Here is a 56,772-nt window from a genome sequence, read left to right on the forward strand (position 1 = left end):
CACCAGTGCAGCCCCGCACGCTGGTGGGCACTCTGCGGCTCACCCATCCGCACACTCACGTGCCCCCCTCTTCCCCGGGCCCGTTCAGAAGGTCGCGCGCAAACACTCCAGAGTCACACAAGTGTCCTTGTGCGCGCGTGCACGCTCATATACACTCCATCTTGCACACGCAAACTCTTGCATATGCTATTCTTCTAATCGCACACACTCCGGGCCTGGGGTCTGCGAACGGAAGGGAAAGTGGAATCTAGGAGCTCTCCCAGGAAAGAGAAATGTGGAGGCCTGGACTTTGGCGCTGGGGACGCGGCAAGAAGGAGAGGTGACCCAGGAGCCCATCTCCTCCGGGAAAGTTGGGAGGGGGGACTGGACAAGTCCACAGGGTTCCCTCACACTACTGCACCGCCGCCGCCGCCCCCCTCCCCCAGGAAAGGATTTCTCTCGAAGCAAGGCTTCGCGAAGGCGATCGAACACCGTCCTCCGGGTTCCCCCAGCGGGGGAGGGGGTCGGGATGGAAGGGGCTGGAGAGCCGCGCCCGCCTCCTAGTGGCCAGGAGAGGGTTAAGTCGGCTGGCTAGGAAGCGAGGGAGGAGCCAGCGAGTGCGGGAAGGAGTGGGGGTGGTTGGGAAGTGCATCCTCGCTGTCCCCACTCTCCCTCGGCGAGCAGCCGGGGCGCACGGACCGACGGACTGACGGACTCGCGCGCCGCTCGCGCTGCTGGGGGGCGCTGGCACCGGGCGTCGACGGCCAGCTCCAGCCCTCCCAGCCCCGTCGCGCCCCGCCCCGTCCCGTCGGGGCCGATGGCTCCTCCCGAGGCCCGCAACCCGGGGGGCGCAGGGTAGAGCCTCGCGGCCCGGCCACACAGCCCGGGGACTCCCGGGCCCTCCCGGAGCCCCGCGGAGTCCCCGCCGTCCGTCCGGCGGGCTCAGGGAGCGAGTGGGAGCGCCCTCCCCCCCGCCGCCCCCTCCCCCGAGCGTCGAGACAAGATGCTGCCCGGGCTCGGGCGCCTGCTGCAAGGTAGGGACCTCAGCCCGCTGGCCGGCGGAGGGCAACCCGGGGAGGGGAGCCGGGTGCCCCCTCCCCCCCGGGCGTGAGGGTGGGGCAGTCGTGGGGGTGGGAAGGAGCCTGGGGATGGGGGGGAGAGCTTAGCTGGGGGCCCCGCCCCCGCGCCCAGGGTGGCCGGCTGGAGGAGCTCACCCGGCTCGAGCCTGCTGGGAGGTGCGGGTAGCTCGTGACCGAGGGGGGACGCAGGGGCAGGCGGACCCGGCCCGGGCTCCACCTGCTCCGGGGGACGCTGAGGACTCTGGCCGGCTGGGGAAGCGCCGACTCAGCAACTCCTCGTGCCCCGTGCCTCAGCACTTTCCAGTCACCTGGGAAGACTGGGGGTGTGGGTAGGGGGCTGTCTGGGAGGATGGGAGGCTCGGAGGGAAACCCAAAAGGCCCTGCCTGGTAAGACAGATGGAGGGCGCTAGAAGGTGGGGGGGGGGGGTAGCTTCACGGACTGAGTGACAAACTAGGGTGTGGACCGGAGATTGGGGGTGGGGTGGGGAAGGGGTCAGAGAGAGGGGGAGAGCAAGAGGCAGTCGGTGATGGAGAAAGTGGTTTAGGGGAGAGACGGAGAGAGAGGAGGAGGAATAAAGGTTAGACGGGAAAAACCTGGAGGGAAGTGGGACCCAGGTGAGGCCCGAGGAAGAGAGAAGGAAAGGGGAGACCAGGTTGGGAGAGAGATGGAGAGAAAGCGAGGGAATGGGACCCAGAATCGGGAAAGGAGGATGCGTAATGGGAAAGAGGGAGGTAGGCTGGGACCCTAGGGACCAGGAAGGAAAGGGGAGTGGGAAGACGGGGAACCTAGAAACCAGAAAGAGGTGGTGGATGGAGATGGGGTGTCAGGAGCCGGGAAGAGGATCCAGGATGAACACCAGGATCACGGATAGCGAATCATAAATGGGAGAGGGGCTGGGCCTGGGGCTGGGGCTGGGAAGGAAGGAGGGAAGGAAGAGGAGGAAGGGGACTAGAAGGGAGAGAGGTACCAGAGGGGGCTGCCTAGGGATGAGACAAAGAGGCTTCTGGTAACCACTTCCACGTGGGAAGCCCTCCATTCCCAAAGCGCCCGCCTGGCACGTCCCTTCTCCCAGGCAGTGGTCAGTGGGCCAGCCTGGGGAGCTCTGAGCTCAGGGCCTTGGGGGCGGCTGTGAGGGGGCAAGGGTGAGGACACTCGAGTGGGGTGGCAGCCTCCAAAGGTGGGCACCTTGGCTGGCTGCGTGCTGCCATTTATATCTCTGGGCCCTGCCGTCGGATCCTGCCACCGCCACCCTGGCGGCTGCTTATTTTGGGGTGTCACATTCTGGCAGAGTGAGAAGCTGTTTGCAGCAGCTCTAACCCTCTGTCACCCGCATCAGTGCTTCCCCAGGCCCCTGCGTCACAGGCATCACTGCCACCTCCATCCTTCTCTGCGCCCCCACCTCCTCAGCCCCTACCCCCCTCAGCATCTGCCTGCCAGGCCGCAGCCCTTTCCCAGCCTTCTGGGTCTGGAACCGTTTGTTGTTCATCTGGGACCCTGTGCCCTTCCCGCAGAGCCAGAGCCCTGGATGCCCCTTCCAGGGGGCATCTTTTCCCGGGGCCACTCTGCCCGCTGGGTTAGCACCCTGGCATCTGCCCCCCAACCCAGAGTCCATCCACCTCCTCCTCCTCAAGCTCCTTCTCTCACCAGAGCCTCGGGACTAAAAGGTGGCTCTTGGGGTGAGAACCTTGTTTCTGAGCCTTGGTACTCCAGGGTGATAGCCCAGAGTCCTTGACAATGGTCTCTCGGTGAATGGATACGTTTTGGCTCCAGGCCCCTCAGCCTTCCGGGATCGATACCATGTACTGGCCTCTCTCCGCTCCCCAGGCAGGTCAATCCTCACCCTATCTCCTGGACACTAGTCATTCCTTTTTGACTCCAAAATGGGCCGTCCCTTAAAGTAGCCACAAGCTGGAGCCCAGAAGAGGAAATCTGCAGAGAGCCTGGGTCCCTTCTTTGCTCTCACCCGGAAGGGCATCATGGCTGGCCCAGCCCCGTGCACCTGGGTGCAGTTTCTGTCTCCCTTTACCTTAAGGGCAGTGACTGTCACACTCAGGTGTGGGTTCTGTGGATGATATGGGGTCTCCAGCTGCAGAACCTGGGGCAACTCATTTTCTGTGCCTGAGCCTCCCTCCCCTCGCCTGAAAATTGGGGGCAATAATATTGACCTCACGGGGTTATGTTACATTATACTCTATGCGTAAAGACACTATTTCTCTACGTAGAAATACCGTGCCTGGAGCACAGTAGGTGCTTAATGACAGATGGCTTCTGCCCACCCCTGCTCTGCGCTCCCCTGCGGCTCTAGCCATCACCTGCTGACTTTAGAAAAAAGGAAGAGGAGGAAAGAGAGAGGACGGGGTGAGCCAAGAGGGTGGGGGAGGCTGTCACCACCAGCTTTCCTCCGTCCCTTATAAGTAGTGAGGGCTTCAGTGAACTGAAGGCTTCAAGAAAGATATTGAAGGCAGACTGTCAGACATTCATGTCAGGAGGCCTGAGCTGCTCACTCAGAAACTGACCCTTCCCCTTTCTGGCCCTCAGTGGCACTGCCTGTGAAATAAGCCTTTTGGCCACTGACGTACCCACTCCCCCTTCCAGCTCCGAGGCTCTGTATCTTGCCCTGGCCTTTGCTAGGGAGTCACAAAATGGGAGCTGGGAGCAGACATGTGGTCCTCAGGGAGGGAAAGGAGACAAGGCCTGGAGGGAAGGAGTAATGGTGAGGAGCCGTGGGAAGCAGGGGGTGGGGAAGGGACCGTGTGGCGAGAAGAGAAAGGGCTCACACCACGGGCACAGACCGAGGGCGGAGGAGGGAGAGAGGTGCGGCCCGCCAGCCCCCACTGCCTCTGCCCAGGAGCGCTCCAGCAAGGGCCGGGGGTGGGGGGCAGAGAAACCCAGCGCCCCCCACCTTCCCCTCCTCCTTGCCTCCAGTGAGAGCCGCAGCCTGAATTATGGATGAGGCTCCTTGGGTTACAGCTGCTTTGCACGGCAGAGAGGGCCAGAAATGGTAACAGAGTCACTGTTACGCAGCAGCTGTCACAGAGGGGCCCCCTGCTCAGGGCCCCTCCTCAAAGACCCTGCAGGGAACACCAGCTCCAACTTGGGGCAGTGGGCCGTGATGGAGGGGCGGATACAGGGGCAGGTGGAGGGGGTGTGGGGAAAGAAGAGAGGAGCCCCCTGATGTGGGCAAGCAGGGGGCCAGGGAGTTGTGAGTCAGCCCCGGCACCCTTGGCCTCTAGGCTGGAGGAGACCCTGGGGCCAGTGAGTGGCCCCTGACTCTGGAGAGCGGTGGGATTGCACATCCTTCCCCTGTCTCTCCTGGGGTACCGGGCAGCCCTGGAGGCTGAGGGAAGAGCTCCCTAATCCTCTGGAGGGCTGTGGCCTTCAGAGCTCACACTCTCTTGTGAGCTTGTGGATAAGGGGTGGGATTAAGGATCAGAAAAAGGATTTGACTTCCCCTGGCGTCAAGTCCTTGGGGAAGCAAGCTCAGAGGGGGACTGCTAAGAAGAGAAGTGTCCTGGCCAGGCATCAGGAGACTCCTTTTTGGTCCCTGCCCCATCAACCACTTTGCTGTGTGACCTTGGGCAAGTTCCTTGCCCTCTCTGAGCCCCAATGTGCCCTCCATAGAATAAGAACTTGAACCCGATGAGCCTGGAGGACCTTTCCAGCTCTGAGATCTCCTGTTCTTAGCCCCAAACCTCAGTCCTCGTGAAACCCACCCAGGGTTCCCTGCTGCGCTCCCTGCCCCCCCCCCCCCCCCCCCCCCCCCCCCGCCTGGTTCAGATGAGGGGTGAGAGACACGCCCCTCCACCCCACGTGGCTCTGAAAAACTCAGGAGGAGAAAGTAATCGTGAAACGCCGCACGGGGGAGGGGTGAGAAGGGCCGAGAAACGCGGAGGTGGTGTGAAGGAACGGAACAGCAGCCGCTGTGTCACTGAGTATTACATCACACCCAGCCTACACACGCACGGGGCCGCACTCACACACACGCGGAGTGCAGCCGGCACACGCTCGCACGCTCGCACCGCACAGCGCCAGGAGGGGCCCGGTCAGAGTTGGGGTGGCGCCCGAGGTGGGGGAACGGGAACACCGCACACACCAGGCATGGGGTCTCCCGCCCCCGCACCTGTGTGTCCCCCCAGGCGAGGAGGCGTGGCAGAGGGTCCACGATACCCACGCCACACCCCTTGCCTACCATCACACACACACACACACACACACACACACACACACACACACACACACGCCACACGGCAACCTCCAGAGCACAAGGCACCACTTAAAGTCACAGACCCTCGGTCTCTCCCCTGGAGTCTCTGAAGCCCAGAAAGCCCAGAAAACCTCGGGTCCTGGGTCCAAGCACCCATCTTCCTCCCCTCGGCCTTCATGGGCCTAATACATTGCTTGAAGCAGAAGGCTCTCAGTCTATGTGTGCCCAGGGAATCAGTGTCCGGGTTGTGGGGTGGAGGCTCCCCTTCACCCCAGGCCAACGTGCCAGCAGAAAATCCCAGGAGTCATCTGGAAGTCATGGTAAAGGGCAGAGGTCAAGCTAGGTCCAGTCCACAAGCTTACGAGCTGCAGGCAAGGCAAGAAGACCAGGGGACAGGGATGGACGAGGGGGTCCTGCACAGGGATACAGGGGGCCTAGACTCGGCTCTTTAGCCCCAGGCCCTTAGGCCTGCTTCTCCATCCGTATCATAAGAAGGCTGAGCTATTTCCAGTATTCAAGTTGCTTGAAAATATATATACGTATATGCATCTTTAAGTGACTTCGAATGAGAACAGCGTGTGGTATAAAAATGCAGATTCCCAGGCTGCCCCCCAGGAATTCCGATTCTGTAATCTTTCCAGGACCACCCGGCTGATTCTGTTGCAGGCGGCCGCTGGCCCCAGATAGAAACGCACTTGCCCCTGGTCCCTAAGGGCCCTTCCAGCTTGGAGAGGCCCTGGTTCTTCCAAGGTGAAAGGTGAAAGCTGCCGGCAGGTGAGGGAGGGGGCTGCAGGCAGCAGTGGATTCTGCAGGGCCAGACCCCAGGTCAGCCAGAGAGGGCCACCATGCACGGGCCTTAGATTCACCAAGGCTCTCAATTTAGTTCCAGCCGATCTCAAATGGGGGCGACTCACTCCCCAAGGGACATCTGGCAATGTCTGGAGACATTTTGGTTATCATAACCAGGGGGCAGGTGTGACTGGCATCTAGCGGGTAGAGGAATACCCGAAATAGGACATCATATAGGACTGCCCCTGGCAGCAAAGAACCATCAGGCGCACCACACCGAGGCGGGGCGGGGGGAGGGAGCCCTGGCAGTCCACATGGCCAAACCTACCACAGTGGAACCAGTTGAGAAAAGACCACCACTCGTCAAACAACGTTAAACCTCGCTGTCTACAGTGCCCTCTTGGCATCTCTTTATTTTTTAACACACCAGGAGCCTCAAAAATCAGAGGTGGCTGGGGCTTCTCGCGACTCTAGGGATGCACCCAGAACCCCTCCCCGAGAAGCCCTGCGGTGAGGTGTCCCCCGCACCCCACCCTGGCCCGCAGCCCACCCAGACCCGCCTCCCTCTCCCCACAGGTCCCGCCTCGGCCGGCCTCCTGCTGATGCTCCTGGCCCTGCCCCCAGCGGCCCCCAGCTGCCCCATGCTCTGCACCTGCTACTCGTCCCCGCCCACCGTGAGCTGCCAGGCCAACAACTTCTCCTCGGTGCCGCTGTCCCTGCCGCCCAGCACGCAGCGACTCTTCCTGCAGAACAACCTCATCCGCACGCTGCGGCCCGGCACCTTCGGGCCCAGCCTGCTCACCCTGTGGCTCTTCTCCAACAACCTCTCCACCATCTACCCGGGCACCTTCCGCCACCTGCAGGCCCTGGAGGAGCTGGACCTCGGCGACAACCGGCACCTGCGCTCTCTGGAGCCCGACACCTTCCAGGGCCTGGAGCGGCTGCAGTCGCTGCATCTGTACCGCTGCCAGCTCAGCAGCCTGCCCGGCAACATCTTCCGCGGCCTGGTCAGCCTGCAGTACCTCTACCTCCAGGAGAACAGCCTGCTCCACCTACAGGTGAGTCGGCCCCGCCCGGGGCGCGCGCGCATGCGCAGAGCTCTCCCAGGACCCCGGGCTGCTCCGTCCAGGTGCCCATGGGGACACCCGTCCTGCCAAAGCATCTCTATTTCCCTGCCCCTTCTCTAAGTTTCTGTGTCCCTCTCACTCTCTCCAGGCGGGGTTCTCTTTTGTTTTCTCTCCTCTGTCTTCCTGTCTGTGCCTGTTTGGGTCCCTTGCTGCCTCTCTCACTAACTCTCCAACCCCCCATCTGTCTCCCTCTGCCCGGCTGTCTGTCTGTCTATCCTTTTCTGTCCCTCTCTGCCTCTCTCACCAACTTGCCTCCCCCATCTGTCTTCTTCTGCCTCTTCTGTCTGTCTCCCTTCACACGCCCACCCCACACACTCCCCCATGTCTGTCTGGGTGTATGTGTGTGTCTCTTTCTGTGATCCCTCCTTTCCCCCTTGGCTGCCTTCGAGGGGCTCTGCCTTTCACCGGGCACCCAGCCCGAAGGCCTTTGTGGCTGATTTTCTCACCTGCCCCCACACCCTCCCACATCCCGGGGAGGAACAGCAAGAGGGCAGAGCCCCTACCATTATGCCCCATGGGAGGCTCTGCCTCTCTCCAGCTCACTGGGTAATGGGACGAGGGCAAGTCCTCCCCTTTCTGGATTCCTGTCCCCCAGACCTGGCATCCCAGTGCAAGGGAAGAAGGAGAACAAAAGGGTAAAGGGCTGTTAAGTAGCTGGAAAATGGATGCTCTGGAAACGGAAGGAATAACAGTAATTGCTATTTATTGTTATTGTCATTGATCTAAATATTGTTTATTGTTGTTGTTATGCTGACTGTTTGACAGCCAGATCCTCCCGTTCTATTTCCCCAGGAAGCAATCACACACCCTCCAAACCACTCTGGAAGAAATTCCTCCCTTGGCTACATAGCCTCTGGCTGGAAAGGGGGCAAGGACATCCAAATTCTCCCCTCTCCCCACATAAGCCTGGAAGGCTCTTGCTCCTCCCCAGGTCGGTGCCTGCCTGGTCTCACCAGTGTGCCAATTTGAACATCAGGTCAGTGTTGACGTGGACAGTGTTAATGACAATACCCTAACAAACCTGCGTCCAGCACCCATTATGGGCTGGGTGCCAAGGACTCAGCAGGGAACAAAACAGACCAAGCTCCCTGCCTTCAGAGATAGCATTCTAGTGGGGGGAGACAGACAAGAAGAAAAATGCAGAGGATGCTGGAAATCTTGTCATGGCTATTATCACTGCAAAAATAATGATAACAGTAGCATCCACTACTGCTCAGTGGGCACACTGTGCGTCTGGCACAGGCATCGACAGGCATCGACTCTGGTGTCGTTTACAGGCGTGTGACAAATTTTGACCGTCCTGAACCCCAGTTTGCCCATCTGTAAAACGGGGGCAGCAACAGCCCCCATCTCCCAGGGATTTTATAAGCGTTCAGTGCATGAATAATTTGTAAGGCACTTAGAATAGTGCTTGGCATACGGTAAGCACTATATAAATGCTTGTTAAAACACTATTTTAAAAAGAGAAACAAACCTCATTTAACATTGGTCTTGGTGAAATGGCCCATCTTGGACCCAATCCTGGAGATTTGGGTCAACCTCTTGGATTATCCTGAGGCCATGAGTGGGTCCCAGAATACTCCCTCCCTTTTCCTGCCTGCCTAAATTCGCCCCGGATCTCAGGGTGTATGAAGTCTATTCGGCCACCTCACCTCATTTCCGTAGCCCCGTTGGAGGCTGTTTCCTCCACAGATGAGGAAGTGGAGGCCGAGAGTCCCAAAGACTTTGTAGATAGAAGGCCTCTTCCCGCGAAGTCTCTTAAACCACTGCACAGAGGCCACGTGACAGGGGGCTAGCGTGTCCCACCATCTCGCTGAGCCTCACGGGAACCTGGCAATAGGGACACGGGATAGAAGCTCCCGAGGCCACTCAACCAGGAAGGGCGGGTGGCATCTGAGCCTGCGTCCACTCAGACTTCTCCACCGGGCTCTGTCCGGGCACAGGAAGTACAGCAGTGTGGGCTCCCCTTTGAGAGCACACGCCTTGGAGTCTGCTAAACCGAGGTTCAAATCCTGGCTCCCGTAGGACTTAGGACAAATTACTCAACCTCCCGGCCTTCCATTTCCTCGTCTCTAAAATGGCAATCGTGATGGCACTTAACATTTATCTGGGACATTTTGTAAGGTGGAACACTTAGCCCCGAGCCACACTCAATGCGGGTGCTATCATCATTATCCTATTACAGCCAGTAGTTCAACAACTACTCCTACGGAGCCCCTGACCTCCTTAGCAATATAGATCAGTTGGTTCAGAATGACGACTTTGGGGCCCGAGGGCCCGAGTTGGAATCCCCCTGCTCTATTTTCCGACTTACTGAACTTTAGGCAAGGTGCCCCTCCACTCTGAACCTCAGTTTCCTCATCTTTAAAAGGGGGGGGCGGATAAAAGTAATACCTGCCACAAAGAACGGCTGTAAAAAGCAAATGCATTTGTGTATATAAAGCACATAGTTCAGTGCAGAATAAATCATGTCATGATGCCATGACCCTCCATCGACCCTCAGGCCAGGAATGGCAGCCAGAGCCTGGGGTCAGGAAAGGCCTAGGCAAAGGGGGCCTTGAGTGGACACGGTGAGGGCAGGGGGTCCCCTGAAACAGGACATGTGTGTCAGGCACCCCTTGGTGTGAACGGTGCTGGGGATCATGGGAAGGAAGTGTCTTCGCACCTGGCCCTTCATAGAGGAGAAAGAGCCAGCCTCTGCCTGGGAGATGCCATAGGCAGGTGAGGAGACACGCGGGCTGGGGTGAGACCCACAGAGTGCAGGTGTGACCCAAGATGGCGCCTGCCCAGAGAGGGGAGCTTCGGAGGCGGTGAGAGGGCCACAGCTTTTCAGGAAGAGGAAGGTGGAGGTGGGATGGGGTGGAGTTTCTCATGGACCGTCTGTTGTAGGCCAGGCACTGCACCAGGGGGGGTTCGCTCATCACTGGATATTTACAGAGCACCTGCCATATGCGAGGGATTCTGGCGGTGAACAGAAACAGTGTCCCTGCTCTCCTGGAGCTGACGTCCTACTTGAGGAGAACCAGATGATAGAGACACCAGGTCTCTCCTCTAATCGTTACAGCCTGCACGGTACGCAAGGGCAGTCTCTGCACTCTGGCAGATCCGAATTGGAATCCCAGGTCCGCTTCTGATTTGCTGTGTGGCTCTGGGCAAGTTACTTAACCACTCTGAGCCTCACCGGGCCCATCTGTAAGGTGGAGAACATGACCTGCGCCTCAGAGGTTTGTTGTGGGGGCGGAAGCACATGCTGCTTGCAAAAGGCTCCGCACGAGGGGCGGCTCAGGGTAAGCGTCATTCCCCCCATTTAGCAGCTGAGGACGCTGACCCTCAGCAAAGCTCAGGCACCAGTCCAAGGTCACCCAACTGCTGAGGAGCGTAGCCTAGCATTGGCCCCCGTCCGCCTGACCCCAGAGTCCACATCCACATTCCACCATACACGGCTGGTGGACCCTAGCCAAGTGGCTTGCCTTCGGGGAGCCCCACTCTCCTGTTCTCTGGAAGGGACATAATAATGTTGTCGGCCTCGTGGGGTCGCGATGATGGAGTTGCTACATGGGACTGGGCAGCACAGAGCTTGGCACATGGTGAGAGCTCAGCAAGTCAGCTGCTTGACGATGCTGACGCAGACGATGACGGTGACACCTGGCACAGACTGGTGAGCATTGTGAGTGGGGGTGCCTGGCACAGAGTAGACACTCAATACAGTTTTGTTGAATGAATGAGGTACATTCCAGGACTCACTTACTCATAAATATCAGATGAGGTTGGATCTTAATGATCAACCATCTCCAGTCCCTTGTTTCACAGATGAAAACACCTGAGGCCCAGAGAGGTTCGTGGAGCTGCCCAAGGTCACACAGCCCAGCGGCTAGCACGCCAGAGACTGGAGCTGGGAGGGTGGAAGGCAAAGTGAAGAGCAGGATGCTGTGGGGGAGGGGTGGGGGGGCAGGGCAGGGATGCTGCCTTGCGATTCCAAATGGATGCAGGGAGCTGTGAACTGACCTGGGGGGAGGTGAGGGAAATGTGGTTTTCCGAGATGGATGTGGATGACTTTAGCAACCGCTGTCAGCCCTGAGGGAAGGGGTGATGTGGGGGGGTGGGGGGGTGGTGAGGGTGAGGGCTGTGAAAGTCAAGAGCTTATTAATGCACAGAGAACGTCTGAACAGGGAGAGAGGAAGGCCGGGACTTGAGAGCTGCAGCCCAGGAAGTGGCTGTGGGATTTGGCAACAGCTTGGATGAGGGGAGGGGTGTGGACCCCCAGACGGAGGCTCAGCAAGGGCAAGGCCAGGACTTTTACAAGAGGGAAAAGGGGGCAAGGAGAAGAGGTGGGAATTAAGGCATTCTGTAGCCCCCAAGTTGGGACTGTGGGTCAAAGGCGCCTGAATTTCTGGGTTGTCTGAATCTCTGGTGCTCCCTTCCTGACCTCTGGAAGTCCCCAAAGTGCCGATTACCTCTGCTTCTACTCCCGCCCCATACTGATCCTGACCAGGGATCTCTGGGTGGGGCCCACTATTGCTAACACTCCATAAAAAAACCAGAAACCCTAACTAGGTGTCTCAGTGGAAGGGTTTCAGAGCCCACTCCCTGGCGGGGGGGCCAGGAAGACAAGGACAAGGAAGGCCAGACTGGGACAGGCTGAGGCCACGGCTGTGCAGAGAGCCCACTGGAGACCTGAGCTGGACACACGGGGTGGTGGCAGCAGGGGGCAGAGAACGCTGGTGTCAGAGACAGCCAAGAAGGTTGAGGGGACGGATCTCAACGTGGCCAAGAGGAGGGTTCTTGGCAGGCTCAGTTCCTGTAGCAGAGAGGGCGGAAGGCAGATGGGAGGGGGCGAGCAAATGCGGGAGCTCAGGAAGGTGGAGGCTGTGGGTGTGGGCTAGGAGTCAACGCCCTCCCCCCACCTGAGAGCCAGCGACCAGGCTCCTGAGTGGGATGGGCGGGATCATCCCCCCTGGCAGGAACCAGTGGGAACCACAGCCTGGAAACAGGACCCAGGGGTGAGCTGCCTTGAGCACAGCGTATGCTCTTATCGCTGGGAACTAGACTTCCTGGGCCTGCTGACCACAGCGATGTCCCGCACAGAGGGGTGGATCTCAGTGCTGGGGTCCTGGGCCCTTCATCTCTCTGGGTCTTTGTGCTTTCCTCCATAAAGAGTGGCTGGGCCGGTGGACCCCAAAGCACTGACTCCCAAGTCTGGCTGGCCATCACCAAGCTGGTGAGCCGGATAAAATGCAGAATCCACCCCCCTGCCTCCTACCCACCCTCCCCTGTGCAGCATACCTAGACCTATTCCCTCACCCCCATTAATTCTAAATCAGAGCTCAAGATCCTTCCAGCACTAACTTGGCCTGATTCTGGGACCCCCCCCCACCCCCCAGCCCCAGGCAGGCAGGCGGGGCAGCCCCTCTAAGGGGACCAGTGATGCAGGGCATCAGACAGCAGGTTTCCTTCCCCTTCCCTGCTGCCTCCGGGGGTGGGGGGAGGGGGGCTGATGCTTGGTGCCATTAATTTCCCAGCCAAGTAGAATAGCAGAATTTTTGAGCCCCAGGAAGCTCCTCTCTGTTAGAGGAAAAGGGATGGACCTAATTGTAACTGAGACCCTACTGTCGTAATAACCACCGTTTATTGGTGGTGGTCTGTGTGCCCAGCGGGTACTGTATCCTTCCAGCATGATCTCACCTAACCCTCAGGTTGTTCTCTGGGTTATACATGCTGAGGAAACTGAGGCTAGATGAGGCTAAAGAACGTGCCCGATGTAACGCAGCTGGAAAGAGGGCAAGCTGGATCCGAAGCCCTGGGCTGTCACTCCAGAGCCTGTGGGCTTCACTGGACCGAATCCCAATGTGCCAGGCACTGTGCCCAGCACTTCACCCATCTGCTCTTTGTGTGGATCGTCTTCTTTAATCCTCAGAACAAACCCGGGAGGAGGTACACTCATCCCCATTTTATAGATGCGGAAACAGGCTTAGAGAGATTACTGGCACGGCCAAATCAGCAATCTTGGCCAACCCACAGAATGCCTACCCCTGTGGAAATCCTGTTCTAAGGAACTGAGTGTATGTTGCTTATCTAATCTCCACCTCTCACAGGTGAAGAAACTGAGTCAGAGATCCTGAGACTCGCCCCAAGTGGCACAGTCAGGACTGCTGGATCCAGGGCTTGAAGTCAGGCAGTCTGGCTGCCCCGTCTGCATACTTAAGCAAACCCGGGGTTCTCCTCCTCCAAGTGTGGTCCTCGGACCAGCAGCATCAGCACCACCCGGGAACAGAGCCTCAGGCCGCACCCCAGACCTGCTGAATCAGGAACCCAGGGGGCAGCACGCAGGCCCCTGCAGGAGATTCAAAGCACTAGCGGTCTAAGAACCACTGCCCTCAACCGTATCGCGTTCCCCCACCTTACCCTCTCCGCGGGTGAGGGGAGGCAGGATTCAAACCCAGGACTCCTAATCAAAAGGTCAAACCCTTTCCGGTCTACCGCAGCGCTCCCCCTCCCCTCCCTCCTCTCCACCCGCCTCTAAGGACCGCTCTCTTCTCTCCCTCCTCCCCGTCCCCCCCCCCACCCCCCCAGGATGACCTGTTCGCGGACCTGGCCAACCTGAGCCACCTCTTCCTGCACGGGAACCGCCTGCGGCTGCTCACGGAGCACGTGTTCCGCGGCCTGGGCAGCCTGGACCGGCTGCTGCTGCACGGGAACCGGCTGCAGGGCGTGCACCGCGCGGCCTTCCGCGGCCTCAGCCGCCTCACCATCCTCTACCTGTTCAACAACAGCCTGGCCTCGCTGCCCGGCGAGGCGCTCGCCGACCTGCCCGCGCTCGAGTTCCTGCGGCTCAACGCCAACCCCTGGGCGTGCGACTGCCGCGCGCGGCCGCTCTGGGCCTGGTTCCAGCGTGCGCGCGTGTCCAGCTCCGACGTGACCTGCGCCACCCCCCCGGAGCGCCAGGGCCGCGACCTGCGCGCCCTCCGCGACGCCGACTTCCAGGCCTGCCCGCCCGCCGCGCCCACGCGGCCCGGCAGCCGCGCCCGCGGCAACAGCTCGTCCAACCACCTGTACGGGGTGGCCGAGGCCGGGGCGCCCCCCGCCGACCCCTCCACCCTCTACCGAGACCTGCCCGCCGAAGACCCGCGGGGGCGCCAGGGCGGGGACGCGCCCACGGAGGACGACTACTGGGGGGGCTACGGGGGCGAGGACCAGCGGGGGGAGCAGACGTGCCCGGGCGCTGCCTGCCAGGCGCCCCCGGACTCCCGCGGCCCCGCGCTCTCGGCCGGGCTGCCCACCCCTCTGCTTTGCCTCCTGCTCCTGGCGCCCCACCACCTCTGACTGCGGTGCTGAGACTGAAGAGGCCATCGTCACCCCCCGCCCAGCCCCGCCCGGCTGAGGCCGGCCGGGCCCTGTCCCCGCCCCCCGGCCTTGCTGCCTTCCTGTCCCCTCCCCTCTCCTCTCTTCCCAGGGGACCCGGCCTGGCCAGGCCTCTCCCTGCCTCCTGGGCTGTTGGCTCAGGGCAGCCCCCGGAAGTCTGGACGTGTCTGGTGGCTCAGCCCTGTTCTCCCCAACTCCGGCCATTAACTCTTTCCCACCCCAAGGCTGGGGTGGGACACCCCAGGCAGCCGCTGTCCCCTTCTCCCAGTGCCCACCGTGGACGAGAGGGGCTTTCGTCCGCAGAGCATCTTCCACCAGCAGAGCCTTCGGAAGCTCCCGGGAAGGGAGCCCCACCCAGGAGCCCTTTGGAGGGATGCCTCACTTGGGGCCAGGCTAACCTGAGGCCCCTGCTTATCCTAGCCCCCCTCAACCTCCCGACACCGGAGGAATACTTTTCTCCTAAGTCTACCCGGGACATTTTTTAGGGTGCCCGGAGAGAACTTTCCTCTCCACCGTGGCCCCCGTGTGGTGAAGATCAACATAAGTTGTTTGGGGAAAAAAAAATTTATTAAAAAATTCTATTATTTTACCTTCTTCTGTAAGATTTGTTGGCTCAGGACCTCAAAAGAGGGAAGAGGGCTTAGAACCATCGGGATTTCAGGGCCAGGAGGGTTAGAGAGAGGAGATCCATCCCATGCCATCAAAGCGCTTCTTGCTGGCTGGAGCCCGTGTGTATGCTGCTCCCCGACGATGAGAAGCTCAAGACTGAGGAAGAGGGGTGTTTGCGGAGCCCCAGGCAGGCCAGGTGAAATCTGACAGTCAAGAGTAGGGGCTGACATCACCTCACCTCCCCATCTGTCCCAGAGAGGCAGCTGCAGCCCACCCTGGGTTGTCTGGCCCCTGAGGAGCTAACCCTGGGGAAGGCCTGCAGCCTGGTTAACAGCTCCCTCGCAGGCCCTGTTCCTTCAGGAGGGAAGAGCATTTCTCACCTCACCCTGCAAGGAGAAATAACAGACATCCACGGTCACAGCCAGCCCAAACATGGCTTTGGGCAAATCTGAAAAAGGCACCTCTTCCTCAGGGGAACCCAGCCCCACAGCACAGCAAACACCTTAGCAAGCGGAGCCTAAGGCTGAATTTCAGCTCACACTGGCCCCGTTGGCTGAGTGCCTTTGTGCAGTGTACAGCCTAACCCTACAGATCAATGTTCTCTTTCCCTTGGCTCCTGCAAGGTGGGATGGACCAGGTCAGAGAAGCAGTCCTGCAAGCAGGTTAGAAGAGAGACTGAGGTCCTAGGGTGACCAGAGGGACAAGAGTCCCAAGTTGGGGTGTCCTGCTGGCTTGAGGTATGACCAGAAGCTTCATCTTTCCAGTGTGTGAAGGGGAGACTGAGGGAAAGGAAAAAGCTTGACTAAGAAGGACTTGGGATGGAGCCTAGGAGTGAGTCTCACCAGAGCAACCTGGGGAGAAGGTGGATGGTTTTCATTTAGGATTAAGAAGCTACCTTGGGGGGTGGGAGTGGCAAGAGAGGGGACCCGGATGCCAGCGCTCAGACGGGAGGGGTGCTGAGGTTCTGTGACTCTGGCCGGGCAAGTCAGAAGGCTGGCCAGGAGAGGAGGCAGAAACAGGAAGGAGTGGACACTGAAGGCCTGAGGCAGGCCGACTTTGGATAGGCGTGTGGGGTGGGTGGGGAGATAGTGAAAACGGCTAGCTAGTCAGGAACCTGAGGAGCTCTGGGTCGGGGGTCTCCCAGGTGCCTGTGTCAGGCTGACTTTGAGGAGGCTAGCTACTGGGACCAGGGGGCCAAGAGCTCTGATGGAGGACGAGCTGCTGGGGGCTGGGCAGGGCAAGGGAGGGTGCTGGGAAATCAGATGCAGGCCGTCCAGGTCACAGAATTATCGTTGTGAAATATTCATGGGCCTTCGGTCCAGATTCTATTTCAGAACAGTGAAAGCAAGAGGAGTGTGTGAGCCTCAGGAAGAAGCCTACAGCAAAGCCTCTTTCCACCACCCCACCCCCACCAGCCCAGACAGACCCACGGACGCCCATCACGTGCACACCCACGCTCACATGCTCTCTCACACACACTCACACAACACAGAGCTACGGAGCACGTGCAGGCAGGCTGACACCCACGGGTCCCACAGACGGGCAGATGTACCCCAAATACCGGCGTGCACGCATAGCCGCACGGCCACCGAAACAGGACTCCGTGCACCGACCACCTCCAGAGATCTCACTTGGCACAGACCCCCAGCGTCTCCAATTCAGAGTCACAGCCTTGAACCCCACACCCTGAAACAGGAGGGGCTGTTAAGACCGTCCAGTCCACCCGCCGGTGCTCTGATGGGGAAACTGAGGCCCAGAGAGGGGAAGGGATTTGTCCAAGACTCCCCACCCTGGAAGGAAACAAAGCATCGTTCACCTCTACCCACATTCTGCATTGTCTGCCAGGCCCCCCCGGCTGGCTGTGCTTAACTCCTCTCTCTAATGTCCTGTGTCTGCTCACTTACCCAGTTCTGTCTCAACCCACCCCTTCCTTTCCATCCCCCCACCACCTCCCTGCTTCATCTCCTCATTACCTCATGCCTAGAATACAGAAGAAAATAGCAATAACCTCCTCTCTGGTTTTCCTACATCCAGTCTCTCCCTCCCACCCAGCCTGCCCATGGTGGCCAGATTCATCTGACCAAAATTTGCATTATGTCCTTATGTCACTCAGAAACCTACAATGCGTCGTTACTGCCTACAGGTTACAGATAAAATGCCTTAGCAGAGCATCAAAGACCCTTCAGAGTCTGGTGCCAACTGCCTTTCTAGCCTTTTCTCTCATGGCCTCACCCCCAAATCCTCACTAAAAAAGCTAGAATGATTGGATCATGCGCTTGAAACCCACAAAGCTCAAAGTTCCTCAATCTCCCCCAAAGTAGGACGCTTCTCCCCCGCTCCTCAGATTCCAGACTCCAGACCCCTTCTCCAAGGCCCAGTCTGCACCTCTCTGACCTTCTCAGTGGGAGTTCTTTGACTGTCCTTCAAAGCTGCAGCAGAGAGGCTCGGGCTCAGGCTACCTAGAAGCAGACGGCTGCCCCCCACTGGCCACCTTGGGAATCACAGACAGGCGTCTGTCAACGTGAACTGAACGTGAGCAGCCAGCCGCCCGGGGAGAGGAACAGGAGAAGGACGCCAGATGACGGCCTTTATAAGCCCTTAAGCCTCTAAGGTTCTTACACTCAGTAGGGGGAAGCGTTCTCAGCCCTGCTCTCTGAGCTGCTGGCTCCTGACTTTAGATCCCTGATCCACGAGAGAACCCCTCTCCTCTGAAATACAAAGACTTGCAGGACACTGCTGAAGGGAAGTTTGCCCACCAGCCTCTGAGAGGCCACAAGGCCGGGTACAGTCCAGGTGGCAGACCCAAGGTCCGGCTGGGGTCAGGTTTCTACATGAATTTTTAATACGTCCAGCCAGACCTGTCAGATGTTCCGAAACCTGAGCATCTCTTTTCGTTTCTGTACATGATGCCCTTCCCCATCCCCGTTGCCCCTGGGGCGGGGGGCAGGGAGGACAGGCCAGGGACGTGCACGAGTGGCGTCTGCAGAAATGATTCGGGGGAAGTGGAAGGCGAATGACCTAGTTATTCTCCCACTTACTGTGTGACCTGCAACAACTTACTTAACCTCTCTGAATGTCCATTGTGTTTTTTGTCTTTCGTTTGTGATCTGGGGGCAATACCGCCTGCTTAAATTGAGCTGTTGTGGGGAATAAGTACAATACCCCCCTCGAAAGGCGACCTACATGGTTGCTGTTGTCCCCTTTCCTCAAGTCCGGCTTCCCTCCTCCGTTTCCTTCCAACACCAGAGGTGCCTCTTGCCCCTTTCTTTTGGAGGTGGGGACTCTGGCTGGGCCTGCCACTGTCCCCCAGTGACCCTTCGGCCTTCCTAGAAACTTCAGATGAAGTGGCAAAAAGGAAAGGAAGTGAGAAGGAGAGGCCAGGCTGGTGGAATAAGAGAGGAAGATGGTCCAGCTAAGGGGAAGGGGCAGACAGGAAGCAGAAGACCCTACTCAGAGAGAGAAGAGCCAGGTGCAGGCTTCTTTCTTTCTTTCTTTCTTTCTTTCTTTCTTTCTCTCCCTTTCTCCTTCCTTCCTTCCTTCCCTCCTTCTGGCAGCTTCTCCAAGGCTGGTCGGGTCACCCCAGAAGCCAGAATGGCCATTCTGAGCAGAGATGAGGTCAGGAGCATGGAGACAGGGTTGGAAATGGGGGGCTGTTGAAGGAAGCTCGCCCAGTCTTTCCAGCACACCAAATCCCTGCCAGTGTTTCTGCCAGTGTTCCCTGCCAGTGCCAGGGTCTTTTCCATCTGATTTAGGTGGGAAGTTGCTAAAATGCAGATTCCGGAGCCCCCCAGACCTGCTGAATCGGATTACTGGGGGGGGGGGGGAACCCTAGAACTGTGTGTGTGTATGGGGGGGTCACCAAGCATCCTAAGGGTTGAGAAACACCTGAAAGGTGGGGGGAAGGGCAGGGGAGAGCCGCAGACAGGGGAAAGGAAGCAAAGGGAGAAAAGTTAGATACCCACTCCCCCACCCCAGACACACTTGTTGGAAATAGCAGACAACACTCCAGAGGGGAAGAGGCTGTTGCCAGGGATGGGGAATAAAGGGTGGAGGAGTCAGAGGGAGGTCGCAGAGACCCACAGGGGAGGGGACACTGCAGCAGTGAGACCCAAGGTAAGCAGCCACAAGCGGAAACAGACACTTGCAAGGTGTTCCCCACCCTCGTGGGGATTTGAGACCCCGGACCTCTGGACGTGGGATGTGGACACGCCGGAAGAGTCTTCTCGGTTTCTGGGGTGGGGGCTCAGGCAGCAAGCCTCGCCTGCAGGGACGCGCGGCCCTCCCGGGAGGCCACAACACAGACGTGAGGATACTCAGCCATCAGTCCCGAGCCAGAGCCCTCCCCTCCCCTCCCCTCCCCTCGGAACTGGGCTCGGGTCCCGCACCCGCCTGACCTTCTCCCTCCCTCCACCCCCCCAGCCCCCGGTCTCAGCTCATCTGCATAAAGTTCCAATTAACACGTTTTCCCTCAGCTATTTACGATCCCTGAACTCGCTCCCAGCTCGGGAGCTGGCTTCCCGCCGCCCCCTCGCCCCTCGGAGTGCGGCCCCCGTAACCCTAGAGCCCCGGGCGGCTCGAGGCGGCCTTGACCCCGCCGGCCGGGCCCGCGCCAGAGGAGGGCCAGGGATAAGGGGCGCGCCCTGGGGCGGCGGGCGGTGCAGCCGGGGGCCGCCACAGGCCAGAGGCCAGGCTCTCCGGGAAAAGGCCGGCGCTACCCACCTCTTCCTGGGAAGAGATGGGGAGGGGGGCTTCTCCTGGGAGACTCAGGGCGTCGAAATTCCTCGTTCCTCATCCTCCGGCCCCCGCACCCCTCCTTCCCCCCCCCCCCACCCCCCGCCACGTACCCTCTCCCCTCCCCAGCCATCTGTTCCACTCGGCAGCGCCGCGACAAACACGGCTCCAGCTCGCTTCCGCCCCTGCCCAGCCCCCTCCCCAAGCTCTCCACCCCTCCCCCGGGAGGCCGGGATTTCTGCCGGCAACGCCCACCCCGTCCGAAGCCCCAGCTGGGCTTCGGCCGACGTCTGGACCCACTCCTTCCGTCTGGGCATCTGTGGGGGTGCAGATAACGCTTGCAAGGGTGGGGGTCGGGAAGGCATGAGATCTCAAAGGAGGGCAGTGCAAGCCAGGGTAGGAGTCTGGGGGTCGAAGCCCGGGAAGGACCCACCCGTGGGGAGGCTGTGTGTGGGGAGGGGTGTGGGGGGCTCCCTTCCAGGCTCGCCGCCCCCTCCCACCCCTTCCATCGCATCCCGGACACAGCCCCGCAGCGCCGCCTGCTGGGCACACCCAGCCCCCGGCCCACATACCTTGCTTCCTCTTCCAGCCAGCACCCGGGTTGGGTGGGATCTATCGCTCGCGATCGCTTGCGATCGCCCTCCACCAGATTACTTGGAAAGTCAAGGCGCGGGATGGTGAGCAGTGAGACCCAGGTAGGCCCTCCGGGAACCCGCCCAACCCGTTGGTGGGTGCTGTCCAATTCTGGTTTAGAGTGTTGCAAAAAGGGAACTGTGTTAGAAGCCAGGAGTCTGGGCTACAGCAGCCAGGGATCTGCTATGTGACTTTGTCAAGTCTCCAGACCCCTCTGGACGTGTTTTCTCATCTATGAAATGGGTGGATTAGTCTGTTCCATTAACCTCTAAAGATAATTTAGGACAAAGAGGCAGTTCATCTGTGATACTGTCTTCAGCACTAACATTTGAGGGTTCTCCAAAGTTACACACACACACACACACACACACACACACACACACACACCCGCGGGTGTATTGGGGTGGGGGAGATGAGCAACGCTTTTGAGGTCACTCTCAGCCCTGTGAGGACAGCTGAGCTGGGCTGAGAAGCTTGGGACCTCCTTTCTGTCCCTAACCGCCCTGGCAGGCCTGTGGTTAGGACTCAGCAGTCAGAGTGTCCAAGTTTCAAGCTCAGTTCCACACCTACCAACCGTGTGCCCTTGGTCTTGTGCTTTAACCTGTCTGGGCTTTCCTCAACCTACAAAAACAGTGTGAAGACAGTAACCTCTTGGGCTATAGTTAGGATGAAATGAGATAACCTGTGAAGTACAGGCAGATTCTCAACAAATGTCAGCGCCCCTCCCTGCACCCCCCCCCCCCCCCCCCCCCCCCCGCTCCATTCTGTGACTTGCTCTAGCCTCTAAGGCTGCTGTCCCAGGGACATAAAGAGGTGTCGGCCTGGAATAAAAAAGGTGGAAGTTCCTGGAGGGTCCCTCATTCTCAAAGATGGTGTCTTTACCTTTGTGATTTTAAAGCCTCATTTCGATGTTAAAAATAAGTATAAATATAGTAGAAAGTGGAGCTCAAAATTTGCATAAGTTTTAAGATAAAACAGGAGACTATAAAAAAGTGTAAATTTCAACAAACCTCCAGCATTCTAAGGGATTATTTCTAAAGCATCCTGCCCCGATCCCCCTGTACAGACAAAAGCAACCTGCTGGCTGTACCTCAAACCATGGGAAATGGGGGAGCAGGAGCAGAGGGCAGGATGTGGGCTCCCTCCAGACACTAAGGGCAGGGATGGTTAAGCAGAGGGAGGTGAGGCAGACAGCCAGAGGTGGACAGGCTGGCACTTCAGGTGTCCTACTTAATGCCCAGCCAAGCCTGGGTGGGGGAGAGGGATGGGAGTGTGGGAAACCCCCCCCCCCCCAACAAAGATACAGGCACACACCAGCCCGTCTCTCACTTCCCTTTTTATTTCCTCTAAGACCTACAAAAGGCAGTACCAGGGAGGGAACCTGCCCTCCGGCCCTGAAGGGGCTTACCCACCACCCCCCCCAATACCCCATCCAGGACACAGCCACCACCTCAGGCCCCTTTCCTCGAGGGGAAGGTTGTTTCGTCCACACACACACATTCATACGCACGTGCACACAAACACGTACATGTGCATGTGTATGCATGCCCGGTCTCTGGGCGTCGCATAGCTGGAACCCTAGGGGTAACCTGTTTGTTGATCCCACAAGCCGCCAGGAAGCACCAGGAGGTGGGCCCCTAGGATGAAGGCCCAGAGGCAAGACAGCCCGCATCCTGGTCTCCTCCAATCTGAGGAGAAAGAAGGCCCAATCCTTCTAGCACAGGGCTGTCTTCAGTCAATGGAGCATTATTGCTTTGGGGAAAATTTTTTTTAGTTCTTTTTTTTTTTTTCCTTTTAGCAAGTCCCTACAAAAATAGAACTTCTCTTGGTATTTATAAATCCACGGCCCAGCTCTGTGCGTATGTCACAGGTAGAAAAGCCATATGAGGCATTGCTGGAAGCCGAGCTACCCAGCCTGAGTGGCGGGGCCCAGGCTGTGGACAGACTGGTGACTGCAGGGCGGCCGGCCGACAGTGAAGCTTCTTGTCCTCCCGCTTTTAGGTAATTTGGCCTTAATAAAGTACCTGGGGTATAGTCTGTTGGGGAATTGCCCTCGACAGGCCCTCTGGGAAAAGAACCATTAGGGAAGAAAATAAGGTTCTGCAAGAAATTGAGCAGCTTTGGGGCGCCTGGGTGGCTCAGTCGGCTAAGCGTCCGACTTCGGCTCAGGTCACGATCTCACTGTCCGTGGGTTCCAGCCCCGCGTCGGGCTCTGTGCTGACGGCTCAGAGGCTGGAGCCTGTTTCAGATTCTGTGTCTCCCTCTCTCTGACCCTCCCCCATTCATGCTCTGTCTCTCTCTGTCTCAAAAATAAATAAACGTTAAAAAAAATTAAAAAAAAAAAAAAAAGAAATTGAGCGGCTTTACGTTTAGCCCTTGCCGTCCCCTATGGAGACTCCTCCACTTGCAGGAAGGATGGCCTCATGCATTTGCCAGCAAAGAGGGCCTGTAAAGGAGAGACATATGGATTTGAGACATATGGATATGGATTTGCCCCACTCGGGCAACTAAGGAGTGTATCTCTGGGCACAGGTGACTTCAACCCCTAGGCCCACCTGGCCCCCCGGAGGCATTCCAGATGGTGACTGAACCTAGCCAGTTAAGGTACAGAATGGTTCCTTAGTTCCTAGGTGCCTTGTCTCTCTGAGAATGTGTGAGGCATGGGTTTCTAAGGCCCTATCGGCCCCTTCCCGGCACCTCGGACCGAGGCAAACACATTGTTCTTCTGGCCTCATGTGGTTAGGAGGTCATGTCCCCGTAACTGTTCCACTTGAGGCGTCGAGAAATGGAGGGCCTTTCACGAGAACAGCAAAGCAAATGCTTTGTAGATTATAAACGCAGATGCATAATGGAATAAGGTAAGAAATTAATCAATAATCAAAGGGTATGTGGGAACTTTACGAGAAAATCGCCACGTTATTTCTTAAAGGTTGACTACACGTAGGAACATTTTTAAAATTAGGCGATGTTAGAAAAACATAGATGACGAATGCTCCAAGGAAATCACTAGCACATATCGTGCCACGTCTGCTACAATAAATCGGCCAGTTCAACACACTGCTGTTGTCTGTGTCCGTTTTTATTTTAGTTTTTTATTCTAGTTTTGTTTTATTTTCACTTTTTCGCCAACGCCGTTCATCCTTCCGGGAACCCCTGGACCTGCTGGAGCCGGACTCCGGCAAGGCATTCCCTTTGGTAGCTCAGGCCTTGGCCTGTCATCCGGGTCCCTTGGCTGCAGGGGTCTAGGCAGTCACCTCGGAGCTTCCAAGCACCTTCTTTGGGCCCTCCCAGTCGGTGGCGTACTCCCTCTGGAGCTGGGCACGGTAGTAGAAGAGGTAAGAAGGCAGCAGGAATCCCAGGAGTGAGAATAACAGGAGGCCCAGATTCACCTTTAGGGCAAGGAGAAAGACAAGAGTCAAACAGGTACCCGCTTCCCCGCATCGCCCTCAAGGGCCCTCCCATTTAACCTTCAGCAGAGAGGAGAAGGCAGCCATTTGTACTCAGGTCGTGGGCCACAATGATAAATATAGCTAGCGCTTCCAATGTTCAGTCACTGTTCCACCAATATCTCATTTAATGTTCAACGACCTCGTAAAGTTTCTTAGCCTAGTTGGAACCCTGGCTGAGGCTGGTGCCCACACCAGCTGACGCCCTCTGGGGAGCTACTGAGGCAGTCTGGGCTACTTTCTGACATGGAAGCTTCTGGGCTGGGAACCATGACCTCTGAGGATGCTGACAAGGGGATCCCATTGCGGGTGCTGAGAAGAGACTCGAAGGCAGTTAAAGGAGCCAAGGCACGCAGCTGGAGGACAGGAGGCCCAGGGCAGTGGCCCTCACGTGCACTGGGCCACGGTCCACACCCGGCTCTGCCTTTCTCGCTGTGTGACTTTGGGCAAATCGCCATGACTCTAAGTCCCTCCTCAGGGCTGTCAATACCTGGTGAGCATTCACTAAAGGGTGGCTACGCTTTCTCCATCATTCTTGTGGGAGAAAGATTATGGGACAGGTGGCCCCACAGGGCAGACAGAAGGTCAGCTTTAGGGAGGCAGATGTCAGTTCTGGGTAAGGAAAAGCCCTTCTGACCATACCAATGGCTGCTGCCCCATCACTGAGGGTGTTGAGAGGGTTTGTTGGAACCCCTTTCCAGAGGTGCTGGAGAAAGGATCCATGCACTGGGTGAAACTGGACTGCATCAGAGCTAGGCCACTTCACAAGGCACCCGGAGGCTTAGCACAAAGATACTCCTGGGCCCAGGGTGAGGGATGCTGATGCGGCTGGCTGGGGAATCTGTATTTTTAACGTGCTGTGACGGGTTGTGAGGGACAGCCAGCTGGGGAGCCCCCAGATCAGAGACCTTCAGTCTGAGAGATGAGTGAGGGATTCTGTCACCTCGAAGCCCCTCCCCCTCAGCCCCCTGGAAAGGGGCTCCTGCTCTCCACCCCCACGCCACCCGCAGTTCTCACCCAGAAGGGCTCTCCTTTCAAGGGTCCCACCATGGCCATGAAAAGCGGCTGCTGGAGCAGGGCAAACACGGCACTGATGAGGGACTGCAGACCCGTCAGCGTCCCAAAGTGGTTGGACGGGAACCTGTCAAGAAGAGGTAGGCCAGTTAGGACGGGCACGTGGCCCTCTCCAGTCCAGCCCCCTGTGCCAGACTCCCCCCCCCCACCCCCAGGTTAGGCGGGCAGGGTGGAACTTAAGAGCCTCTTTGCAGGGCACCTGGGTGGCTCAGTCAGTTAAGCATCCGACTCCTGATTTCGGCTCAGGTCGCGATCTCAGTTTGTGAGTTCGAGCCCCACATCGGGCTCTGTGCAGACAGTGTGGAGCCTACTTGGGATTCTCTCTCTCTCTCACTTGCTCTCTGCCCCTCCCCCACTTGTGCACGCACACGCACGCTCTCTCTCCCTCCCTGTCTCCAAATAAATAAATAAATAAACTTTAATTAATTAAAAAAAAAAAGCCTCTTTGCCTGTGCTTTCTGGACTCTGCCTCAAAGCTGTGTGCTGCGGCAGCTGTTTGCTGCCTCAAAGCTGTGTGCTGCTGTGCCTCAAAGCAATGCTGCGGATTGCTGTATGCAATCTCTCGGAGACCCACTTCCTCCACTAATAACCGAGATAGCACTGACCTCGCTAGGCGGTTCATTTATTCTTTTGACAAGGATTCACTGAGTTCCCACGTGCCAGGTGCCATTCTAAGGTGCATGCACATTCAGCACTGAACCGAACCCTTGTAGAGGTAGCTTTCTGGTGGGGCCGGTGTCAGTCAGACAACGAGCAAGATACACACATAGATTGTTGGCTGGTGAAGGGAGCCAAGGAGAGACGTAGGGTGGAGAAAGCAGGTGGGGGCGTCCAGGGGGCTGCCACCGTGGACAGGATGGCCAGCAGAGGCCTCACTGACAAGGGGACCCTGGGTACGGACCTGGAGAAGGTGAGGTAACTGTGGGCCTTGCAGCTATCTGGAGGGAGACTGTTCTAGAAAGGGGGAACAGGAAGTGCAAATGGCCTAAGTAGGGGACACACTTGGGGTTTCTGAGAAATGAAGAGGCCGCAGCAGAGTGAGAGAAGGGGGAAGGGGGGTGAAGAGAGCAGACAGGGCCCAGGGTGGGGGAGTGGGGGAGCTAGAACTTGTAGGGCCTGTTAAGCCATAACAAAGCCTCTGGCTTTTTCTCAGAAACAAGGCAGGAAGCCATGGAGTGACAGAAAAAGACTTATGTCCCAGCAGGTGTCTCCAGCCCCTGTGTTAAAAATAGACCAAGGGAGGGGGCACCTGGGTGGCTCTGTCGGTTAAGCATCAGACTCTTGGTTTCAGCTCAGGTCATGATTTCATGGTTTGTGAGTTTGAGCCCTGCATCAGGCCCCATGCTCACAGCACAGAGCCTGCTTGGGATTCTCTCTCTCCCACTCTCTCTGCCCCTCCCCTGCCCGCTCTATCTCTCTCCAAATAAATAAATAAACTTAAATAGACCGAGGGAGGCGAGAGCAGATGCAGGGACCCGGCCAGGAGCTGCTGCGCCCAGCCAGGGCAGGGGGGTGGCGGTGGAGACAAGGAGAGGGTCGCATTTGGGGTCTGTGGACAGCGGGACCGCGGAGGCTAGACATGGAGCGTGAGGAAGGGAAGAGCCAAGGCTCACTCCAAGGCTCCAGCCTGAGCAGGTGAAGGAGACGGGCTGCCCTCTGCTGACCCTGGTCAGGTGTCCTGCACCACGCCTGCCATTGAAGAAGCCCCTGGTAACGGTGACAACTGTCACTGCCGTTGCTCATTACACACCCCGGGGAGTCCCTCAGCAGCGCTGGCAGTGGAAACCAGAAGGGTGAGGGGAGAGGGAACCGGGGGCTGCTCCAGATGGAGCAGGAGAGTCATAAGGCAGGCTGCAATCTGGAAATTTCTACAGGGCTGACGGGGGAGAGAGGAGAGCAGACGTAGGACCAAGGCACGTGGGTTGGGGGCGGGGGGGGCTCAGTTGGTTAAGCATCCAACTTCGGCTCAGGTCATGATCTCACGGTTCCTGAGATCGAGCGCTGCGTTGGGCTCTCTGCTGTCAGCACAGAGCTGGTTTCGGATCCTCTGTCTCCTTCTCTTTCTGCCCCTCCCCAGCTTGTTCTCTCTTTCTCTCTTTCTCAAAATAAATAAACTTTAAAAAAAAAAAAAGAAGAAGAAGGAGAAGGAGAAGAGGGAGGAGAAGGAGAAGGAGAAGGAGAAGGAGAAGGAGAAGGAGAAGGAGAAGGAGAAGGAGAAGGAGAAGGAGAAGGAGAAGGAGAAGGAGAAGAAGAATCCTGGCTTCCTCTAAGGGAGGACCCCCTGGTGGCAGGCTACCTTTGAAGAGGCAGGGACCCCACCACCCAAGATGAGATGCCGGGAGAGGGCAGCCCCACCACCAGCCCACCAGGTGGCCTCCCAGTTCCCCACCGACTCCAAGAGGTCAGCACTCCTGGGAGGCAGCGGAGAGGGGCATGACGGGGTGGGCGGGGCCATTTCGACTCTGCTCGGGGATTCTTCGGGTTTTGGGGGAGGAAGCGGCTGACTCACACTGCAGCGTAGAGGCTCCCGCAGGCTGAGTGGAAGAAACCTCGAACCACGGTGTGCAGGATAAAGGTCACGTACTGAAACCAAGAAGAGAGAGGGAAGAGGTGAGAGCAGGTGTGGAGGCCGGAGGCAGGATGGGGAGGGTGGCCGGCGACACGAAGCCGCGTGGAGCCCTTGCCCACCCGATCCCTGGAATACCCCCCCGGGGGGCCCCAGAGACCCAGAAGACAGACCCAGAGGACAAGAACCTGGCGTCCTGGAAGGCAGGCATGGGGCGAAATGGCCCTTCGGAGGGGTCCTGGGAGGCAGGGAGACGGGGGAGGACAGAGGTGGGTACCTGGAGGTGTAAGCTATTGACGAGGCAGGTGACACCAAACCCCACCAACAGAAAGTTGGTCAGGGTGAAGGCGTTGATGGCATTGGTGATCTTCTGGATCTTGCGGTAGCGCGGTCTGGCCGACCTGGTGGCGACCCCATCCCTGAGGAGAACAGGATGTCACCGGCTGCTGCCTCCACGTCCCCAGCAGCTGCCTGGTTCCCCGCCTGGCCTTCCCCTCTTCTCCTGGGCCTCTGCCGTGGGGGCGACAAAGGCAGCAAACCACTCCCCCAACCCTGTGTTCCTCAAAGCGTGGCTCCCCCACCTTTTACCCCAGCATCACCTCAGGGCTTTCTTTAAAATGCAGATTCCAGGCTCCCACCCCAGAATCTCAGAGGCTGGGCCCAGGAAGCTGCATTCTGACAAACAGCCCAGGCACGTCTCACGCACACTGAAGCCTGAGAATCAAGGATAGGAAGGAAGGTGGCGAACCGGAAGCTCTCACACTGTCTCCAATCGGACGCCTCTATGGAAGCATCTCTGCCCATCAGCCTGGACAAAAGTAGATGCCACTCCGGGGACAGCAGATTGGCCCCGGACTACCCAGCAGGCCCCTCTCTGGCACACTCCAGGGGAGAGGCCAGCAGGCCGAGATGCTCATCTATCCTAGACAGATGACCCTGCCATCAGGGGCCATGGGCAGGGTGCCCGGGCTGGAGTACCGATGCTGGGGAGGGAAGCCACGAGATTGTTCCTTAGCTGCCTTCTCTCCTGTCCTCTCAGGACAAACAGGAACTATTTGGATTAACACAGAAAGAACCCAGAAGACCCGGGCTCAAGACCCAATTGTGGTCTCCAGCCAACAAGATGGGCCTCATTGGCCCCACCTCCTGCTACCCATGTCCTGTGTAGTCCCGTCCTACACTGTACCAGTTACTCTGGACGACCCACAGAATATGACAGAAACAATGGAATGTCACTTGTGAGATTTTGCTGTGAAGGACACAGAAGCTTCTGTCTTTGTCTCCCTCCCTTAGACCCCTTGCTGGGGGAAGCTGTTCTGTGGTGAGCAGCCCTCGGGACAGACCCAGGTGGAGAGGGGCCAAACCTCCTGCCAAGAGCCACCTGAGTGAGCTCAGGAACAGATTCTCTGACCTCGGTCAATATCTCAGACATCTGTAGGCCTGGCTGACAGCTGGAGAGCCTGCGGTGGTCTGAATGACTGTGTCCCCCCGAAATTCACATGCTAAAATCCTCATGCCCAACCTGGCAGTATTAGGAGGTGGGGGTCTTGGCGGGTGATTAAATCACGAGGGGAAAGCCCTCATTATGGGATTCGTGCCTTTATAAAGGAGGCCCCACGGAGCTCCCTATTCCTTAGGCCATGTGAGGACACAGCAAGAAGATAGCCGCCCAGAAGAAGGTCCTCGGTCAACCACTGGCTCCCTGATCTGAGGCTTCCAGGCTCCAGAACGGTAATAAGTAAGTGTCTATTGTTTTTAAGCCACCCAGTGTGTGGTATTTTGTCACACCAGCCCAAACAGACTCAGACAGACAGACCCTGAGCCAGAACGCCCAGCTAAGTCATTCCCAGATTCCTGACTCAGAAACTATACCAGACAAGAAACGTTAGCTGTTTAAAGATGCCCAGCTTTGGGGCTAATCTGTGATACAGCAATAGATGCCTGATATTCCAACTCTCTCTCTTTCTAGCCATAAGAAGGCTTTTGAGTATACCCTTTACAACATAGGTTCCGGAACATGCTACTACGAGCTGTGCGATCTTGGGTAAGTTGCTTAACCTTTCTGCGTGTCAGCTTTGTGAAGTGAGGATAACATACCTCCCTCAGAGAGCTGTTGTAGGACTCCGTAAGACAATGCAAGGTGCCTAGTGCACGGTCAGCACTCGACCTCAGCTATCCTTATGATCAAGTGAGCTATGCCCACCTTAGCCTTAGTTTCCTCATCTGTAAAATGGGGAGATATTCCTGCTCTCCCAGGGCTCTCGGGAGAAGGAAATGAGAAGCCGGGTGTGAAAGCACATGAAAAACAAAAAGCTGTCACCATCCCTATACAGGTCACCTGGCGTTTCCGAGGGCACTGCCCTCAGTGGGGGCGTCCACACAGTCCTTGATCCGCCAGTCCATGATGTAGCCAATGAGGGGGCAGGTGAGAAGGCACAACAGCTGCATGGCCCCAAAGATGGAGGAGTAGAACCCAACTGGGCAGGACGGGAAGAGAAGTGGAGTCAGGAGCTGGCACGAGCAAGGCCAGCAGCCCGGTGGGCACTGTCACCCACTTCCAGTGTAGGAGAAGCAGTGCCAGAATAGCCCCCCTCTGACCCCCAGATTCTCAGATGCCCCAAATGCCCAGAGTTACAAGGCTGGGCCCAGGCTCCCTGTGGAGTGGGCACCAGTGGGGCGGGTGTGGGCCAGGCCCCCAACTTCTATCCCCCTACCTGTCTCTGCCGCCCTTTTTCTCAGGATGTCCGTCTCTGTTGGGGGGTGGGGGGAGAAGCCAGAGTGAGAGGAGCCCGCCAAGGTGACCCTCCTGTGCCCCCAGCCCCCAGTGGGCTCAGCAGCACCTCACCATGCTCCTGACCACCAGTCACGAGGTACTCCAGCATCTTGTTCATGGCGGCCATGTAGAAGATGACCCTCAGCTGGGTCATGCCCATGGTGAGAAGGCTCCACAGGAAAATGGGGGAACAGAGGCTCTGGCGGAAGGGGACAGACTCTGGAGAGACAGCAGAGGGCGCCCCTGAGCCCCAGATCTTCCATTTCCCTCCAACTGTCCCAGCTGATGCAGTTCTAGAGGGGCTCAGCCACTCACTGAGTGACTCTCAGGGGATTGGTTCCTTCAGAAACGAGGGCTCAGATTCACTGGCCTCCAAGTTCTTGCCCAGTTTAATACTGATCTCAACAGAACGTTTTCAGCTGCCCGCTGGGTGTATACCTCGGTGTGGTAATAACTCTAGCTACTATTTATTAAGCACCTTCCCATTTACCAAAAGTGAACAACAACCCTGTCCTCGGCACGTTCTGCAGATGAGGAAATTGACCCAGTGACTTGCTCAAGCTCACAGGGCTGGAAGCTGCAGGTCGGCTGGACTCAGCTCATGGCTGCCACCACTCTGCCACGGGAGGCTCCGCGGGGGTGGGGGTGGGGGGTCATACCCTCACGACTGCACAGCCTTGTGCCATTTACAGAGCTGCCATATCCACGGCTCCGTTTAAGCCTCACAGCTAACTTCCCCCTCCAGTGCGCATGATGACTGCTAGTTTCAGAGATAAGGAAAGCCAGAACAGGCTTAAGTGATCTGCCCAAGTCACACGGCCTGCAACTGGGGAGCCGGACTCCCCATCTCCTGACTCCAGGGCAGGTGCACCTGCCGATCATCTGGGAGCTGACACCTTGGGAAGCGGCTCAGGCAGGTGGCTGCAGATCCTCTTCCAGCCAGCAGGGGGAGCCAGCCAGCCGGGCGCTGGAGGGCCTCGCAGCTGGCTCAACCTGGCGGCACCTGATGCAAGGGGCTCAGAGGCTGTAGCCCTGATGAAACCAACCGTCCCACAGGCCTGGAGATCCTGTCCCATTCTGGAAGCTCCTCCCCCCCTCCTTCACGCAGGAATCCAACAGAGTACCCCCGAGTCTGAACTTGTAGAGTTCTCTGAGCTCTGATTTCCCCTCATTCTGTAAATGGGGATCAAACCTCACCTATTTACATCATGGGGTGTTGGGTATAGAGCACAAGGGGAGAGAACGAGTGCTCACTAATAAGCATGAGGACCCACCCCACCTGTCACCCAAGGCTGGCCCCTTGACCAGACACTCACTCTCAGGAGGGCTTTCTGAGATGCCACGAACATCCTGGGATGAGATGAAGACTTCAGCCCCGTCCTCCAGGCTGGGGGCCTTCTGGCTCAGCCGCTGGCCCACAATGGTCACATGGGTGTAGAAGCGGTCACCTGTCACCTTGTGATCGAGGGCCAGTCCGCTGAGCTTGATCTTCTTCCTGCCAGCAGCCGGGCCAGGGAATGTGGGAACCAGCCACGCAGAGCCCACCCTCGACAGCCTGCCCAAGGGGTCCATCCCAGTCTGCCCTAGGGGTGCCGTGCAACCCTTTACCTGGTGCTGACATGCCCACTGACAAGCTGCCTAGTGCAGGCTCGCATCTGTCACTCAGAACCTGGGCCAGGGGCCAGCTTAGCACCCAGTAAGTGAAGGGTGGGCGAGTCCTTTTTCACTTGGGCTGTTGCCATGGAGGCAGCATTAAGAATTCAGACTCTGGAGGGGCACCTGGGTAGCTCAGTTGGTTAAGCGTTCCACTTCGGCTGAGGTCACGATCTCACCGTTGGTGAGTTGGAGCCCCATGTCGGGCTTTGTGCTGACAGCTCGGAGCCTGGAGCCTGCTTTGGATTCTCTGTCTCCTTCTCTCTGCCCCACCCCTGCTTGCACTCTGTCTGGGTCTCTCAAAATTGAATAAATGTTAAAAAATTAAAAAAAAAAAAAAAAGAATTCAGACTCTGGAGGGGCGCCTGGATGGCTCTGTTGGTTAAGCGTTCAACTTCGGCTCAGGTCATGATCTCACGGTTTTTGAGTTTGAGCCCCACGTTGAGCTGTGTGCTCACAGCTCAGATTCTGTGTCTCCCTCTCTCCCTGCCCCTCCCCCACTCCGTCCCTCCCTCTCTCTCTCAAAAATAAATAAACATTAATAAAAAAAAGTTTTTTTAATGCTTATTTATTTTTGAGAGACAGAGAGAGACAGAGTGTGAGCGGGGGAGGGGCAGAGAGAGAGAGAAAGACACAGAATCTGAAGAGGCTCCAGGCTCTGAGCCCTCAGCACAGAGCCCAACGCGGGGCTCGAACTCAAGCCGTGAGATCATGACCTGAGCTGAAGTCAGACGCTCAACTGACTGAGCCACCCAGGCGCCCCCAAAAAACTTTTTTAATAAAAACAAACAAACAAACAAAAAACCAAAGAATTCAGACTCTGGAGTCAGAGAGCCTGGTTCCAATCTTTAATTTGCCCCCTTCAGTGGTTGGACTTGAGGAAAGTCACTTTGTTCCCTGAACTTCTGTTATGAATGGAGTTAATAAAAGAACCCACTAACAGGACTGTGGAGGGTGGTAGGACTGCTAAGCACAGGGCCTGGCCCGAAGCAGACACTCAAATATCAGCTTTTTGACAGGCACCCCATGTGCTTCCTTGTGGAACATCTCCCCTGACCCCACTGAACTGATAGGGGGTGGGGAAAAGTCAGCATTCAGGCTGTCCTACAAAGGGTGGGGTATTTGAGTCTTTGTATCACCCTCCTAGGACCGTATGACACATGGCACTGTTGCTGGGGTCCCTCCTACTCTGTTCCCGTCCTCCAAACTCAGAAAGAGTAACAGTGGCGGTGTTTTGACCGCCCGTTATGTGCCACGTCTACTCAAATGCTTGTCGGTGGGGAGGATCACGCCCATTGTACAGATGAGAAAGCAGAGGCCAAAGCTGATTCTGTCCATTGTATTACTGCCCCCCACTCCCCACCCACCCCTCCCTCCACAGGGAGGGGAGTCCCCCTCATCACACAGCCCTCCACAGCCACTCACGTGTAGTTGACTTCCTCGGGAGCAGGAAAGGCTTCGCTGGGCCAGTTGAGGGCACAGTTCAGAAAGATGAGGCAGGCCAGGCCCGACCACGTGAACATGATGACCACGAAGGACACGCCAGCGTCATAGATCAGCTGTGGAAGGAGGGGCAGGCCCATGGGCCACCTGGCCTCACCTCTCCCAGCCCAAGGCAGAGCCCAGGCCTCAGGGACCCTAGACAAGGTCTCTTCTACCCCATTCCTTGCGCCTGATTTGCAGATGGGAAGTGGAGGCTGGAAGTTAAGAGACCCAGGAGACCACCATCCTCTCCCCTTTTCACCCCAGCCCCGTAACGAGACGTGAAGTAATCCCCCCCCCCGCCCCGGGTGCTGAAGGTCTTTGGAATGTCAATTATTATCGGAAAAGGGCACACAAGCCTGCCTGTGACTCCACGCACATGTTGGCTTCCACACAAACATGCCATTGCATTTTATGTACAAAAGAGAAAAAGTAATGCTCTAGGTTTACCAGGCCTGTGTGTATCTTGCCCCTTCCTGGCACCTTCCCTGAGGGAAAGACAAACCCGACCGAGAAGCCTTATCTCACCTTTCACAGGTGTTCCCAGGGAGGACAACTGGGAGCGTGGGCGTGTGCGCATGTCCAAGAGCACTGCCCAAGGCCTTCCAACCCAAGTGGGCTGGGAACTGATTGGGATTCTGTGCCAATGCGTCAGCCCTCTACTGGGGAAGCCAGGTACCTAGAGATGGTGTCCCTGCTCTTGTCCTCCCTGCCTGGGACGACTGACATCTGCCCCCTCCTCAGGCTCCTGCCCAGAGCTCCAGTGCTGCCTGGGAAAATTTCTGCTCCTCCTCAGCCTTGGGCCTTGAGGCTCTCTTCTTCTCTGGGGGACAGGACAGAGCTTCAAAGAACCACATCTCCAAGTGAGTGGGTGTTAAGATCTGCCTCCTCAAACCCCTCCCACCCCCCATGCCTGCTGCTACCTGAACAACTGACGGCCACTTCCACCCATGCACTCTCAAACTCCTTTGGGGGCACCCAGCAAGTGCCTCCTAAACTAACAAACTTCACTGCCCATGGTGGAATCTGAAGGGCATCCTATGGCCCAGTTGAAAGCACGCTTTGCTATCATTTGATATCAGAGGAAGGCGTGAGGCCCCAAGCTTGCCCCCAAGCTAGAACTCAGGCCTTCCGGCTCTAATTCTGCCAGGCTGATTTGTTCAGGCTGTAGCCTGATATGGACTAACTTCATGACCTTGGACCAAGGCAACAAGCCTCTCCAGGGCAGGTGAAGGAAATGTGGCTGGAAAAGTGGTTGAGGCCAGAGAGATCAAGGGCACTGAATGTCTGTAAAGAGGACGGAGGGACTTGATTCTGTTAGTGAAGCAGGGCAGGTGTGTGAGCCAGGCCTCCAACTAAAATCATTCTGGAAGTCACGTGAAGGACAGACCAGAGAGGGGAAAGGTCCGAGGCAGGGAGACCAGCTGGGAAGGCTTGAGCTAGCCCAGAAGAGAGGACGAAGGCCTGGCCTAGGATGGCAGGAAAGGAAAGGAGGCAAGCAGGGAGACCCATCGGCCAGCGGCAATGCCTGGGCCTCTCCCATGACACTTCAGTGCTTGCCCCACGGTGGTGGAGCCTGACCTCTGCCTGGCAGGAACAACGGTTCCCAGGCATGCCAGCCACTCACCCAACGCCACCTAGTTTCTCTAGGCAAAAAGAAAACCCAGGTGACCTCACTGGTCCCCCGCCCCAAACAGGTCCAATACCTTGATTCCTGGGAACGTGATGGCAGAAGAGGCGTAGGAGCCGATCATGAGGGCCATGAACGTAGACCGCAGGTTCCCAAACATGTTGGGCAGCTGAGGGCGGGAAGCAGTACCGGTAAGCTGAAGGACCCTGACACTGCCCAGGGTACCCCTGGCCCAGTCAATGGGACTAAGCCTCGATGCACCCCACCCCGCAGCCCTCAAAGTGAGCTCCAGGAACACCAGCCTCAGGAGAGGCAACAGAAAAGCTCAAAGGCAAAATCACGGGAAATTGGCTAACACCCTCCCTCCCACAGACTCCCAATGCACTTGAGCATCTCAACGGTTCCCAGAAGTGCCCTCAAAGAACGCTTTTGTCAATTCCGCTCGAGCCCAGGGTTTCCCAAGTTAGTTGTTTGTGGAGCCCTTCTGTTTTGTGACGCCTCTTAATAACCCACGGAATGGGTGTTTAAGAAACACTGATCTAGCACAACTCATTTGACAGATAAGAAAACTGAGGCCCAGTGAGGGAAAGAAATGTACTCAAGTTCACAGAGCTCCTTAATGACTTTCTCCCCTGTTCTGGCAACCCCAGCTCTATCCCGGACCCCAAGGCTGTGACCATGGCTGGCTCTGTAATGAGCCCTCCTGGGTGGCCCCAAAGGCACAAGTCACAGGAGGTGCCAGGGAGGGAAGGGCAGATGTAAAGGAGGGGGCAGGGGCAGGCCAGGTGACCAGGAGAAGTGGCTCTGACGCGCACAGCAGGCCAAGAATCGCCACCAGGAGAGAACTGATCATATGTTCTGCTCTCTGGCCTGAGCCAGGCCCTCCGGGGAGGAGAAAGCAAAGTCATGCTGCCCTTTGTGTACATCCCCCTCTGGCCCCACCATCCCACCCCCCCCCCCCAGGTCAACAGAGCCCATAGCTGGGAAAGGCCTTAGATGCCACGCAACACTTCAACCCTCTCCACAGAGAAGAAAACCCGCAGAGAGCGGAGTCCTCCACCAACTTCCAAGCGGCTGTGAAAAGGGGGTGGGACCAGGCTGACCCCCGCTGGGGTAGAGGTTTCCCAGGCACCTGGTATCTGCAAGGCACGCTGCCAAGGACACCAGGGAAAGTGCCAGGGAGAGCTGCCCGGACCCCTGGCGCCCCCGCCCCAGGGTCTCAGGGGCGCTTGTCTCGGCCCAGCAGGGCGGCGCCGGGGTGGGGGGGGAGGGCGCGAGGCCGGGCTAACGGGGGCGAGGGGCTGGGCAGCACTGGAGGTCCTGGCGGTCCTGGCTCGGGTCTGTCTTGGCGGGCGAGGGCAGAGGCCCGGGGCGGGGGCGGGGCAGGCGCCGGGCCCTGCCATTGGCTGGAGATTATTGGCGGCGGGGCAGGGGGAGGAGCGGCGGGCGGGCGGCGGGCGCAGAGCCTAGGCAGGCAGGGGCAGGGTCCGAGGTTGCGCACCGCGCAGCGCGGGGCAGGGCAGGGCACAGAGAGGAGAAGGGATCTAGGGCCCCAGCCAAGCTGCACAGCGTGGAGAAGGGGCTTCGCGGAGGGGAGGGGGGGGGGGGCGGGGAGGAAGGGATCCGCTTCCTTGGAGAGTTGTGAAACGTCCCGGGCTGGAATTAAAGGCGGCTGCTGGGTGAGGTGAAATTCAGCCAAAAACACCCAGTTTGGCGGTCAGGACGGGTCAGGGCGGCCCTCATCCGAGATAAACAGCCCCGAGGCTGGCCCAGCCAGGAACCCCTCCCCCACCACACACTCATCAGCCTTTAACCCTTACACTCACATACAGAGACACACACACTTAGAGCAACACACACACAAAGCCACACACATTTGCAGGAGGCTGAGTCATGTGGAAAAAGCTGTTTCTGTAGGTCCAGCACGGTCAAGTGTCGGCAATTTGACGTGGCTTAACCTAATACCCCCATGAACACATTCACCTGCGCACGCCCTTGCCCATCTAGAGCATCACACACACACGCACACACACACGCACACGCTGCTCCTACTGTGTCACTATCTGCCACACTGCCCAGCTTTCTTTTCTTTCCAGCACTTCCGACTACTGACAGAATTTATTAGTTTACTTGTTGGGAGAAGGCTGCCTCTTCGCCCAACCCCGGAACGGAAGTTCCAGAAAGGTGAGGAAGTCGGCAGTTCTGTTTGTGCTGTCCCCCCAGCGCCTAGAACCGAGGCCAGCAGACATTGTGTGCTGGGGACACACGCACCCCCCCAACACCCACACTCTCACACAGCGTCACATCCCCACGGACACAGCCTCACGTCCACCCTCAGTGGCAGCCCGCACACGCCTCTGCTCTGGGTCCACTGGCTCCTCCCTCACCCGCTGTCCCCCTCACTCTCCTCTACTCCCACCCCCACACCAGGGTGCCCCCTGCCAAGCGGGGCCTGTCACACTCACCGTGAGTGAAGAGAACGTTAAGCAGATGCCACCAAAGCCATTCAGGGACAGCGCCAGGAATATCAACGGAGACAGAACTGGGAAGGGGAGAGCGATGGGTCAGGGCATTTGGGGGGCTGTGGGAGGTCAAGGGCAGGAGCCGGGATGGCAGGCGATCTGCCTTCATCCCACCCATTCTTTTCCTGTGGGCGGCGAGAGGTCAAACGACTCACCTCTGGTGTCCCGAGAGGCCAGGGCCATGAGGGCGCAGGACGCGGCGAAGCTGGCACTGTGGAGACCCAGGGAAGGAGAAGGGGTTGCCCGCGAACACCCTGAGCCTCCCCTCCCCCCTGCAGCACCAGCCTTGCCTTCCTGCCCCCCCCTCACCTGCCAACCAGCCGCGTGGGCCGGGGGCCAAAGCGGTCCATGAGGATCCCCAGCGGCAGGGTCGTGGCGCTGAGCACGAAGGAGCCGATGGTGAAGCCCAGGTTGAGCATCTCTTCCTGGCGGTCACAGCTCAGCCACTCCCGCTGCTCATCCTGGGTGGTGTTGGTGGCGTTCTCAGCTGGGGAGGCAAGGGAAGGCTCAGCACGTGACAGCCGGGAGCAGCCGGGCGCAGGAGACAAGGGCCCGGGGTCCGGGGACCTGAGCTCAAGTCCCACGCTTAGGGCTCACTGCCAACCAGGCGACTTTGAGGGTGGCCTAGAGCCACATCTACTCCGGTGAGGACTCGTCCTCAAGGTAAACTGCCCACTTGGAGTCGTGACAAGTTAATAAAAATGGTTAATGGTGAGGGAAGGAAAGTGATTCACTTCACTCAGTGCTCACTGAATCACGAGGTGGTTGCTCCCCTGCCCCCTCTCTGTTACCTAAGCATCACTGCCAAGGGCACACTCAGGGCGCACCAGAGGCAGACAGACCAGGGTCAAAATTGCCACCACCCGTACCAACTGGGCAACCTTGGACAAGTAACTCCCTCTCTCTGAGCCACAGGCCCTTAGCCTGTAAAAGGGAGCAGAAGATGCCTAAGCCAGAAGTTCCTTAGAAGATTCCGCGGGGGGGGGGGGGGGGCGGGGTAGGCTCTGAGATGGCTCAGCCGTTAAGCTTCCAACTTCAGCTCAGGTCATGATCTCATGGTTCATGAGTTCAAGCCCCACATTGGGCTCTCTGATGTCCATGCAGAGTCTGTGTCTGCCTCTCTCTCTCTCTCTCTCTCTCTCTCTCTCTCTTTCTGCAACTCCCCTGCACTCTCGTTCTCTCTCAAAAATAAATAAATGTTAAAAAAAAAAAAAGAGTCAAGACTCTTGATCTCAGGCTCATGAGTTCAAACCCCACATTGGGCAGTGCTTCCGTTAAAAAAAAAAAAGTGAAAAGTGACAGGTGCGATGAAGAGAACAAAACAGGAGGATGTGACGGTGCCTGAGTGCTAGGAGAGGAAGCACCCACCCTCCATGGTGACAATGACTCCTGACTTCAGATATCAGGAGCACACGCAGGCAGCAGAGGGGTGACGTGACCTGTGTGTTAACATAAGGAAGAACACGAGGAAGAAGTCTCAGATCCTGAGTGCTGGCCAACCAGGGCAGGAAACACCTTGGGCGACGGGGAGCTGCCAGGGAAGCTGGGGAGAGTGTCCAGCCCCGTGGAAGAAGCCTGTAGGGTTCAGGCTAGCCCCATCATTCAGTGATTGTCACCAGCACGGTTCAGTTCTCCACCAGGTCTGCCTGCACCGGATATCTGCTGTGTGCCAGGCACTGTGTTGGCACAGTGGGCAAAGTGGGAAGGAATGCAAAGATCATTTAGGCCACAGGCTGCAAACAGGCGACTGGCAGTGGCCCGCACCTGTGTTTTGCTTGGCGTGCAAATTTTAATTGGGTGCGGTTCAAAATCGGAAGTTATCCCATAAACGAGGCACCTGGGTGGCTCAGTTAACCAACTGATCAGACTGTTGATTTCGGCTCAGGTCATGATCTCGTGGTTCGTGAGTTCAAGCCCCGCGTTGGGCTCTGTGCTCACAGTGCAGAGCCTGCTTGGGATTCTCTCTCCCGCTCTCTCTGCCCCTCCCCACTCATGTGCTCTCATCCTTTCTCTCTCTCTCTCAAAAGAAATAAACATTAAAAAAAGGAGTTATCCCATAAAAATCTGGCTTCTCTTTAAGAAGTCGGAAAATCTGGCCATTGCTGGAGCTGAGTGGAGGTCACCCCTTTCTGCCAGGTCTTGCCTTAAAGGGTTTAAGCCACCCAAGTCATCACCTCTCTTTTACCCCCTCAGACATTTGCCACCTTACACCTGCCTTACTTTATTATTATTATTATTAATTGATTATTATGAACTGCCTGGCCCAGTTGGCATCTGAGTTTGCAGCTCCTGAATTAGACACTGATTCTACCCCTCAGTCTTTCACCATCAAACGGCACCTTCTCTCACACAAGTCCTACTAGCTCTCGATTAATTAACACCTACTTTGTGCCAGGCTTTTTCATATGGTATCTGTTTCGATCCTCACAGCCTCCCTACCAAGTGAGTCCAATGACCCCCATGGTATAGATGGCGAGGCTCTGAGAAGCACAGCAATTCTTACAGGAGGGCTTCTGACAGCTTCACACAGCTTCACACAGCTTCTTACAGGAGGGCTTACACTCAAACTCAAGACCGTCTCCAAGGGCCAGCCCAGTCCCGTCCACCCCAGGGCCCCTCTGTCCTGAACACGGCGGCTCAGGACGCTTCCCGTGCCTGTGCTGGTGCTGGCGAGGAGACGTGTTCCTCCACTCATGGAGCAGGACAGCCCAGGGGCCTGCTAGCAGCTCAAAGTCAGTCAACGCATCTGTTGGTCTGGTTTATCCATCAGCCTCTTGTGAGTTTGACCAACACGAGCTGGCTCCTGAGGCCCCACCACTCTGCATGGTTGGATAAAGCCGGATTCCTTGGATAAAGCCAGCCCAACATGCACTTAGAACTCTATCCACGCCAATTACAACAGAAGAGGTCTTTGAAATCCAACTGCCCCGCTTTTATAGGCAAGTAACATGACGGGGTGGGACAGGGAAAATGTACTGAGTTACTGATAGAGCTGAAGCCTTAGAAAAAAACCATGTTTCCCTAATTGTGGTATGCATAACTCCGGATAAGTTAGGAGATGCAGGGAATGGAGTTTGATGTTTCACAGTTATTAGTCATTTCAATGTGTATCTGAAACACATACACATATACATACATATGCGAATGTATTGGAAAAACACGCATACATATGTATGTATGTTGGAGACATGTATGTGTGTGTGTGTGTGTGTGTGTGTGTATTAGACACATATGTATGATGTATGTGTAAGTACAATCAAACCCAACATTCCGAGGATATTACGCTTTAAACTCAGGCCAATTTTTTTAAGTGGGTTGATGTAAAAGGAAGCATTAAGTCAATAGTTCCTAGGACAGAGGAAAGGTAAAATCATGAGGGTGAACTACAAGTGACAAGATCTGTGAAGCCCTGGAAAGCAGGACCACGGGCAAACATTCACCCCTGGAGCCACACAGAGCACATTCAAACCCCGGCTTCACTAGCCGTGCTGCTGAAACTCCGAGACTCTGTTATCCCATCTGTGAAATGGGATGGTGGTAGGCTGCAACCCCGAGAGGCTGGCTGGCTCCGAGGACTGCCGCGTGCGTGCACACACACACACACACACTCACACAATGATCCCATTCTCTGAGTCTCTAGGGATGGGGAGCCCCTCCTCAAGGCCTGAGGTTTCACTTTCCTGCAGCTGACAGTCAGGTTCACCAAAACATCTGTGGGATTGGGCTCTAGCTGGTTGTCCTGCCTATGGCAGGACTGCTCCAGGAGAACTCTAAGCTGAAGGAGGTTGGAAGTGGCTACACTGTTCCTACGAGGACTAGGAGACAGGTCCTGGAGTCAGATCTGGGGTTGAATCCTTGCTCTGCTCATTAGCTGTGTGACCTCAGGCAAGTGGCTTAATTTCTCTGAGCGTCAGCTGTCTCTTCTACAAAACATGGTTAATAGTCATACCTATATCACAGACCTGTTAGGAGGACTGAAGATCTATCTAGCAAACAGCAAAGGCTTGATGAGCTTTAGCCATTGTTTTATTGTTTGGGCACTTTTGCTGGATAAAGAGAAGTTATGTGTTAAGTTGATTTGCCCCTGTCTAAATTCTGAACAACAGAGCCCTCTTCAACCGTGACACCCCTACAGGTGGTTCAACCACTCACCCCAGGGTGTCCCTCCAGAGAGAACAAAAAACACTGAGAAGACAGAGGGTGTGGCCAGGGAGCCCAAAGCCGACCCTAGTGAACACCTTGACCATGAACTCCACATTTGTTAAATGACAGCATTTGGTGCTCACATCGTTGCTCTGTGGCAAGGAGGACGAGGGGGATCCGCTCCGTTTTACAGACTTAGAAGTGGAGATCCAGAGAGGATGGGTGACTGGCTTAAGGTCACACAGCAAATGACAGCAAAGCTGGGTCCGGCACATAATTATGACCCCCACCTGTAGTCCACGTGTTTGCTCTCATTTCATTTTCACAGCGGTCCCAGGGGGTAAGGAGTATCGGTCCCATTTTACAGATGGGATAACGGAGACATTAAGAAAGTGAAGTAAATATCTGAAATAGGTCTAGCAACACACAGAATTGGAAGCCATGCTGCCTGGTTCTTTCCACACACCGTGAGGACACACATTCCTGGTTTGATTGTTCTTGCAACCCTGAGGAGGGAGGCTGGGTCCACAATGAATGAGGCTTCAAGAAGCGGAAAGTAAGCACTTTCGATAGGGCAGCGTGACTGAGGCCAAGAGGGTACAGCACCCTCCCCCCATCAGCCCAATGGCTGACGATTTAGATTTAGGCTGGAGTCACCTGAGGGGGAGGAGGGACACCTTGTGTCTTGCTTTCCAACAACAGACAAATAAGTTCAGAGAAAGTAGGAGGGTTCGCTTTGGTCACCTCTAGGTATCCCAGACAACTGGGGTCAGACACATATTCAGCCTCTGGTCAACTCAAAACACCAAGTGGAAACTTCATACCACAGACAGAAATTACCCGCAAAGGGACCCAAGATCTCATGTTGATTTATTTTTGAGAAAAAGACAGAGTGTGAGAAGGGGAGGGGCAGAGGGAGACAAAGACACAGGATCCGAAGCAGGCTCCAGGCTCTGAGCCGTCAGCACAGAGCCCGACGCGGGGCTCGAACTCACAAGCCACAAGATCATGACCTGAGCCAAAGTCGGACGCCTAACCGACCGAGCCACCCAGGCGCCCCAAAGGGACCCTAGATCTAAATGTAAGAGCTGTAAGTATAAAAACTCTTAGAAGAAAACCTAGGCATAAATCTTTGTGATCCTAGACTAAGCAATGATTTCTTGAACATGAAGCAAGACACAAATGGCAAAGGAAAAGATAGACTGGACTTCCTCAATATTAAAAAACCTTTCATGCTCCAAAGGACACCATGAAGAAGGTGAAAAGACAACCCACAGGGAGGAGAAAAATCTTGCAAATCATGTCTCTCATAAGGGACTTGCACTTAGAATATAAAGAACTCTTTTTTTTTAAATTTTTTTTAATGTTTATTTCTTTTTGAGACAGACACAGAGCATGAACGGAGGAGGGTGAGAGAGAGAGGGAGACACACAATCTAAAGCAGGCTCCCGGCTCTGAGCTGTCAGCACAGAGCCTGATTCGGGGCTCAAACTCACGGACCGCGAGATCATGACCTGAGCCGACGTCGGCCACTTAACCGACTGAGCCATCCAGGCGCCCCAGAATATAAAGAACTCTTACAACTCCATAATAAAAAAGCAAATAACCCACCTTAAAAACGGCCAAAGCATCTGAAAAGACATTTTTCCAAAGAAGATATACCAAGGGCCAAGCAGCACATGAAAAGATGCTAATCATCATCAGCCATTAGGGAATTGCAAATCAAAACCACAAAAAGAGAATATTGTATCCACTAGAATGGCTATAGTAAAAAAGACGAGCAATCATTAGTGTTGGTGAGGATATGGAGAAACTGGAACTCCATACACCGCTGGTGGGAATGTAAAATGGGGCAGCCACAGTGCACCTGGGTGGCTCAGTCCATTAAGCATCTGAATTCAGCTCAGGTCATAATCTCACAGTTCATGAGTTCAAGCCCCGCGTCGGGCTCTGTGCTGACAGCTCGGAGCCTAGAGTCTGCTTCAGCTTCTGTGTCTCCCTCTCTCTCTGCCCCTTCCCCACTTGCTCTCCATCTCTCTCTCTCTCTCTCTCTCTCAAAAATAAATAGATACTAAAAAAAAAAAAAAAAAAAAAAAGGTGCAGCCACCGTGGAAAACAGTCTGGCATTTTCTCAAAGTGTTAACCATAGTTACTATATGACCTAGCAATTCCATTCCTCGATAAATACCTAAGAGGAAGAAAAGCATATGTCCACACAAAAACTTGTACCTAAGTATTCACGGGAGTATCCATAATAGCCAAAGAGTGGAAACAAATGCCTATCAACTGATGCATGCATAAATACAATGTGGTAGATCCATACCGTGGAGTCTTACTCAGCAATGGGAAGACACCAAGTCCTGACACCTGCTACTGAAACACCAGACGTGGACTAGAAGCAAGGCAAGATTTTATTCACGGCCGGGCCAAACCTGATCTCCTGATCTTAAGGAGAAAAGTGCAGAGAATGGCCCCGCACAAAGATAGCAGTGAGCTTACATGGATTTTAGCGAGTCAGAGTACGTCATTATTTAGTTAACCAATGACAATTTACAGCATTTCACGGTAGCCAATTATATTGTGACACACAGACCGTTAGTTTTGGCGGGAACCTATCAATTTAAAGTTCTTTGTTCTAAGAGGGTTTAAAATCACCAATCATAGACACCTAAGATACCGTGGGGCAGTGAGTTCGTGACTTTTTACATGTTGGTCTTGCCTAGGCCAGATCTTGGTAGAAGGGGTGGGGGAGCGTTTTGCAACCTAAATTACCTACTTAGCAAGCAGGCAAAGTTACAGAAGCGAGATAGGGTGGTTAGTAATTTCCGATAACCCTAATAGGGAACTGCATAAGCTTTTATCTCAATTATTCATGGAAGGTGAGTTTAAGCCGAACTTATATACAGTAAGCTTTCTGATATCTTATAAGTCGACCTATTACATTTCCCACTCCTGTTTGTCAGTTATTCAAACCTTTGAATAACCTTATTCTGGCATCTGGGCTAGTGGGACCTATGGGCTACGTAATACCATAAGCTTTATAGATCCTATTTTTCGATTTATGAACTGGAGTAGTTTTATCAAACAAGGTCCTATAGTTATAGCTAGAAAGAGAAAGATAGGGGGTCCCGCAAGGGCACTTAGGAGAGTTGTTAGCCAAGGGGACCAGGAAAATATAGACTCATACCAATTTTGATTAGTTTGTCTTTGTTTTTCTCTTTCCTCTAGTCGTTGTCTGACCTGACTCAAGCTCTGCTTGAGGATTCCTGAATTATTGACATAAAAACAGCACTGTTCCCCAAGGGCCATAAAAGCCCTCCTTATTATAAAAATAACAGGTCTAAGCCCCTCCGATTCTGAAGTACCACCCCCGCTAAAGAGTTTACAGATTCAGATGGTTTATTGATATTCCTTTCTAATTCTGATATATCCTGATCAATGTGTTTGCTTAGTAATTTGAAGTTCTGATCCCCGGTGATGAAAGCGGCAGTACTTACGCCAAAGGATCCTGCAACCCCCAGTCCTACAAAGAGGGGCACTAGGATAGTAGAAATGGGTTCCCTCGTAAATCGAGACTGGGGAATGAAACCTAGGGGTTCACTTCCTCCTTCACCTGAAAAGTAGAAGACCTGGGGTAGGAGGTGGACTAGAATGCAGAAATCAGACCTCTTGATTATAAGGTGGAGGTTTAAACAAGGGGTTGAACCCAAGGAGCAAGCGAACCAAGTCCCAGAGGGTGGTACAAGGAAGTAAAGGGTACCCCCCACATAAGTATTATTTGGCAAGTAGATGGTGCTGTTACAATAAGTCAAATACCTGGACTGTTTCATCTGGTAATTTCCAGCACAGAAACAAGTCCCCACTACTTCTAGATCTCCTAAGGTGAGACTTGGGTTCTGCCCCGGGTACAATGACCCTCTATCTGGCCATGGCTCAAATTCCTGACTTGGTCTTCTCTCGTTCCCAAAGGGACTGGAGCACCTATTCCTATGTAGTAGGGGGACCTAGGATCCAAACACAGCCAACAGTCCCAAGTGATGTTAGGGTTGGTGGCATTTAAAAACTTAAAGGTATAGTACAAGGCTTTAAAGGTATCAGTCTCTCTTACTTCAGGTTTGTTCCTAGCGGGGGGAGGAGTCAACACAAGGGTAGCAGTGGTGGGCGAACGGGCCGTAAACTTAGTTGATGACTGGGCTAGAGGCCTGGGGGGCAGTTTTTCAGGGTCAGGGAGAGGGTTAATTACAGGATTGGGCCCAATGGGCGCTCTAGGGGTGACTCTAACTTTAAACCTCTGAATGGTGAACGCAGTGTCGGGATCAAGACCAGAAACGTATAATCTCAATCCCCATGTTTCCCCTGTATTCCATCAGGGATCTAAACCATTTTTGATGATGATAGTGACTAGGTGTTGACTCTCGGTCGGAGACACTGCTCTTATAGACCGTATAAACTGATCCTTTTCAGTAACCCAGTCAGCTATGGTTCCACAACCCCATGAGGCACAGTGAAACTGGCCTCGTCCTTGACAGCCGGCGGGCCCATCAGAGGGACAAGCATAAAGCTGTACTCCTTTGAAACTTGGGCAGTCTGGGGTTCTCTGGTATGGCAAAACTCTGGTAGCACCTTGATACCATGGTTGTTGTTTCCACTCAATGGGGAGCAGAAGACACAGATTAAAGGTCAAGGCAGGGGAAGCGTAAGAGGTAGAATTTGCTAAAACCTGTCCCGTAGTGGTTTTGCTAACTATCCAACGGTACTGGACAGGGGCGTGGTCAGAACATGTTTCTCCGACCAAGGAAATTATTAAGAACAAAATTACCCAGCAGATTCTTTTAGCAGCCGGACCTTCAAAGGATTTTCGGTCCGTTTGACAGTCCACTGTAGAGGAATGTGGTCGGGGTGTGCCGCTTTAATTTGAGAGCGATGGACCCAGTGGCTCCGGCCGGCAACTTTCACAGCGGATGGGGTGGACAGGATGATCGGATAGGGCCCAACCCAGCGTGCCTCTAAATTTGGGGAGGTGTGACGTTGCATCCAGATCCAATCTCCAGGTCCGAGTCCTTGGTCTGATGGTTCGACTGCAGAGGGCGGTTCCTTCCGGCTTTCTTTTACTAGGTTACGGATGGCTGGAAATGTACTTTGTAGAGCCTGCAAGGACTTAAGGAGATGTTGGTTTGAGATTTCCGCCCATTGTTCATCTCCCAGTTTTGGAAGCAAGCGAGGTGGTCTTCCAAATAGGATTTCAAAGGGGGGAATGCCTCTTACGTAAGGTAGACAGCGTACTCTGAGGAGGGCAAAAGGAAGGAGGCCTACCCAGTTTTCGCCAGTTTCTGGAATTAATTTAGTCAAGGTTTCTTTTAGAGTTCTATTCATTCTTTCTACCTGCCCTGGACTTTGGGGGTGGTAGGCACAATGTAATTTCCAATTTATTTGTCAGCTTTTGGCCAACATTTTAGATATCTGGGCTATGAAAGCCGGGCCATTATCTGACCCCAAACCAACAGGGACGCCAAATCGGGGAACCAATTCATTGAAGTAATTTCTTAGCCACTATCTGAGCGGACTCTGTTTTAGTGGGGAAAGCCTCTAACCATCCAGAGAAGGTGTCCACCAGTACGAGGAGATAATGATAGCCATAGGGTCCATGTTTCATCTCAGTGAAGTCAAGTTCCCATATTTCTCTGGGTATCTGTCTGCGTAGTCGCCGTCCTGAAAAATTAAACTTGGGAGAGGGGTTAGTCTGAGCACAGGCTTTGCATCAGTCTCCTAGGCTTGGTACGACTTTATTAAGGTTTGGAATAAAATAGTCTCTTTGGGCTAGTTCAGACAACTTGGTTGCCCCTAGATGCGTAGAGCTGTGGACTTGCGGGAGCCAGGTCCGTCCTATAGCTTCTGGTATGAAGATGCGTCCATCCTCGAGGTGATACCAATGCTGGTCATCTCTTTCTGCCCTCAAGGTTTTTATCAGGCGTAGCTCCTCTTTGGTCTAAAACGGTTCCGTGGAAAGAAAGCGTGGAGGCAGCAGAGGCAAAATTTTAATCGGGAGAACATCTCTTTCTGCTGTGGCCTCTGCTGTTGCGTCAGCAAAGGCGTTTCCTTTCGCTCGGGGCGAGTCTGCCTTTTGGTGGCTCTTGCAGTGTATAATGGCCACCTTTTTAGGAAGCCATAAGGCTTCCTTCCAGTAGGGCCAGGATTTCTTTTTTAATTTCCTTCCCTCCTGATGTTAACGGTCCTCTTTCCTTATATAGAGTTCCATGAACATGGGCGGTGGCGAATGCATACCTGCTATCCGTGAAAATGTTCACCGTTTTTTCCCTTTGCCCATCTGAGGGCCTGGGCTAGTGCCATCAGCTCTACTCTTTGGGCAGAAGTGTCGTGCTCAAGGGCTTGGGCCCAGATAACCTGGTCCTGAGTCACTACAGCTGCACCTGCATATCTGATCCCATCTTTGACAAAACTGCTGCCATCAGAGAACAGCTCGAAATCCACCTTTGACAGAGGTTGATCTCTTAAGTCCCCCCGTCAGTCCCGTAAGAGTACTCACAGTTTCCAAGCAATCGTGGCGTGGGGCCTCTGAGTCGTCATCAGGTAGCAACGTGGCTGGATTTAAAGCCTCTGCCTTCAGCAAAGTGATGCGTGGAGGGTCTAGTAGCAATACCTGATCCTGGATGATTTGTGTGTTGATCCATTGGTCTGGTGGGGAGTGCAGCAGGGATGCTACTGCGTGAGGTCCTATGATCTGAAGGTCTTGCCCAAGCGTTAGTTTGGAAGCTTCTTTAACCAGTGGCGGCAACAGCTCTGAGGCAACTGGGCCACCCGGTGGCAACAGAGTCCAGCCGCTTGGACAAGTAGGCTACAGGTCGTTTCCAGGGGCCCAAAGTTTGAGTAAGGACCCCTTTAGCAATTCCCCGGATCTCATGCACAAATAGTTGGAAGGGTTTGGTAATACCAGGTAAAGCTAGGGCTGGGGCTTGGGTGAGGGCGCTCTTGATCTGCTCAAAAGCCCTGTCTTCTTGTTCTCCCCAGACCATCTCAGTTCCTTCACCCCCAGTGGCGGAGTACAGGGGTTTTGCCATTTCAGCGAAACCTGGTATCCAGAGGCGGCAATACCCAGCAGCTCCTAGGAACTCCCTGATCTGCCTTTTAGTTGTGGGTTTAGGAATGTTGAGGATAGCTTGGATTCTTTCTGGCCCCAGCGATCGCTTGCCTGCATGCAGTTGGTAGCCCAAATATATGACAGAGTCCAAGCAAATTTGCGCCTTCTTTGCGGAAACTTTATATCCCAGGACATCTAATTCCCTTAGCAGATCCTCTGTAGCCTTCGTGCAGTTCTCTAAGGAGTCAGCGGCTAGGAGCAAGTCATCTACATATTGCAACAGCGCAACATCTGGGTGGCTCTCTCGGTAGGGGACCAAATCCCTTCGGAGAGCCTCATCAAAAAGAGTGGGGGGAGTTCTTAAACCCTTGGGGCAGTCGAGTCCAGGTTAACTGTCCATTGTAAGTTCCACCTGGGTCTGTCCATTCAAAGGCAAAAATAGGCTGACTGACCTTTGCAATCGGCAAAGCAAAGAATGCATCCTTTCAGTCCAGGACGGAGTAAAGGCAGTAATTTGGTGAGAGTTCACTCAGGAGAGTGTAGGGGTTGGGGACTGTAGGATGAATTGTCTCCACCCTTTTGTTAACTTCTCTGAGGTCTTGTACCGGCCTATATTCTGAAGTCCCAGGTTTGGGGACAGGAAGCAAGGGAGTATTCCAGGGGGAATGGCATGGCATTAGGATCCCAGCTTCTCGCAAGCGGTTGATGTGTTTGGCAATTCCCTCCCTCGCTTGCTGGCTGATGGGATATTGCCTCACCCGGATGGGGGTGGCTGTGGCAGCTAGCTGGATCACTAGCGGCACTTGTCGAATGGCTAGTCCAGGGGGCTTAGTTTCAGCCCAAACTGTAGGAATTGTCTCTTTCCACTTTTCTATTAATGGAGACGCTTTCTGCTCTGGTTTTTCTAAGAGTCGATATTCCTCCGATATAGGGCAGGGAACTAGAATGGCAGGTGGCGGTAGGTTCAAGTCTATAGAATTTCTGGTAAAGGAAATTTGGGCCTTAAGCTTGTGCAACAGATCTCTCCCCAGAAGGGAATATGGGCAATCAGGTATGAGCACAAAGGAATGAGTAATAGTCCCTTCAGCTAGGTCAGTGATTCGGGCACGAGTCCGCGGGTAGCCTTGCGTTTGTCCTGTGGCTCCCGGAATGTATACCTTTTCTTTAATCACAGGTCCTAAGGGTTCTTTAAGACCCAGTGTCAACCAGGAATCTGGTTTCTTTCCCTTCTATGTTGAGGGTAACCACAGGCTCCTGGGGATTCAGGGAAAGAGGGGAGCTGTGGTGGTGTCATTGTTCCTGGGCGACCAGGATGGGAGGCTTTTTGTTGGGGCATTTATCTTTCCAATGTCCTTCTTTCTTACAATAAGCACATTGATTTTTTCCCAATGTTGCTCAGGGTCTTTTCTGGCCTCAGGGTTGAGGCCTTCCCTGTCCTTTGCTGTTGCCTGGGGGTTTTCCCCAGGCTGCTACAAGGACTTTCCCTATTTCCTTCCCTTGCATAACGGCAGAGCTGTCCCTGCTCTGAAAAACTCGCTGGGCTATTTCTACCAACTCTGAAATTAGCTTTCCTTCGAATCCTTCTAATTTTTGGAGCTTTTTATGGAGGTCTGGGGCCGACTGAGAAACGAAAGCCATATTAATGGTTTTTTGGTTCTCTATTGCCTCGGGGTCAATAGGAGAATATAAGTGGTAAGCCTGGTAAAGCCTTTCTAGGAAGGCTGCAGGCGACTCTTTCGGTCCCTGGACCGTGTCATGAATTTTTGTCAGATCAGTGGGCTTTCGTGCCGCTGCGCGAAGCCCCTGTAACAGAATCTGGCGATACTGGAGTAGACGCTCCCTACCATTATCCGCGTTAGGGTCCCAATGGGGCGGCGCGGAATGGAAAACGTGCTCAATTCTGTGAAGGTCTGTGGTAGGCATTCTGTCTGGGCCGAGGACTGCTCTCGTGGCTTCCCGGGGCACTCGGGCCCTTTCCTTGAAGTCAGTAAAACCTGCAAGAGTTGGTGACAATCTTCCCAAGTAGGTAAGTGGGTGGTGAAAATAGAGCTCAATAAGTCAATTAGGCCCTGGGGGTTTTCAGAGAAAGGCGGGTTCTGAGTTTTCCAGTTGTAGAGGTCCGTGGTGAAGAAAGGAGTGTAGAAAAGCGTTGGGCGTGTTGGCTGCCCATCTGGACCGGGAGCTGGAGCCATTTGCCTAAGAAGAAGGATGGGAACTGGGGCATCAGAGGACTGGTGTTCTCCTCTATAGAGGGCTCCTGATCTGGTATGTGGGGGACTAGTCAAAGGGTCTCCTGCGGCTTTGGGTTCCTGGGGAGCTACTGGAGTCTGGGGAGAAGGAGGTGGTCTCTGAGGATCGGATAACAAGTCCGTCCCTTCGGGTTATCTCCTGAAGCACTGGGTAAAGCCTCTTTGAAGGCTGAGTGACGGGAAGCAAGGGTTTGGAGTTTGGAGGAGAAGAGGAAGGGGAGTGGGAAAGGGAGATGCCAGATGACAGCTTTTGGCCCTGTTTCTGGCACTTTCTCAGCCAGGAAGGTGGGTCTTCTAGGTCGACCCAAGTCACAACATATGGCTCCTGTGGGGATGAACATCATAACAAATCCCGCGGACAGCATAAGCAAGGTTAAGATTATAGGAGCCCTCTGTGGGGGGCCAGTCAACCCCAGAGAATGTCGGCCAGTCCAGTTGGCAATATGTCCGCAGCCAGGATGGCTTTAGGTTAAAGCCATAGTTCTTTCCTCTTTTTCTGAAACCAGAGAAGTTATTTAGGATCCATTTAAGGGGCGGGGGAGGGGGGGGGCAAGGCTTGGACGAAGACTGATCCATGGCGGAGGTTAAACAGTGGGTCACACCAGAGATAATGATAGGTTAACAAGAAACGTTTAACAGGGCACACAGAGCACTGAACATAGAACAAATGGTTGGGGTGATCAAGCCTGACCCAGAGGATCCGAAGACCCAGAGGGTCCGGAGACCCAGATGGTGCTGGGGACGTCTCCACCAGATACCAGCTAGGGGGGAGTTAAGCCGCGTCCAGCCTTCCCTCCTAGAATCAGATCTGTCCAGTAACAGAAAACAGAGAACAGAAAATAGAAAATAGGTGCCGCCTCGCATACCTTGCTTAAGCCAGGTCTGAGAACGGAAGGCCGGGGCCGAGGAACGTCTCTCGGGAGCTCTCCCCTAGCTGTTCCGCTTCGGCCTCCGAATTTCGGGTGGTCATAGAATCTCGGTGGGACCTCCAAATGAAACACCAGACGCCGAATAGAAGCGAGGCAAGATTTTATTCACGGCCGGGCCAAACCTGATCTCCTGATCTTAAGGAGAAAAGTGCAGAGAATGGCCCCGCACAAAGGTAGCAGTGAGCTTACATGGATTTTAGCAAGTCAGAGTACGTCATTATTTAGTTAACCAATGACAATTTACAGCATTTCACGGTAGCCAATTATATTGTGACACACAGACCGTTAGTTTTGGCGGGAACCTATCAATTTAAAGTTCTTTGTTCTAAGAGGGTTTAAAATCACCATAGTTAGACACCTAAGATACCGTGGGGCAGTGAGTTCGTGACTTTTTACATGTTGGTCTTGCCTAGGCCAGATCTTGGTAGAAGGGGTGGGGAGCGTTTTGCAACCTAAGTTATCTACTTAACAAGCAGGCGAAGTTACGGAAGCGAGATAGGGTGGTTAGTAATTTCCGATAACCCTAATAGGGAACTGCATAAGCTTTTATCTTAATTATTCATGAAAGGTGAGTTTAAGACGAACTTATATACAGTAAGCTTTCTGATATCTTATAAGTCGACCTATTACACTACAACCCTGAAAACATCATGCTAAGTGAAAAAAGCCTGTAACGAAAGCCCAAATATTAGAAGACACCATTTATTTGAAATATACAGAACAGCTCCTATCAGTGATGTGGTACCATCAGGCTATTACAAAGTATTGGACAGGAGAGGGCTCCCCCAAGCAGCCTGTCATTGTGAAGGCCAAATTCTTCAACAGAAGAGCTGAAGAGAAGATCAAGGGGTAGGAATGGCTGTGTCCTGGCTTGAAGCCCCATGGAGGGAGGTCTACTAAAAGGTAACAAGTGCTTTTCCAAAAAAAAAAAAAAAAAAAAAAATCTATTTTTGTCCCACATAAACCTAGGATTCTGCTAATGGGTACAGGGTTACTTTTTGGGGTAAAGGAAATGTTCTAAAATTGATTATGTTGACGGTTGCACAACTTATTGAATTGTATACTTTAAATGGGTGAGTCATAAGGTATGTGACTTATATCTTAATAAAGCTCTCACATGTATTTTTAAAAAGCACGGGTAGAGGGGTGGGCAACAAAAGGGAAGCAGGAGTCTGGGGGTGATGGAAATATTCTAAATACCGATTATGGTGGTGGTGGTTCCCGGGGTATACATTTGTCAAGCCTGATCAAAATGTGTGATGTAGGGGAGCCTGGGGGGTTCAGTCGGTCGAGCGGCCGACTTCGGCTCAGGTCATGATCTCGAGTTCATGGGTTCAAGTTCCACATCGGGCTCTGTGCTGACAGCTCACAGCCTGGAGCCTGCTTCAGATTCTATGTCTCCCTCTCTCTCTGCCCCTCTTGCTCTTGCTCTGTCTCTCTCTCTCAAAAGATAAAATAAAACGTTAGAAAAAAAATTTTTTTAGAAAAAAATTGTTTTAATGTGATGTAAATTAATTTTCAATAAAGTTGATTTAAAAAACAAACAAACAGGTGGAGAAGGCCGGAAGGAGCAGTGCAGGAATCAAGACCATTACATGACAAAGGGCAGGTCCTCTCCAGTTGCCAGGGAAAACAATTCAGAGGGGACCTGGACTCCTCCCCTCCCCTCAGGAGCATTAGAATTCCTACTTCCTCATTAGACACCACAAGGGAAGCCAAAGGAATTGAAATGGAAAGCAGGGTCCCTCCACAGTGCCTGGCCTGGAGGAAATGAGGCTTCTAGACTTTGTGCAGATGGTGATTTGAAGACCCTGGGCTCAAAGTCTTGGAAAAGGAGGGGCACCGGCCTGTTAACATTCAAGTGCACTTTGTAGGCTCTCCTTTGTCTTACTTAGCCTTATAGGAGTCCTGGTAAAACATGCCTCACCCAGCTGGGTGCCTGTTCTCCTTCTAGGGGTCTCCATCTTGATCTAGACCTGAAGCTGCCAAAGGGTCTGAATGCCCAGCACGATACCTGGCATTCAGCGAAGCCTAGATTAGATACACGAGGTAGAGGGGGCAAAACCCACCTACTCTCTAGAAGAAGTTTGAATTGGTCAAGAAGTGGGGCTGTCCCAACGCCTGCGCAGTGCTTGTCTTAGGCAGCCCCGCGTCCCGTCCGCTCAGCCTCGCGTTCTTTTCCAGCTTCCACCTTCCCCTTCTGCTGCCCCTGCCCCAGCCCGACGTGCCCTTCCTCGGGCGTACCTGAGCACAGGATGGAGTAGAAGCCCTCCTTCTGGAGCATGATCAGCAGGGAGCCCCAACCGAGGAGTACGGCAGAGAAGAAGAGGTTCTCCAGCATCGCGGTGCACGCCATCCACCAGCGCCTCCGGTACGCCTGCTGCAGCGTGGGGGCCATGCTGGCCGCGAGCCTGCACAGGAACACCGCGCTGAGCAAACGGACCCCCGGCGGCCCCGGGGAAGGGTCTCGCATCCCGGCGGCTCCTGAGACCCCTCGAGCCTGCCCGCGAAGGTCCCAGGGCCCTGGGCTTCCCGGCGGGTGCCGCCGACCTGGCTCTGGGCGCACTGGCAGTGCCAGGGGCTCACGCGGCGCTGCGCTCCCGCCGGGCCACTATCGGAAACAAGGAAGGTCCTGTCTGAGCGCAACAGATTCCTGGCGCGCTGCCGGGCTCTTCCAGCCAGGCCAGAACGCGCAGAGCCCGGCTCCCCGGGCCCAAACCCGCACTTCCCCAAGTCCCCAAAGGTCAGCAAGGGGCAGGGCGCGCTCTGAAGCCACCGCTGGCCAGCATCCGGCCGCCCGCGCCAGGAAGGACCCCCAGAAGCAAGCAGGAGGAGGAAGGGGAAGTCTGGGACTAGCCTGAGACACCCCCCGCCCCCATTCCTGCTGCCCCAGTAAGACCACTCCTCTCCTCTGGGGCCCGGCCCCCGCTGGCCCTCCGCCCTCCGCCTCTCCGCACCGGGCGCCCGGTGTCCCCACCGTCCCTCGATCCAGGCAGACAGCTGCCACGTGGAAGGAGACCCGGGGCGGGCCCTCCGGCGGCCCCGGCGCCCCTCACTCACTCGGCAGGGCGCGGGCCACCACGCGGCGCGCATCCGAGCCAGCCCGCGCTCTCGGGTCGGGGAAGGGTGCTCGCGCTCCGGCAGGAAGTCCCGCGGCCGCTGACTTTATAAGGGCCGAGCTCCCCGCGGGCGGGCGGCGGGCGGGTGTGTTTACCAGAGGGAGGGAAGGAGCCAGAGCTCCCCCCGCCGCGGCCGCGGCCGCCGCCACCACCGTGGGAGGAGACGGGACACGGGCGGCGCGGGGGTGGGGAGCGGCAGGGGGGAGACGGATGCCGCGGAGAGGAGAGGGACTGGGAAGGGCAAAGGGGGGAAGGGCGCGAGGGAGGGGCGGAAGGCACCAGCCGCGGCTCCCGGGGCCTCAGTACCCTCATCTGTGAAATGGGGCTCTGGGTTCCCGCGCGCCCGCAGGTCGGTTCAAACTCCGACAAGAGTGTTCCTCCAAACTGAGGAAGTGCAGCCGAAGGGGCCGAGAGAAAGAGGAGTACCCGAGGGGCCGGAGGAAAGGGAGGGAGGGACGCGCTTGGAGAAACGCGACAGCGAGCCGCGGGACCCCACGGGCTCGGGGGAGCGAGCAGGTTTTTTTCTTGGGGAGCCTGGGAGTGTCGGTGGGAGCCGGCCCGTGGGGCTCCCAGCGGACCCGCAGCCGGGGACCCCCTTAACCACACCCGCCGCTCACCTCTGGTGGGGGGAAGCGCGCCTCCCGCGGCCGCGGACGCCTCCGGGAGCGCAGCGCCTTCGCGGCGCGTCCACGCTCTGCGGCCGTGGTCGCGCGGGCCCAGCTGCGAACCGCACGGGCTATCGGACTTCTCTGCGCGCCGGGGCCGGGCCGCCTCGGGGACTCAGCGCCGCAGTCTGGTGTTCTTGCCTCCTCTGCCCCCTCGGAAGAAGTCGGGGAGCGGGGAACCCGCCGGGCACCCCCGATCCGCGAGACGGGGCATAGGCGGAGCGGATCCACGGAGTTAATTCTTGTATTTACACCCGTCCCGGGCTGCGCTCCGAGGTGGGGGCGGGGGCTCCCTTCCCTTCCCCTCCCCCTAGGTCTAGTTTCACGCGCACGTGACTCGCCCTCTGGTCCCCAGATACTCCCCCGCAGCACACGCCCCAGCACAAAGAATTCCCACCCCCACCCCGCCCTCTCCCTCGGGCCCCCCAGACGAGTTGGGCAGCGCCCTCTGTATCCTTGGTCAAAACAGAGAACGACTCAGCTGGAGCCGACTGGCCCCGATGCAGGGCCGGCTTGGGTGCGGTTTTGAACTGTGCAGTTGGGAGTAGTGTTTTCTGAGAAGCAGAATGACATGGGTTTCCTTAGAGTTAGTCAGCTGGAGGTCTGCATCTGGACTTTGAAAGTGACTGGCCTGGCTTAACTTGGGCAAGTTGTTTAAACTCCCTGAGCCTCGGTTTCCTTCTTTGTAAATTAGGATAAGGGGGGCGGGGGGCGGTGAAGGACGGAGTTAAGGGTTATGATGCAGGTCAAATGCTGAGCCCGGCGCTCAGCGTGGGGTACGTGCAACAAGTGTTGATTGTTGTTACTGCTATTGCTATTATTATTTCAGAAGACCTGGAAATAGGATGCTTCCAGACACTGATTCCTGGTAAATCTCCCCACCTCCCTGGGCCTCAGTTTCCTCATCTGTGAAA

At 55.6% G+C, this 56,772-nt stretch overlaps 2 protein-coding genes across 9 annotated transcripts; one reads left to right on the forward strand and one right to left on the reverse strand.

Moving 5' to 3' along the window:
• Nucleotides 1–662: 662 nt before the first annotated feature.
• Nucleotides 663–15,106, forward strand: RTN4RL2 (reticulon 4 receptor like 2). The gene is made up of 3 exons (XM_042905289.1): nt 663–1,013; nt 6,629–7,110; nt 13,750–15,106. The coding sequence occupies exons 1-3, from the start codon at nt 983–985 to the stop codon at nt 14,497–14,499; spliced, it is 1,263 nt and encodes a 420-aa protein (XP_042761223.1). The 5' UTR covers nt 663–982; the 3' UTR covers nt 14,500–15,106.
• Nucleotides 15,107–23,620: 8,514 nt separating this feature from the next.
• Nucleotides 23,621–56,206, reverse strand: SLC43A1 (solute carrier family 43 member 1). 8 transcript variants are annotated; one of them, XM_042905517.1, is made up of 16 exons: nt 54,319–54,397; nt 52,012–52,204; nt 46,620–46,957; nt 37,967–38,144; nt 37,813–37,868; nt 37,601–37,677; nt 35,212–35,304; nt 33,449–33,582; nt 31,687–31,865; nt 30,443–30,589; nt 30,312–30,347; nt 29,936–30,074; nt 27,875–28,016; nt 27,541–27,614; nt 24,975–25,098; nt 23,621–23,900 (listed from the first exon to the last, which is right to left on the reverse strand). In XM_042905517.1, exons 4-16 carry the CDS (start codon nt 38,074–38,076, stop codon nt 23,754–23,756), a joined length of 1,458 nt encoding a protein of 485 aa, XP_042761451.1. In that variant the 5' UTR covers nt 38,077–38,144; nt 46,620–46,957; nt 52,012–52,204; nt 54,319–54,397; the 3' UTR covers nt 23,621–23,753. The 8 variants fall into 8 exon arrangements, with proteins under 8 accessions (XP_042761451.1, XP_042761448.1, XP_042761455.1 ...); XM_042905514.1 differs by lacking the exons at nt 46,620–46,957; nt 52,012–52,204 and adding an exon at nt 55,811–56,206 and having other exon boundaries at nt 54,319–54,485; XM_042905521.1 differs by lacking the exons at nt 46,620–46,957; nt 52,012–52,204 and adding an exon at nt 55,135–55,226 and having other exon boundaries at nt 54,319–54,485.
• Between the last annotated feature and the right edge of the window lie 566 nt (nt 56,207–56,772).

Source organism: Panthera leo, chromosome D1 (assembly GCF_018350215.1).
Source record: "Panthera leo isolate Ple1 chromosome D1, P.leo_Ple1_pat1.1, whole genome shotgun sequence".
In the NCBI taxonomy this organism is placed as follows: Eukaryota; Metazoa; Chordata; class Mammalia; order Carnivora; family Felidae; genus Panthera; species Panthera leo.

Excerpts from the sequence above, each read along its gene's own strand:
- SLC43A1 (XM_042905514.1), bottom strand. The coding sequence starts at position 54,472 with ATGGCCCCCACGCTGCAGCAGGCGTACCGGAGGCGCTGGTGGATGGCG. Across the intron at positions 27,615-27,874 it reads TCAATAGCTTACACCTCCAG|TACGTGACCTTTATCCTGCA; the intron begins GTACCCACCTCT and ends TCTTGGTTTCAG. Across the intron at positions 23,901-24,974 it reads TGAAAGGAGAGCCCTTCTGG|GTGAATCTGGGCCTCCTGTT; the intron begins GTGAGAACTGCG and ends CTTGCCCTAAAG.
- RTN4RL2 (XM_042905289.1), top strand. The coding sequence starts at position 983 with ATGCTGCCCGGGCTCGGGCGCCTGCTGCAAG. Across the intron at positions 1,014-6,628 it reads GCTCGGGCGCCTGCTGCAAG|GTCCCGCCTCGGCCGGCCTC; the intron begins GTAGGGACCTCA and ends CTCTCCCCACAG. Across the intron at positions 7,111-13,749 it reads ACAGCCTGCTCCACCTACAG|GATGACCTGTTCGCGGACCT; the intron begins GTGAGTCGGCCC and ends CCACCCCCCCAG.